At 44.2% G+C, this 71,867-nt stretch overlaps 2 protein-coding genes and 1 long non-coding RNA gene across 6 annotated transcripts in view; 2 read left to right on the top strand and 1 right to left on the bottom strand.

Annotated features, from left to right (window-relative positions):
* Nucleotides 1-37,761: 37,761 nt before the first annotated feature.
* Nucleotides 37,762-54,483, top strand: LOC123128741 (vacuolar protein-sorting-associated protein 33 homolog). The gene is made up of 23 exons (XM_044548830.1): nt 37,762-38,063; nt 38,681-38,749; nt 38,836-38,875; nt 38,958-39,038; nt 39,248-39,442; nt 40,841-40,951; nt 41,026-41,091; nt 41,390-41,497; nt 41,582-41,626; nt 41,807-41,863; nt 43,425-43,519; nt 43,840-43,891; nt 44,025-44,084; nt 45,709-45,771; nt 45,841-45,947; nt 50,839-50,961; nt 51,107-51,188; nt 51,327-51,397; nt 51,961-52,041; nt 52,634-52,691; nt 52,778-52,842; nt 53,487-53,574; nt 53,919-54,483. Exons 2-23 carry the CDS (start codon nt 38,697-38,699, stop codon nt 54,018-54,020), a joined length of 1,803 nt encoding a protein of 600 aa, XP_044404765.1. The 5' UTR covers nt 37,762-38,063; nt 38,681-38,696; the 3' UTR covers nt 54,021-54,483.
* Nucleotides 54,484-57,230: 2,747 nt separating this feature from the next.
* LOC123128740 (nudix hydrolase 3) lies at nt 57,231-66,178 on the bottom strand. Its single transcript, XM_044548829.1, has 21 exons — nt 65,958-66,178; nt 65,689-65,868; nt 65,063-65,140; nt 64,712-64,808; nt 64,296-64,429; nt 63,172-63,253; nt 63,004-63,090; nt 62,736-62,842; nt 61,830-62,001; nt 61,423-61,664; nt 61,261-61,342; nt 60,997-61,062; nt 60,086-60,163; nt 59,923-60,018; nt 59,108-59,214; nt 58,820-58,988; nt 58,608-58,691; nt 58,316-58,410; nt 58,108-58,198; nt 57,876-58,022; nt 57,231-57,742 (listed from the first exon to the last, which is right to left on the bottom strand). The coding sequence occupies exons 1-21, from the start codon at nt 66,032-66,034 to the stop codon at nt 57,683-57,685; spliced, it is 2,331 nt and encodes a 776-aa protein (XP_044404764.1). The 5' UTR covers nt 66,035-66,178; the 3' UTR covers nt 57,231-57,682.
* Nucleotides 66,179-67,443: 1,265 nt separating this feature from the next.
* Nucleotides 67,444-71,867, top strand: part of LOC123128739 (uncharacterized) — a 7,632-nt gene continuing 3,208 nt past the window's right edge. For all 4 annotated transcript variants that reach the window (XR_006463411.1, XR_006463410.1, XR_006463409.1 and 1 more), the window contains exons 1-6: nt 67,444-67,741; nt 68,759-68,887; nt 69,125-69,216; nt 69,741-69,856; nt 69,954-70,061; nt 71,260-71,446. This is a non-coding gene — a long non-coding RNA (uncharacterized lncRNA). The remainder of the gene's footprint in view (nt 67,742-68,758; nt 68,888-69,124; nt 69,217-69,740; nt 69,857-69,953; nt 70,062-71,259; nt 71,447-71,867) is intronic.

Below are 71,867 nucleotides of genomic sequence, written 5' to 3'. Positions count from 1 at the left end.
CTGAATCCGAAGCCAAAATGGCTGAAGATATTCCGGCTGCATCAGCTGATGAAGAAGAAGCCCCAAGAGTTGCTACACCCCCGTCCCGTCTCACCAAGATGTTGTTCTCGAGGAGAACGTGACCGACCCTCCAGCTTCTGAAGTGGAGGTTGAGAATCCTGAGGCTGCCACCACTAACACCACTGAAGCCAATGACATGGTCATGGCTGAAGACACTGTGGAGCCTGCATCAACCCATGTGCCTGAAGCTAATGAAGCCAATGATGCACCTGCAACAGATGTGCAGCCTGACGCCTCTGTTGATGCCAGTGCTCCTGTTCCGCCACCAAGGCCACACACTATCGAGCAAGCATTCAACCATGGCCAACTTATGACTGTCAAATGGCCTTTTCTGACTCCTCCGCCTACTGCTAGTCCTCAGTTTGACTATCACGTTGAGCACATGCATCAGGTTCAGAAGCCAATGCCAAGGTTGCCCAGGTTTCCAGGTACTGCATCTGCACCCGGATCTTTTAATCTCAATGGCTTCAAGGCACACAAAACCTTCTTTGATAGCGCCAAGAACCCCTACACCAAGGCAAGAATATCTTCTGATTGGTTCTGGAGCTATCAGCAGTGCAGTTATTACTCATGCATCTTATACAATCAAGGTCGCATTTTCCCACATATGCGTCTTGACACTGAAGCCATAACTGGACTGCCCTGTTTGGAAGAAGCTCTGGATTGCTTCAGAGAGTCTGGCTTGCTGTAGTTCGTCACTGATAAGGAGCACTGGAATGAAGAATTGCTGCTCCAATTCTATGCCACTCTTCATATCCGTGGCTACAAAAGGGATCCGGAGACTTGGGTCCTTGAGTGGATGACAGGCAATGTTCATCATGAGGCCAAAGCCTTTGATATCATTAAGCTTACTGGCCTGCCCACTCCAGGAGATCTGTATGAACCTGGTTGTCAGCTTCACAGTGCTTCTATGGAAAGCATCTTCCACAAGCCTAAGCCCAATATGAGTCAGATGCTTAGCACGATGAAGCCTTTGCCTCTAGATGTTGAATATCCTAAGGAGTTCTTTGTTGAAGACCTTGAGTATCTGCCACGTACTATCTATCACATCATAAGGCGAACTCTCTGGCCCATCAAAGGACATTCTCCACATGCCAAGCTAGAAGGCGCAATGAAGACGTTGGTATTTCATATTCTTCATGGCAAAAGCTTCAATGCACAAGACTTCTTTATTCGCCAACTTGCTGCATCAGGATCTGACATTTTTGGCTTGAAGTTTTACGCTCCATGGATTATGCGGCTGATCAAACTACACTCAGCTGTCACCTATCAGCCCTCTGCTCGCAATCATCGGATCTTTCTGCCTGACATCGATATGTCAGTTGAAGCCATCTATCCAGAGCCTGCCAAGGAGCCCCTTAGTCTTCAAAATGCTGAGAATCAAAGCTTCTCTCAAAACATTGAAGGAGTTCAAGAAGTCACTCATGTTTATCCTCTGGCTGGTACTACACGTGCACCTCATCGTGCCCTCACTGAAGCCACTGAAAGCACCATTACCCAACGGTCCAAGAAGCGATCTCGTGTTCTCAATGACCGAGAACTTCTGGTTGCCCTTCATCAAAAATAGGATAAGCATCATGACTGGCTGAAGCGCCAAATGCAAAGCCTCTTGGTGGACGTAAACAGGATTCGCAACCTTGCCACCAAGAATGCCTTTGTTGCCCATGAAACTTGTTGGCGTACATGGAAAGGGCTGACGCTTATGTGTTCTGAAGATGATCTTCAAGAGGATGGCTTCTCTGAACGCTTCAAGTTTGACTCAACACCTCCAAGAAGGACTGTGCTGCGACGAACTCCGTCTCTTGAAGACTCTGAGTTCTCTTCCTCTGCTGCAATAGTGAATGCACGTGTCATTGATGATGAAGACGATGCTACTTCACCACCTTCAGCGCGAATCAACACTGCACCGAGTTCGTCTGCACCGCCAACCAACACCGAAGACCCTGCTGCTTCACCAACTCCTCACGGGGACGAGTAGGTGCTCTATGTCTTCAAACCTTTTTGGTCCTTACTGACAAAAGGGGGAGAAGCATATGAGTTTGATAGTCTTCAAGCGGGTTCATATGGGCGGTAGTTTTATATTTTACCTAGTGTTTACAACTCTCGCGTCTTGATACATTTGGTTCTTTGAGTTGTAACACTCAACTCGATGGTCGTCTGCTACTTATTTGCTATTGTGTGATGCGATGATAAATTCCGCATGTGCGACGATAAATTCCGCACTTAGATCATTTTGCAGACGTCCATTTTTCATTATGCATGACATTATCTTCACATACTTTTCATGCATGATAAATTGTCATCATAAGTTGAAGAGGATCTCCACAAGTACAACCTGCCATGTGCATTTGCATACCAAAAGCAAATTACTTATATGCACATCTTCAGGGGGAGCCTTTGCCACTTATGAAGACAATAACCTATCCTTTACAATTTCACATATTTTATTCCCCATTGAAAACTTCAACTAGTTTGTCATCAATCACCAAAAAGGGGGAGATTGTAAGTGCATCTAGTGCCACCCCTAGTTGGTTTTGGAGTATTGACGACAAACCTAGTTAAGGGACTAATGTGTTTGTGAGAATTGCAGGATAACACAGGTAGAAGTCCCTCATTGATTCGGTTTTCCTACCAGAGATGACCCCTAAAAATGTATGAAGACATTGAAGTCAGAGGTGGTATGTGAAGACATTCACATTGAAGACTATGATAAGAGAAGACATCACGTGAAGACTATGGAGCGCGAAGACTTAGCAGTTTCGTCGTTCTGTGTTTTTCTTTGTTGAGTCGTAGGAACCACCGTACTATTAAGTGGGGTCCAAGAGAACCAGTCAGAATGACTGAAGTGATGCTTAACCAAAATCCTATGTCTTCGAGTGAAGACTATGAGAGCAAATCTTGTCCAAAGTTGGATAAGTCAGCTTTTCTTGTAGCCCAAGTAAAGTTGTCGTGTGTGTTTGAAATCTGACCGTTGGAACACGTGTCAGTTCCTTAGTGACCAAGGGTCATTTTGGACAAATCAGGTCGGGTTGCCTAGTGGCTATAAATATCCCACCCCCTACAACCATAAACGGTTGGCTGCTCAGAGTTAGAGTACGGCTTTTGTCGTTTGAGAGCAACCCACCTCGAAGCCTTTGAGAGAGAATTCCTTGCGAGGATAAAGCCCTAAACACCCAGAGCCAAAGAGTGTTAGGCATCACGTAAGTCTTCCTGTCTATGTGATCTGAAGACTTATTACACTTGAGGACTGTGAATCCTCCAGCCGGTTAGGCGTCATGTTCTGAGCATCCAAGAGTCATTGTGGATCCCCAGTGAACGAAGTCTGTGAAGGTTTGGAAGTCTACCTTGAAGACTTACCAGAGTGATTGAGCGAGGTCTGTGTGACCTTAGCTCAAGGGGAATACGGTGAGGACTGAGTGTCCTGAGCTGCGTGTTCAGGACTGGGTGTCCGGGATTGTGTGTCCTCAAGGTTAAATACCTAGCCGCCATAACCAGACGTACAACTGTCACAGCAGTTGGAACTGGTCTACCAAATCTTTGTCTTCAACGAGTCACTGGATTCATCCTTCCCTTCCCTTTACTTACTGTTGGTCCTTGTGAAGTCATTGTATGATTGCATTATCTTTTGTCTTCACTAAGTGACTACTTGTTCTGATTGGCTTCACAATATCTTCCTACCTGATCTTTACTGCCTAGCTGCTATTAGTCATTGTGCTTTCACTTCATTGAATACTTGACTATGGTTTGCCTAGTGTAGTCTACCTTCCACTGCATGGTAATAGGTTTATTTCTATCATTTGTCTTCGAAACTTCCATGTTTTGAAGACTTTCATAAAAATCGCCTATTCACCCCCCTCTAGTCGATCACTAGCACTTTCAGAGGCCATAGAGTCTTCCTGATGATATGGTAAATGGTGCGAGGCAGGTACTCTAGGTCTTCCACAAAGAACTCAGATGGGTATTCAGCATCGTGAGGCAAAGGCTTCATCATGCTCAGCATTTGACTCATGTTGGGTTCTGGCTTCTGAAAGATGCTTTCCAGGGCATTTTGGTGTTGTTGACAACCTGGTTCATAGTATTCACCAGGAGTGGGCAGGCCTGTGAGCTCAATGATATCAAGAGCGTTAGCTTCATGATGGACATTGCCTGTCATCCACTCAAGGACCCAAGTCTTTGGATCCCTGTTGTAGCCTCGAATGTGGAGAGTTGTATACAATTGTAGCAGAAGCTCTTCATTCCAGTGCTCCTTATCTGTGACAAATTGCAACAGACCAGCATCTCTGAAACAATCCAATGCTTCTTCAAGGCAGGGCAGTCCAGCTATAGCTTCGGAGTCGAGGCGCATATGTGGAAATATGCGCCCTTGATTGTATAGGACACAGGAATAGTAGTTGCGCTGCTGATAGCTCCGGAACCGATCTAAGGAAATGCGCGGTCCTATATAAGGGTTCTTGGAGCTGTTGAAGAAGGTATTATGTGCCACAAAGCCATTCACATTGAAGACCCCAGGTGAAGTGGCAGTGCCTGGGAATCGGGGAAGTCTTGGCTTGGGCTTTTGGACTTGAGGTCTGTGCTCGACGTGATACTCAAATTGTGGACCCGCAGCAGGCGGAGGAGTCAGAATGGGCCATCGGCCCATGACAAGCTGACCACGATTAAATGCAAGCTCAATTGTATGAGGTCTTGGAGGGGGAACAGGAGCATTGGCATTGTCTTCATGGGCTTCAAGGGCCACAGTTGCTTCAGGTGCTTGGACCTCAGGTGCTTCAGCATTGACTTCTGGTGCTGCATTGACTTCTGGCACCGCAGTAGTTGCAGGCGCTGCATTGGCTTCAGGCGCCACATTGGCTTCAGCCATGACGACGTCATTGGCGTCAGCGGTGATGTTGGTGGCCGCCTCAGGGTTGTTAACCTCCACTTCAGAAGCTGGAGGGTTGAACACGTTCTCCTCGAGAACAACATCTTGGTGGAACAGGGGTGTAGCAACTCTTTCAACTCTTGGGGCTTCTTCTTCATTGGCTGATGCAGCCGGAATTTCTTCAGCCATGTTGGCTTCGGACTCAGACATGTGCATTGTGGGAGTGACTTGGGGCCTTGGTCCTTTGCGAAGCCCGCGTAATGCGGGCGATACTTGTGGAGATGGAGTGTGCTGGGCCTCGAAGTCATCGTCATCTTGCACTGGTGGGGTATCTTGCGGTTGGGGAGAGCTTGGAGTGTCTTGTCTCTGTGGGTGATCAGCCCACGATGCATCCTGAGCAGTTGGCATCAGAGGACGACCAATGCTGATGAGTTCGCTATGCGTGAGCACAGGCGATGATACCAATTGGTGCTCGATCTGAGGAAGGACTTCATCATCTTCAACATTGTCGTGAGGACCAATGTCTTCAGCTGCGGTGGGGTCAACAGCTGGATTAACTTCAGGATTTTCTTCAGCTTCAGGAGCCTCTGTGGAAGTAGGCTCATGAACTATCAACTGGCGCTCATGATGTTCAGATGCAGGAAGAGCCACTGAGATTGGCTCGACATTAAGGGGCTATGTGGGAGCAGCCCGATCTCTCTTCTTGGTTTTGCGTTTCTTGGTTGGAGGAGCATCATCAGTAGTGCCCTTGGTTTTGCACTTTCTGGCTTCAGTTTCAGCAGCCCTTGTTTTCTTCAGTTCTGAAGCCACTATGGGGACCTTAGGCTTCGAGCCTGTCATACTGGCTGGGAAGACAATTGGATGTACTTCCTGCCTTGGTGCTTCAGGTTCTGCCACAGCTGGCTTCTTCTTCTTCTTCTTGGCCGCCATTCTGGGGTCGATTCCTGGTCACCCCAAGGCCTTGCGCTTTGTAGCCTCATTGTATCCTTGGACACATTTAGCAGCAAGATCCTTCATGCGCTCACGAGAACCTTTGGCTTCTTCGCGTTTGGTTCGTAATGCTTCCTTAAGCTCATGCATCATGGTCTGAAAGTTCTGAATGTCTTCAACATTGAGCTTGGCCATGTGCTTCTTGAACTGAGCTTTTTCATAATCAATCTTATGCTTCAGTTCAACAATCTTTTGAGCTAGAGCCAGCTCAGTAGCAATGGCTCCGTGGAAGGTGACGCTCAGGCCAATCGGAAGCTGAATATCATCAAAGCTGGCATTTGGGCTGTCAAACCACTCATCAATGAAGGTGTTGATGATTTCAACATCAAAGAGAGGGAGTTCATTGAAGATTTCTGCCTCTTGCTTGCTCTTCAGTGTTGATGTGTATGATATCAATATCTTCCTTCATAACATGATCTCTGAGAAAGTGATGACGAATTTCAATGTGCTTTGTCTTCGAGTGCTGAACTGGGTTGTTGGCAATCTTGATGGCGCTTTCATTGTCGCAGTAGAGTGGCACTTGCTTCAGATGGATGCCATAGTCTTTGAGTGTTTGCTTCATCCATAGAAGCTGAGCGCAGCAAGATCCAGCGGCAATGTATTCAGATTCAACAGTGGAGAAAGATACACAGTTCTGCTTCTTTGAAGACCAACATACAAGTGATCGTCCTAGAAAATGACATGTGCCTGATGTAGACTTGCGATCCACCTTGTCACCAGCATAATCAGCATCCGAGAATCCAACTAGATCAAACTCTGAGCCCTTTGGATACCATAATTTTAGTGTTGGGGTGTGAGCCAAATATCTGAGAATTCGCTTCACAGCTAAGTGATGCGATTCCTTTGGTGCCGCTTGGAACCGGGCACACATGCAAACACTAAGCATGATATCTGGCCTAGATGCACATAAATAAATCAAGGAACCAATCATGGAGAGGTATACCTTTTGATCAAACTCTTTACCATTATCGTCGGGACCCAGATGATGTTTGGCTGGCATTGGCGTCGTGTAGCCTTTGCAGTCTTGCATTCCAAATTTCTTCAAGCAATCTTTGAGGTATTTCTCTTGAGATATAAAGATGACATTGCGTTGCTGACATATTTGAAGACCAAGGAAGAACTTCAGCTCACCCATCATGGACATCTGATATTGCTCTTGCATCATATATCCAAACTCTTCACTGTATTTCTGATTGGTGCAGCCGAAGATAATGTCATCCACATATATTTGGCACACAAACAGTTCACCATCATATGTCTTCGTGAAGAGAGTGGGATCGAGGGAACCAGGTTTGAAGCCTTTGCTCTTCAGGAAGTCTTTGAGTGTGTCATACCAAGACCGAGGGGCTTGTTTGAGGCCATACAGTGCCTTGTTGAGCTTGTACACCATGTCAAGATGTTTTGGATCTTCAAAGCCAGGTGGTTGTGCAACATACACTTCTTCTTCAATCTTGCCATTGAGAAAAGTGCTCTTCACATCCATTTGATAGAGAAGAATGTTATGATGATTTGCATAGGCCAGCGGTATGCGTATGGCTTCAAGCCTAGCCACAGGAGCAAATGTTTCATCGAAGTCAATCCCTTCAACTTGAGTGTATCCTTGAGCAACGAGACGAGCTTTGTTTCTGACAACTTGACCATGCTCATCTTGCTTGTTGTAATATATCCATTTAGTGCCTATTATATTGTGCTTATGAGGATCAGGACGCTTAACCAGTTCCCATACATTATTCAGATCAAACTGTTGAAGCTCTTCTTGCATAGCTTGAATCCATTCAGGTTCCATGAAGGCTTCATCAACTTTCTTGGATTCAGATATTGAGACGAATGCGAAGTGCCCACAGAAATTTGCTAGCTGTGTTGCCCTTGAATGATTGAGTGAACCTGGTGCATTGATGCTATCAATTATTCTCTCAATCTGTACTTCGTTTGCAACACGAGGATGTACAGGACGAAGATTTTGCTCTTGCTGATCATTGTCATCGTTAGAAGGATTGTCTTCAGGCTGAGCATTGTCTTCAGGTTGATCAGGTGCAGAGATGATAAGTTCCTCTTCAGGCTGAGCTTCAGATGGTATGATTTCTCCAGTTCTCATAAGTTTGATTGATTCACTGGATGGAACTTCTTCTAGCACATTTGGCAGGTGCTCTCTTTGCGAGCCGTTAGTCTCATCGAACCGCACATCCACAGTTTCAACCACTTTATAGTGAAAGAGGTTGAAGACTCTGTAGGAGTGCGAATCCTTTCCATATCCAAGCATAAAACCTTCATGTGCTTTCGGTGCAAATTTTGAAGTGTGATGTGGATCCTTGATCCAGCACCTGGCACCAAATACTCTGAAGTAACTGACATTTGGCTTCTTGCCAGTAAGGAGCTCATAGGATGTCTTGTTCAGAAGCTTGTGAAGATAAACATGGTTGATGATATGGCATGCAGTATCAATGGCTTCAGGCCAGAATTTTCTTGGAGTCTTGTATTCATCAAGCATCGTTCGGGCCATCTCAATAAGTGTTTTGTTCTTGCGTTCCATGACGCCATTCTGCTGCGGCATGTACGGAGCTAAGAATTCATGTGTGATGCCCAAAGTATCAAGAAAAGTATCTAGGCCAGTGTTCTTGAATTCAGTGCCATTGTCACTTCTGATGTGCTTTATCTTGACACCATAGTTGTTCATGGCTCGATTGGCGAAGCATCTAAAGACATCCTGCACTTCAGTCTTGTAGAGGATTATATGCACCCAAGTATATCTTGAATAATCATCAACAATGACAAAGCCATAGAGACAAGCAGTAGTAGTAAGAGTTGAGTAATGAGTGGGACCGAAAAGGTCCATGTGGAGCAGTTTGAAGGGTTGAGTCGTTGTCATGATTGTCTTCGAGGGATGCTTGGCCCTCGTCATCTTTCCTGCTTCACAGGCACCGCATAAGTGATCCTTCTTGAACTTGACGCCCTCGATGCAAGTTCCTCATGCCAGCATGCTCTAGCCTCTGATGCCAGAGCCAGCATTCTGTAGCTTTTGCTAGAAGACATATGGCAAGTTGTGCTCCTGCTGAGATATCTACCACGTACAAATCATCTTTCCGATACCCTTCAAACACTAGAGACTTGTCAGATTCCATTAGAACAAGGCAACGATATTTTTTAAACATCACAATCATGTTCAAATCGCAAAGCATTGAGACAGACATTAAGTTCAAACCAAGGGATTCAACAAGCATGACTTTATCCATGTGTTGATCCCTTGAGATTGCAACTCTACCTAGACCCAATACCTTGCTTTTACCAGTGTCAGCAAATGTGATGTGACTTTTGTCGGATGGACGTAAGGTTGAGTCCATGAGAAGACTTCTCTTGCCAGTCATGTGATTAGTACACCCACTGTCAATAATCCATTCTGAAGCAGCTGGTGTCGTACCCTACAGTGCAGTTAGGGGGATAGGCTTCACGAAGAGAATTGTGAAGCATAAACATTTGATGAGCAAGTGGATTATGAAAGCTTAGATCGAGGTTAGGACTGATAGGGCAAGTAGCAAGCGACTCGGGAACAAAATACATAATAAGACCATCTGGGCATTTGATCTTGCGCCCTACAAGATGTTTAAGGTCCCCAGCAATAGCTTCAGACGATTTTGGTTTTTGGCTGGAGACCTTTCCCTGCAAAAGAGAGTTAAGCTTTCTTAGCCACCCACATCTTCAAGGGTGGCTTCGAAGCAATGAGTCTAAGTGCAGCATCTAAGAACTTTGGCTTTGGAGCCCTAGCAAAAAGTCTTGCAGGTGGACAATAGTACTCATAAGAATAAGCAGAATAGTTCTTGGTCTTATGAACATGGCGGTTTGATAAAACGCGCTCATATTCATAGGCATGAGTATGGCTTCCCTGCAAAACATTTGCATTAGTGCGATGCAGGTGAGTCCTTTGTCTATATGAAGCCTTTGGACCATATGAAGCCTGTGGTCTGGGGTTTGTCTTCTTCACTTGTGGTGTCATGACAACATTCACAGGAAGATTCTCCAACAACCTTTTCGGCACCCAGACTTTCTTCATAGGTGGCTCGTTCCTGCAGTTAGTACCAATATACCTGGCAAACACCTCACCATTCTGGTTCTTAAACAGTTTATAGTTTGCATCAAAGGATTCATCAACAACAATGGGATTTGCACAATTGAAGCCTGACAGGGTGGATGGATCCACTAAGGGTTCCTTTGCAGCAACCCATGTGGTTTTGGGGTACTGTTCAGGTTTCCAGTAAGAGCCATCAGCATTCATTTTCCTTTTGAACCCAAGACCCTCTTTCCTAGGGTTTCGGTTCAGGATCTACCTTTTAAGAACATCGCATAGTGTCTGATGCCCTTTGAGACTTTTGTACATCCCTGTTTCAAGCAATGTATTCAACCTAGCATTCTCATCAGCAATAGTAGTGGTATCCTCAGCAGAGGGGTTAGTTACCACATAAACAGTTGAAGATATTGCAATAGTAGCAGCAGTAGAACACCCAGCAACAGAAGTAGTGTTGTCACGCTCAATGCATTTAAGACATGGTGGTTCAAATCCTTCCTGAGCGAAACTGGTCTGTTCGGCGCGAAGTGACTCGTTTTCCTTTTGAAGATCTTCATGAGCCGCTCTCAATTTCTGAAGATCTTGCTTCCGTTGAAGATAATCATAGGAAAGCTTTTCATGAGTTGTTGAGAGCGTTTCATGACGACTTTCAAGTTCCTCATACTTAACGTGAAGATTTTTTATGTCTTCAATTAAGGACTGAGATCGAGTCATTTCAGCGTCTAACAGGTCATCGCTTTTGTCTAACAGTTTTTGAATATGTTCCATAGCTTTCTATTGTTCAGTTGCAATTTTAGCAAGTGTTTTGTAGCTGGGTTTGGAACCACAATCAGAGTCATCTTCACTAGATGTTTGCTAGTGAGTAGTGTGTGTGTTTACCTTGGCACCGCGTGCCATGAAGCAGTAGGTAGGAGCGGAGTAGTCCTTGTCATTTGCATCGGTGTCGGTGATGAAGTCATTGTCTTTAGTGTTGAAGATGGACTTGGCAACGTATGCTGTAGCCAGACTCACAATGCCAGAATCGGACTCCTCCTCAGACTCCACCTCCGCCTCCTTAGAAGCGGACTCCTCCTCTGAATCCATTTCCTTGCCAACAAAAGCACGTGCCTTGCCAGATGAGCTCTTCTTGTGTGATGAAGACTTTGAGGAAGACTTGGAAGAAGACTTTGAGTATTTCTTCTTCTTCTTGTCATCAGAGTCATACTCCTTGCTCTTCTTCTTCTTCTTGTTCTCATTGTCCCAATGCGGACACTCAGAGATGTAGTGGACAGGTTTCTTGCACTTGTGGCATGTTCTCTTCTTGTAGTCATGAGCAGAAGCTTCATCATTCCTTGAGCTTGATCGTGAAGACTTTCTGAAGCCTTTCTTCTTGGTGAATTTTTGGAACTTCTTCACAAGCATAGCAAGCTCCTTTCCAATGTCTTCAGGATCATCAGAACTGCTGTCAGATTCTTCTTTAGATGAGGAGACAGCTTTTGCCTTCAAGGCACGAGTTTGCCCATAGTTGGGACCGTAGATGTCTCTTTTCTCAGAAAGCTGAAACTCATGTGTGTTGAGCCTCTCAAGTATGTCAGACGGATCAAGTGTCTTGAAGTCAGGATGTTCTTGAATCATCAGGGCTAGGGTGTCAAACGAGCTGTCAAGTAATCTCAGGAGTGTCTTGACGACTTCATGCTTGGTGATCTCAGTGGCGCCGAGGGCTTGAAGCTCATTTGTGATGTCAGTGAGTCGATCAAACATGAGTTGGACATTCTCATTGTCATTTCTCTTGAAGCGGTTGAAGAGGTTGCGAAGGACACTGATTCTCTGATCTCTTTGGGTTGAGACGCCTTCGTTGACCTTGGAGAGCCAGTCCCAGACTAGCTTAGATGTTTCCAAAGCACTCACACGGCCATACTGTCCTTTGGTCAGATGACCACAGATGATGTTTTTGGCAGTGGAGTCCAGTTGAACGAACTTCTTGACATCAGCAGCGATGACACCTTCACCAGCCTTGGGAATGCCATTCTTGATGACATAGCATAGGTCAACATCAATGGCTTCAAGATGCATGCGCATCTTATTCTTCCAGTAGGGATATTCAGTTCCATCGAAGACTGGGCACGCAGCGGAGACTTTGATTATCCCTGCAGTCGACATAGCTAAAACTCCAGGTGGTTAAACCGAATCACACAGAACAAGGGAGTACCTTGCTCTGATACCAATTGAAAGTGCTAGTGATCGACTAGAGGAGGGTGAATAGGCGATTTTTATGAAAGTCTTCGAAACATGGAACTTTCGAAGACAAACGATAGAAATAAACCTATTGCCATGCAGCGAAGGTAGACTACACTAAGCAAGCCATAGTCAAGTATTCAATGAAGTGAAAGCACAATGACTAATAGCAGCTAGGCAGTATAGATCAGGTAGGAAGATAGTGTGAAGGCAATCAGAACAAGCAGTCACTCAGTGAAGACAAAAGATAATGCAATCATACAATGACTTCACCCGGGCCAACAGTAAGTAAAGGAAAGGGAAGGATGAAACCAGTGACTCGTTGAAGACAATGATTTGTTGGACCAGTTCCAGTAGCTGCGACAACTGTACGTCTGGTTAGGGAGGCTGAGATTCAACTCAGAAGACCGCGTCTTCACCTTATTCCCCTTGAGCTAAGGACACCTAGTCCTCGCCCAATCACTCTGGTAAGTCTTCAAGGTAGACTTCCAAACCTTCACAGACTTTGTTCACCGGCGATCCACAATGACTCTTGGATGCTCAGAACGCGACGCCTAACCAGCTGGAGGATTCACAGTCCTCGAGTGTAATAAGTCTTCAGATCACACAGACAGGAACACTTAAGTGATGCCTAACACTCTTTGGCTCTGGGTGTTTAGGGCTTTATCCTCACAAGGAATTCTCTCTCAAAGGCTTCGAGGTGGGTTGCTCTCAAACGACAAATGTTGTGCACTAACTCTGAGCAGCCAACCGTTTATGGTTGTAGGGGGTGGGCTATTTATAGCCACTAGGCAACCCGACCTGATTTGTCCGAAATGACCCTGGGCCACTAAGGAACTGACACGTGTTCCAGCGGTCAGATTTCAAACACACATGACAACTTTACTTGGGCTACAAGCAAAGCTGACTTATCCAACTCTGAATAAGATTTCCTCTCATAGTCTTCACTCGAAGACATAGGATTTTGGTTAAGCATCACTTCAGTCATTCTGACTGGTTCTGTTGGACCCCACTTAACAGTACGGTAGTTCCTATGACTCATCAAAGAAAAACAAAGAACAACGAAACTGCTAAGTCTTCGCGCTCCATAGTCTTCACGTGATGTCTTCTCTTGTCATAGTCTTCAATGTGAATGTCTTCACATACCACCTTTGACTTCAATGTCTTCATACATTTTTAGGGGTCATCTCTGGAAGGAAAACCGAATCAATGAGGGACTTCTACCTGTGTTATCCTGCAATTCTCACAAACACATTAGTCCCTCAACCAGGTTTGTCGTCAATAGTCCAAAACCAACTAGGGGTGGCACTAGATGCACTTACACCAATATACCTGGTAAACACTTTACCATTCTGATTCTTAAACAGTTTATAGTTTGCATCAAAGGATTCATCAACAACAATGGGATTAGCACAATTGAAGCCAGATAGGGTGGATGGATCCACTGAGGGTTCCTTTGCAGCAACCCATGTGGTTTTGGGGTACTGCTCAGGTTTCCAGTAAGAGCCATTAGCATTCATTTTCCTTTCGAACCCAAGACCCTCTTTCCTAGGGTTTCGGTTCAGGATCTGCCTTTTAAGAACATCGCATAGTGTCTAATGCCCTTTGAGACTTGTGTACATCCATGTTTCTGTTCGGGAACGTAGTAATTTCAAAAAAATTCCTACGCACACACAAGATCATGGTGATGCATAGCAACGAGAGGGGAGAGTGTTGTCTACGTACCCTCATAGACCGGAAGCGGAAGCGTTAGGACAACGTGGTTGATGTAATCGTACGTCTTCACGTCCCGACCGATCAAGCACCGAAACTACGGCACCTCCGAGTTCTAGCACATGTTCAGCTCGATGACGATCCCCGGACTCTGATCCAGCAAAATGCTGGGGAAGAGTTCCGTCAGCACGACGGCGTGGTGACGATCTTGATGTTCTACCGTCGCAGGGCTTCGCCTAAGCACCGCTACAATTATTATCGAGGATTATGGTGGAGGAGGGCACCGCACACGGCTAATAGATCTCAAGGATCAATTGTTGTGTCTTTGGGGTGCCCCCTGCCCCCGTATATAAAGAAGTGGAGGAGGGGGAGGGCCGGCCCTCTCTATGGCGCGCCCTAGGGGAGTCCTACTCCCACCGGGAGTAGGATTCCCCTTTTCCTAGTAGAACTAGGAGCCTTTCCAAGTAGTAGGGGTAGGAGGGAAGGAAAGGGAAGGGAAAAGGAGAAGGAAGGAAGGGGGCGCCCCCCTCCCTAGTCCAATTCGGACCAGCCCATGGGGAGGGGTGCGGCCACCCTTTGAGGCCTTTCTCTCCTTTCCTGTGTGGCCCATTAAGGCCCAATACGAATTCCCGTAACTCCCGGTACTCCCGAAAATACCCGAATCACTCGGAACCTTTTCGATGTCCGAATATAGTTGTCCAATATATCAATTTTTACGTCTTCACCATTTCGAGACTCCTCGTCATGTCCCCGATCTCATCCAGGACTCGAAACTCCTTCGATACATCAAAACTCATAAACTCATAATATAACTATCATCGAAACCTTAAGCGTGCGGACCCTACGGGTTCGAGAACAATGTAGACATGACCGAGACACGTCTCCGGTCAATAACCAATAGCGGAACCTGGATGCTCATATTGGCTCCCACATATTCTACGAAGATCTTTATCGGTCAGACCGCATAACAACATACGTTGTTCCCTTTGTGATCGGTATGTTACTTGCCCGAGATTCGATCGTCGGTATCTCAATACCTAGTTCCATCTCGTTACCGGCAAGTCTCTTTACTCGTTCCGTAATACATCATCCTGCAACTAACTCATTAGTTGCAATGCTTGCAAGGCTTAAGTGATGTGCATTACCAAGAGGGCCCAGAGATACCTCTCCGACAATCGGAGTGACAAATCCTAATCTCGAAATACGCCAACCCAACAAGTACCTTCGGAGACACCTGTAGAGCACCTTTATAATCACCCAGTTACGTTGTGACGTTTGGTGGCACACAAAGTGTTCCTCCGGTAAACGGGAGTTGCATAATCTCATAGTCATAGGAACATGTATAAGTCATGAAGAAAGCAATAGCAACAAACTAAACGATCAAGTGCTATGCTAACGGAATGGGTCAAGTCAATCACATCATTCTCCTAATGATGTGATCCCGTTAATCAAATGACAACTCATGTCTATGGTTAGGAAACATAACCATCTTTGATCAACGAGTTAGTTAAGTAGAGGCATACTAGTGACACTCTATTTGTCTATGTATTCACACATGATATAAGGAAATAAATAATAGCTTTATTATTGCCTCTAGGGCATATTTCCTTCAGTCTCCCACTTGCACTAGAGTCAATAATCTAGTTCACATCGCCATGTGATTTAACATCAATAGTTCACATCACCATGTGATTAACACCCATAGTTCACATCGACATGTGACCAACACCCAAAGGGTTTACTAGAGTTAATAATCTAGTTCACATCGCTATGTGATTAACACCCAAAGAGTACTGAGGTGTGATCATGTTTTGCTTGTGAGAGAAGTTTAGTCAACGGGTCTGCCACATTCATATCCGTAAGTATTTTGCAAATTTCTATGTCAACAATGCTCTGCATGGAGCTACTCTAGCTAATTGCTCCCACTTTCAATATGTATCCAGATTGAGATTTAGAGTCATCTGGATCAGTGTCAAAACTTGCATCGACGTAACCCTTTACGACGAACCTTTTGTCACCTCCATAATCGAGAAACATATCCTTATTCCACTAAGGATAATTGTGACCAATGTCCAGTGATCTACTCCTAGATCACTATTGTACTCCCTTGCCAAACTCAGGGTAGGGTATACAATAGGTCTGGTACACAGCATGGCATACTTTATAGAACCTATGGCTAAGGCATAGGGAATGACTTTCATTCTTTCTCTATCTTCTGCCGTGGTCGGGTTTTGAGTCTTACTCAACTTCACACCTTGTAACACAGGCAAGAACTTCTTCTTTGACTGTTCCATTTTGAACTACTTCAAAATCTTGTCAAGGTATGTACTCATTGAAAAACTTATCAAGCATCTTGATCTATCTCTATAGATCTTGATGCTCAATATGTAAGCAGCTTCACCGAGGTCTTTCTTTGAAAAACTCCTTTCAAACACTCCTTTATGCTTTGCAGAATAATTCTACATTATTTCCAATCAACAATATGTCATACACATATACTTATCAGAAATGTTGTAGTGCTCCCACTCACTTTCTTGTAAATACAGGCTTCACCGCAAGTCTGTATAAAACTATATGCTTTGATCAACTTATCAAAGCATATATTCCAACTCCGAGATGCTTGCACCAGTCCATAGATGGATTGCTAGAGCTTGCATATTTTGTTAGTACCTTTAAGATTGACAAAACCTTCTAGTTGCATCATATACAACTCTTCTTTAATAAATCCATTAAAGAATGCAGTTTTGTTTATCCATTTGCCAGATTTCATAAAATGCGGCAATTGCTAACATGATTCGGACAGACTTAAGCATAGATACGAGTGAGAAACTCTCATCGTAGTCAACACCTTAAACTTGTCGAAAACCTTTTGCGACAATTCTAGCTTTGTAGATAGTAACACTACTATCAGCGTCCGTCTTCCTCTTGAAGATCCATTTAATCTCAATGGCTCGCCGATCATTGGGCAAGTCAATCAAAGTCCATACTTTGTTCTCATACATGGATCTCATCTCAGATTTCATGGCCTCAAGCCATTTCGCGGAATCTGGGCTCATCATCGCTTCCTCATAGTTCGTAGGCTCGTCATGGTCAAGTAACATGACCTCCAGAACAGGATTACCGTACCACTCTGGTGCGGATCTCACTCTGGTTTACCTACGAGGTTCGGTAGTAACTTGATCTGAAGTTACATGATCATCATCATTGGCTTCCTCACTAATTGGTGTAGTAGTCACAGGAACAGATTTCTGTGATGAACTACTTTCCAATAAGGGAGCAGGTACAGTTACCTCATCAAGTTCTACTTTCCTCCCACTCACTTCTTTCGAGAGAAACTCCTTCTCTAGAAAGGATCCATTCAAAGCAACGAATATCTTGCCTTCGGATCTGTGATAGAAGGTGTACCCAACATTTTATTTTGGGTATCCTATGAAGACGCACTTCTCCGATTTGGGTTTGAGCTTATCAGGTTGAAACTTTTTCACATAAGCATTGCAACCTCAAACTTTAAGAAACGACAACTTAGGTTTCTTGCTACGAACACTAGTAAAATACACATCAATAATCTGTATATCAAATATACCTTTGTTCACTTTGCCATCCTTCTTATCCGCCAAATACTTGGGGCAGTTCCGCTTCCAGTGACCAGTCCCTTTGTAGCAGAAGCACTTAGTCTCAGGCTTAGGTCCAGACTTGGGTTTCTTCACTTGAGCAGCAACTTGCTTGCCGTTCTACTTGAAGTTCCCCTTCTTCCCTTTGCCCTTTTCTTGAAACTAGTGGTCATGTCTACCATCAACACTTGATATTTTTCTTGATTTCTACCTTCGTTGATTTCAGCATTACGAAGAGCTTGGGAATCGTTTCCGTTATCCCTTGCATATCATAGTTCATCACGAAGTTCTACTAACTTGGTGATGGTGACTAGAGAATTCTGTCAATCACTATTTTATCTAGAAGATTAACTCCCACTTAATTCAAGTGATTGTAGTACCCAGACAATCTGAGCACATGCTCACTGCTTGAGCTATTCTCCTCCATCTTTTAGCTATAGAACTTGTTGGAGACTTCATATCTCTCAACTCGGGTATTTGCTTGAAATATTAACTTCAACTCCTGGAACATCTCATATGGTCCATGACATTCAAAAATGTCTTTGAAGTCCCGATTCTAAGCCGTTTAAGCATGGTGCACTAAACTATCAAGTAGTCATCATATTGAGCTAGCCAAACGTTCATAACGTCTGCATCTACTCCTGCAATAGATCTGTCACCTAGCGGTGCATCAAAGACATAATTCTTCTATGCAACAATGAGGATAATCCTCAGATCACGGATCCAATCCGCATCATTGCTACTAACATTTTTCAACATAATTTTTCTCTAGGAACACAATAAACTGGGAGCAACATCGCGAGCTATTGATCTACAACATAGATATGCTAATACTATCAGGACTAAGTTCATGATAAATTAAAGTTCAATTAATCATATTACTTAAGAACTCCCACTTAGACAAACATCCCTCAAATCTTCTAAGTGATCACGTGATCCATATCAACTAAACCATGTCCGATCATCACGTGAGATGGAGTAGTTTCAATGGTGAACATCACTATGTTGATCATATCTACTATATGATTCACGCTCGACATTTCGGTCTCCGTGTTCCGAGGCCATATCTGTTATATGCTAGGATCATCAAGTTTAACCTGAGTATTCCACGTGTGCAACTGTTTTGCACCCATTGTATTTGAACGTAGAGCCTATCACACCCGATCATCACGTGGTGTCTCAACACGAAGAACTTTCGCAATGGTGCATACTCAGGGAGAACACTTATACCTTGATAATTTAGTGAGAGATTATCTTATAAAGCTACCGCCGAACTAAGCAAAATAAGATGTATAAAAGATAAACATCACATGCAATCATAATATGTGACATGATATGGCCATCATCATCTTGTGCCTTTGATCTCCATCTCCAAAGCATCGTCATGATCTCCATCGTCACCGGCATGACACCATGATCTCCATCATCTTGATCTATATCAATGTGTCGTCACATGGTTGTCTCGCGAACAATTACTCTTGCAACTATTGCTATCACATAGCGATAAAGTAAAGCAATTATTTGGCGCTTGCATCTTATGCAATAGAGAGATAACCATAAGGCTTTTGCCTGTTGCCGATAACTTCAACAAAACATGATCATCTCATACAAAAACTTATATCTCATCACGTCTTGACCATATCACATCACAACATGCCCTGCAAAAACAAGTTAGACGTCCTCTACTTTGTTGTTGCAAGTTTTATGTGGCTGCTATGGGCTGAGCAAGAACCGTTCTTACCTACGCATCAAAACCACAACGATAGTTTTTCAAGTTGGTGTTGTTTTAACCTTCGCAAGGACCGGGCATAGCCACACTCAGTTCAACTAAAGTTGGAGAAACTGACACCCGCCAGCCACCTGTGTGCAAAGCACGACGGTAGAACCAGTCTCGCGTAAGCGTACGCGTAATGTCGGTTTGGGCCGCTTCATCCAACAATACCGCCGAACCAAAGTGTGACATGCTGGTAAGCAGTATGACTTATATCGCCCATAACTCACTTGTGTTCTACTCGTGCATATTACATGAACGCATAAAAGCTGGCTCTGATACCACTGTTCGGGAACGTAGTAATTTCAAAAAAAATCCTACGCACACTCAAGATCATGGTGATGCATAGCAACGAGAGGGGAGAGTGTTGTCTACGTACCCTCGTAGACTGGAAGTGGAAGCGTTAGCACAACATGGTTGATGTAGTCATACGTCTTCACAGCCCGACCAATCAAGCACTAAAACTATGGCACCTCCGAGTTCTAGCACACGTTCAGCTCGATGACGATCCCTGGACTCTGATCCAGCAGAATGTCGGGGAAGAGTTCCGTCAGCACAACGGCGTGGTGACAATCTTGATGTTCTACCATCGCAGGGCTTCGCCTAAGCACCGCTACAATATTATCGAAGATTAGGGTGGAGGAGGGCACCGCACACGGCTAATAGATCTCAAGGATCAATTGTTGTGTCTTTGGGGTGCCCCCTGCCCCCGTATATAAAGGAGTGGAGGAGGGGGAGGGCCGGCCCTCTCTATGGCGCGCCCTAGGGGAGTCCTACTCCCACCGGGAGTAGGACTCCCCTTTTCCTAGTAGAACTAGGAGCCCTTCCAAGTAGTAGGAGTAGGAGGGAAGGAAAGGGAAGGGAAAAGGAGAAGGAAGGAAGGGGGCGCCCCCCTCCCTAGTCCAATTCGGACCAGCCCATGGGGAGGGGTGCGGCCACCCTTTGAGGCCTTTCTCTCCTTTCTCGTATGGCCCATTAAGGCCCAATACGAATTCCTGTAACTCCCCGGTACTCCCGAAAATACCCGAATCACTCGAAACCTTTCCGATGTCTGAATATATTCGTCCAATATATCGATTTTTACGTCTCGACCATTTCGAGACTCCTCGTCATGTCCCCGATCTCATCCAGGACTCCGAACTCCTTTGGTAAAAATCAAAACTCATAAACTCATAATATAACTATCATCGAAACCTTAAGCGTGCGGACCCTACGGGTTCGAGAACAATGTAGACATGACCGAGACACGTCTTCGGTCAATAACCAATAGCGGAACCTGGATGCTCATATTGGCTCCCACATATTCTACGAAGATCTTTATCGGTCAGACCGCATAACAACATACGTTGTTCCCTTTGTTGTCGGTATGTTACTTGCCCGAGATTCAATCGTCGGTATCTCAATACCTAGTTCAATCTCGTTACCGGCAAGTCTCTTTACTCGTTCCGTAATACATCATCCTGCAACTAACTCATTAGTTGCAATGCTTGCAAGGCTTAAGTGATGTGCATTACCAAGAGGGACCAGAGATACCTCTCCGACAATCGGAGTGACAAATCCTAATCTCGAAATATGCCAACCCAACAAGTACCTTTGGAGACACCTGTAGAGCACCTTTATAATCACCCGGTTACGTTGTGACGTTTGGTGGCACACAAAGTGTTCCTCCGATAAACGGGAGTTGCATAATCTCATAGTCATAGGAACATGTATAAGTCATGAAGAAAGCAATAGCAACAAACTAAACGATCAAGTGCTATGCTAACGGAATGGGTCAAGTCAATCACATCATTCTCCTAATGATGTGATCCCATTAATCAAATGACAACTCATGTCCATGGTTAGGAAACATAACCATCTTTGATCAATGAGCTAGTCAAGTAGAGGCATACTAGTGACACTCTGTTTGTCTATGTATTCACACATGTATTATGTTTCTAGTTAATACAATTCTAGCATGAATAATAAACATTTATCATGATATAAGGAAATAAATAATAGCTTTATTATTGCCTCTAGGGCATATTTCCTTCAGTCTCCCACTTGCACTAGAGTCAATAATCTAGTTCACATCGCCATGTGATTTAACATCAATAGTTCACATCACCATGTGATTAACACCCATAGTTCACATCGACTTGTGACCAACACCCAAAGGGTTTACTAGAGTTAATAATCTAGTTCACATCGCTATGTGATTAACACCCAAAGAGTACTGAGGTGTGATCATGTTTTGCTTGTGAGAGAAGTTTAGTCAACGGGTCTGCCACATTCAGATCCGTAAGTATTTTGCAAATTTCTATGTCAACAATGCTCTGCATGGAGCTACTCTAGCTAATTGCTCCCACTTTCAATATGTATCCAGATTGAGACTTAGGACACTGATTCTCTGATCTCTCTGGGTTGAGACGCCTTCGTTGACCTTGAGAGCCAGTCCCAGAATAGCTTAGATGTTTCCAAAGCACTCACGTGGCCATACTGTCCTTTGGTCAGATGACCACAGATGATGTTCTTGGCAGTGGAGTCCAGTTGAACGAACTTCTTGACATCAGCAACGATGACACCCTCACCAGCCTTGGGAACGCCATTCTTGACGACATACCATAGGTCGACATCAATGGCTTCAAGATGCATGCGCATCTTATTCTTCCAGTAGGGATATTCAGTTCCATCAAAGACTGGGCACGCATCGGAGACTTTGATTATCCCTGTAGTCAACATAGCTAAAACTCTAGGTGGTTAAACCGAATCACATAGAATAAGGGAGTACCTTGCTCTGATATCAATTGAAAGTGCTAGTGATCGACTAGAGGGGGGTGAATAGGCGATTTTTATGAAAGTCTTCAAAACATGGAAGTTTCGAAGACAAACGATAGAAATAAACCTATTGCCATGCAGCGGAAGGTAGACTACACTAAGCAAGCCATAGTCAAGTATTCAATGAAGTGAAAGCACAATGACTAATAGCAGCTAGGCAGTATAGATCGGGTACGAAGATAGTGTGAAGCCAATCAGAACAAGCAGTCACTCGGTGAAGACAAAAGATAATGCAATCATACAATGACTTCACCCGGGCCAACAGTAAGTAAAGGAAAGGGAAGGATGAAACCAGTGACTCGTTGAAGACGATGATTTGTTGGACCAGTTCCAGTTGCTGTGACAACTGTACGTTTGGTTAGGGAGGCTGAGATTCAACTCAGAAGACCGCGTCTTCACCTTATTCCCCTTGAGCTAAGGACACCCAGTCCTCGCCGAATCACTCTGGTAAGTCTTCAAGGTAGACTTCCAGACCTTCACAGACTTCGTTCACCGGCGATCCACAATGACTCTTGGATGCTCAGAACGCGACGCCTAACCGGCTGGAGGATTCACAGTCCTCAAGTGTAATAAGTCTTCAGATCACACAGACAGGAAGACTTAAGTGATGCCTAACACTCTTTGGCTCTGGGTGTTTAGGGCTTTATCCTCGCAAGGAATTCTCTCTCAAAGGCTTCGAGGTGGGTTGCTCTCAAACGACAAAAGCCGTGCACTAACTCTGAGCAGCCAACCGTTTATGGTTGTAGGGGGTGGGCTATTTATAGCCACTAGGCAACCCGACCTGATTTGTCCGAAATGACCCTGGGCCACTAAGGAACTGACACGTGTTCCAACGGTCAGATTTCAAACACACACGACAACTTCACTTGGGCTACAAGCAAAGCTGACTTATCCAACTCTGAATAAGATTTCCTCTGATAGTCTTCACTCGAAGACATAGGATTTTGGTTAAGCATCACTTCAGTCATTCTGACTGGTTCTCTTGGACCCCACTTAATAGTACAGTAGTTCCTATGACTCATCAAAGAAAAACAAAGAACGACAAAACTGCTAAGTCTTCGCGCTCCATAGTCTTCACGCGATGTCTTCTCTTGTCATAGTCTTCAATGTGAATGTCTTCACATACCACCTTTGACTTCAATGTCTTCATACATTTTTAGGGGTCATCTCTGGTAGGAAAACCAAATCAATGAGGGACTTCTACCTGTGTTATCCTGCAATTCTCACAAACACATTAGTCCCTCAACCAGGTTTGTCGTCAATACTCCAAAACCAACTAGGAGTGGCACTCGATGCACTTACACGCCCTATACGTAGCTTACAAGCATATTTTGCGAGATTATGAGCCTCGAAGTTGAAGTTCCTACGCTCATGAACAAAAGAGCAAGAGCTAAAATTATTACAATGACTTAGTATTTCATGCACAATGGATGCATTTGGGCCTCCGGTGCCCCTGTTGATGTCATTAATCACCTCCTGGGAGTCCGAAGCCACATAGATGTTTTCTACTCCAAGGTCGTCGGCGAGTGCTAGTGCCTCCCGACAAGCATATGTCTCCAGAAGAAGAGGATCCCGCGTGTGGTGATAAACCACCGCCGACGATCCCAAGTAGACACCGTCCTGGTCCTGGCATAGAACTGCCACTGCTCCTCCTCTGCTTTGCCTTGCCAACGCCCCATCTACATTGATCTTAACGCAGCTCGCCGGCGGTCAAAGCCACCGGAATGGCCTTTCTTGGCCAGGTGATGTAGGCACTGGATGATGCTCCTGTGCAGTAATGAGGCCAAGATCGTTGATGTAGTTGTTGACAAAGTTGACCATTTGTTGTGGGCTTTAGAAGATTGATTCATATATAGCCTTCCGACGAGCGTACCAGATCGACCATAGAGTGATGACCATACGTGTGAAGTTGACATGGTCCATCGACTCGTGTAGCTGAAATAGCCAGATCCTCGCATCAGTTTCCTCGTTCTCGGTCATGCTGGATACGATGGTGTCTTCAGTTAAAGCCCACACACACCTCGACATAGTGCAGGCGACAAAAGCATGTCTCCATGAATCCTCGCATCCACACAGCGGACAAGCCTCTCGGGTAGACATGTTCCTCCGGTTCAAAATAGCAGTAGTTGGCAGTGAATGGTGTGCCAACCTCCATAAGAAGATTCTTATCTTTGAGGCACTACTAGGAAAAGACCTACTAATGGCGCACCAGTTTTGCCTACTAATGGCGCATCACTGGTGCGCCATTACTAGCACGCCACTAGTATTTTTTACTAATGGCGCACCACTGGTGCGCCATTAGTATCTGGTATACTAATGGCGCACCACCAAGTGCGCCATTAGTATATAACACCATGCGCCATTAGTGTGCCTCCCAGGGGCCATATTTAACCATGTGCTTTGGCACACTAATGATGCACTGCGGATAGATGCGCCATTAGTATACTTGGCATACTAATGGCGCACTCTGTCTTGATGCGCCATTAGTATCCTTTGGCATACTAATGGCGCACTCTGTCTTGATGCACCATTAGTATCCTTTGGCATACTAATGGCGCACCTTGTGGTGATGCGCCATTAGTATGAATTATTTGTTTTTTTACTTTTCTGATCTTTGCACAGTGTACAAAATATATTATTTGACAGAATATAGACAGTAGCACACAGCAACAGCAGATTCATTGAATACAATAGAAGATTAGTCTCCGAATACAATTCATCATATTAGTCTCCGAATTCAAAAGACCGAACAAAGATAAAACATTACAAGTCTCGAGACCGCGAGTATCGAGTTTGTCTTCACATTACAAGTCGATATCAATCATCTAAACTACCATCACATAGAAGAGAGCTGCGGTCATCACGATGAGCATCATCGCGATCAAACTGGTCTTCATCCGGTTCCTCCAACGCTCCCTCCTCTCTCCCGCTAGATAGCGGGCGTATCTAGATTCGGCCTCCGCCCTAGTGGTGTACCCTTTGTAACTGTTACCGCTGAAACGGTGAACCTGTCTCCGACACTCCTCCCAGTCGTCGTAGACTCCGGGAACCTTACCCTTGTACACGACATACGACGGCATCTCTATGCACAAGCCAAACAACAGACAATACATACATAAGCAATATATAAGTATGCAACAAAAGGATCGGAAGAGAAAAGCAAGACATTAATAGCACGATTCATGGTCCTACTAATAAATAGCATCGATTACATCTAAGTTGAACGACTGTCCAAACCAAAGAGACATACAATTCATTAAAGTTTAATTACAACATGAGCCAATCAATGTTTCAGAACTACACATCACTACTTTCGACTCGACTCATGGACAGGAGCGTGGATGAAGCCGCCGTCTGTCGTGATGGTCATGAAATCGCGGGCGTTGTCAGCCTGCATTTGTAGCATTCCGTCTATCTCAATGTTGGACGGTTGATATCTGAGGAAGAACTGCCCCGAGGTATGAAGGACATCTTGATGGATGATGTCCGCAAACTCCGACTGGATGCGAAAGAATTCTTGTCTGATGTCCGCGTCCTGGATTGCCGACAAGCTCGCGGCCCAATCTTTGAGATTATTTGGTAGCAGAAGGTGATGATGGTCCCTTACGATCGCCCGCATGTGATGGAGGGCGTAGTAGGCATCCTTCTGACCGCCAGGCGGCTGCTTGACGCAGCAGAACGTCGTATTGTGGGCGAACACGTGCTTGCCGTACTTACGAACTGCCCTGATGAAGGTGCCTCCAGATTTGGCGTAGCCAGGGAGAACATCATCAAGAACTTTCTTGATATTTGTGTAGTCTATCTTGGAGTTACGGTTCGGGTCGAAATACGTGGCCATGGAATATTTCGGGCTTAAGAGGATGAGTGTGCAATGTGTGTCACTGCACAGAACACGGAATGTTAGAAAAAAAAGAACGATCGAAATCTAAGAAATCATATGTTACGGGGCGGTTAAGGGATGACTTACTCGGGAAAGTAAGCCACAAGGAAGTTATCCTTATCTGGGTTTGCCAGAATGACGTCTTCGAGGTGTGAACTCGCGACTTGGCGGTCCCCAGCGCTGCTCAAGAGCTTGGCACGCATGTAGAAGGGGTCGACGATCACGATGTCCGGGGTCTTGTCTCTAATGATCCGCATCTCCATACTCAGCGAAAACAGCCGAACGAAGGTGTAGTGCAGCGGATGAAGGTTGAACATAGCAAAGATGTCATCAAACCGCAGGACGATCGTACCCCCGATGGCGCCATCCACAAAGCCCTTGCCCTCTGGCACCTTGGCCACGAAAACCGGGTATGCCACATCATTCTCTCTGAGACGCCGCTTCTCCAAAGAAAGAACACTGTCGTGCAGACTCCGCATAGCACCGGTTGCAGCATTGAGCATATTTGTCGGTAGCATCGCCCTACCCGCCACATGCACCCTCCTCGAGATATCCTTAGGTGAAGGTGGCCCGTCCTGAGCACGGATCGTACTCGGTGCCGGCTGGCTCGCACCGGCGCCCTTTTTAGTCGGCCGTTTCCGGCCCTTCTTCTTGATCTGCTGTAATGGGACCGAGTTCTGCTCACAGACCGCCTTCTTGAGCGTGTTGGGGCTGATAATATTTGGCACCTCCGCTATCTGAGGCTCGGTGAAGGCGGCAGCTGGAGGCGTCTCCTGAGAACTGAACGCCAGACGACGCCTGTTGCAATTGGGTTTCTCCGCCGTACCAGCTAGATCGCGGTCGTCTTGTTTGGGTTCTTGAGAAGGAGGCCCGCAGAACTCGTCACCGTACCCATGTTCGGCAAAGTACTTATCGACGTTGGTAAATGTACCATCGTCGTTGTCGTCGTCGTCCGGATCCTGTGCCATATGCATGTCCGGATCCTGTGCCATAGGGATGTCCGGCATGTCCGGTAGCGTTGCGGCATTCTTGCCATGGCTTGGCGCCGGCATGACTGGCGGTCTTGTCTGTGGGGTGGTGTCCCCCGCCCCCAAACGAATCTGGCTCTTCGGCCAAAGCAGGGGCCAGCTTACGCAGGCGCTGAGGGTCATCTCATCTTCTTCGTCGGCCCCAGCGGGTCGAATCGGAGGTAACATCTCGTCGCAGCCTGGCAGCACCCGAACCACTTCAACCCTATACATTGTGGGTGGCATCGGATTACCGTGGAACACGGGGTTGCCCGGTTGAACAATTCTGCCCTTGGCGACATCGACCAACTCGCCGCCCACGAAGTGCAGGAGAGTGCAAGGAACGTTGACGGCGCCCTGCGAAAACATGTAGGGCGTCAGGGATGCCCAGTCAAAGGCAAGGAGATGAAGTCCTCGGCCGAGAGGCTTAGTTACCGTGATGCCGTCGAGCTCGGCTAATGTCGAGGCACCGCCAACGGCGGGCGTGCAACTGACAGAGGGGCCGCTTGCTGGTGAGGTGCCGGCCGGCGTACACCTGGGTGCATTAAGCTCCAATGCCGGCGTCGGAGACACCAATACCGCCGCCGCTGGAGACACCAATGGCACCGCCGCCGTAGACACCAATACCGCCGCCGCCGGAGACACCAATGGCGCCGCCTGCGCGTTGTGCGAGTTGCAGGTCGTGAAGCTGGGAATCGGGGGCGGCCCCTGTTGGCCACCCACAATCCATGTCGTTATCCCATGAATCAAGGTAGGCATAATGCCGGTGAGCATCGATCCTAGTTGTGTTGCACTTGCTCTTGGACCATCTCCAGAATCCGCGCCACTTGCGCCTTGAGTGCTTCAATCTCGCGCGACTGGCTTTCCGAGCTGGTATTTTTCTCCTTTCTCCCACCAACGGTATAGTATGACGACCATTTTGTGGACAAGCCTTTGCCGGCCACACGACCAGCTGACGTTGGCTTACTGAGCTTATCCTTGTTTTTCATTATGTTCAACGCCCTATTCAAAGGGGTGTCGAAAGGGGAGCTCTGAGACGACCCCGCGCTACTGCTTTCTTTGTCCTGCGGAAGGAACATGAACCATTTAGAAATATTGGGGATTAATTAGAATGCAACCATATGTAGCTAATTACGCGGGGGTGTATTCCTTACCAGAACAAGCTCAAGCTCCTTGGTCTTCGGATCCGTGGTAAGCTCCTTTGTTACCGGGTCCTCCTTGTACCGGGCCCTGAGAAAGTTCCTGGTCTGCTTGTCACTGTATTTCTCGAAGCGGGGCGGTAGGCCTTGCTCGGCACGCTCCGCGTCCTCCTTGTCCCATACAGGCTCCGCCACTCTGTAACCGCCGGGACCGAGTTGGTGGACCCCTATGTTCAACTGCCGCATTTCTTTCCCCCACTTACTTGATTCGGAGGTTGCGGGGCTCTCGCACTTGATCTTGAACTCCTTGTAGTCATCTTCGCTCATCAAAGGATATTTCGCCTTGATCTTCTCATAACTATCACCTTTGTCAATCATTGCCTTCACCGTGCTTTTCCAAGTAGACAGGGCCGTGCTCATCGTCGTGAGGGCGGCACCATTCACTTTATTACCCGAGAGGCGTGTGTTTGCGAACTCAGCGGGGAACTTGTATCGTTCGTGCAGCTTCGTGAAGAGGAGGCTGCGCAAATTCCCTCGGTCCTTATGCCTTAGGTTCTCGGTGTTGATCGAGGCGGTGCTCCGGAGAATGCACCCGAGCTGAATCGAGTACCCCTTGACTACGTGTTTGGGCGCCGTCGGATGCCCGTCGGAGTTCACTTCAGTAAATTCCTCCCTGACGGTGCCGAGCACGTTCGGGCGCCGGTCCTTCCGTTGCCTCTTCGGTTGGCTGCCATCTGTGCGTGCGCCGCCATCATCAGTGGTGGCATCCGCGGCGCCATCATCAGTGGTGTCATCCCCGACGCCACTAGGGGTTGTGTAGTCAGGATCGGTGTCTTCCGCGGCGTCCTCATAGCGGTGAGGTTCTTCCTCCAACTCCTGGGACAGCTCCCAGAATTGCTTGCCGCCCGAACCGCCGGCCTCATCGTTGTGGGCCATGTTTCGCTCTAAATAGGAAAAAAGTTTGGTCAAAAAGTTGGTTATTGTCAAGGAACAAGATCATGGTCTCATCATTTAGGGTTTGTCGACACCGAGGCATCCTAAAAGCTAAGCTTTTATCATTTAGGGTTTGTCGACGCCGAGGCACCCTAAAAGCCTAAGCGTACATCATTTAGGTTCTCATCGACACCGAGGCACCCTAAAAGCCAAGGTTTCATCATTTAGGGTTTGTCGACGCCGAGGCACCCTAAATGCTAAGTTTTCATCATTTAGGGTTTATCGATGCCGAGGCACCCTAGGTTGGGCCTAATCACTTGGCACTAATCAGTTGGCTCTATTGCCACCTATGTTGGGTTTATCATCTAGGGTTTATCGATGCTGAGGAGAATTTCTAAGTTGGGCCTAATCACTTGGCTCTATTGCCACCTATGGTTTAATGCAGCAAGAATAAAGGGGCAGTTGATCCTACTTAATTAAGTACTAAGATACCCCGGCCCATGCATTAGTAGCAAGTACCTCATATGTCCGATTTTTAGCAAAGTCATGCTAAAATTCACGGAAAATTTCAGCATGACCTTTGCTGAAAATAGGACATATGGAGTACCCGAATTTGCCGGAACGGAAGTTAATCGACATTCCGGCAAACTCAAGGGCCTCTCGGGGTACCTGCAAAATCATCACGACACGAAAGGCCTTTCAAGGGCCTCAAGCAGCAGCGGTGTCTCCCAGGACCCCATTTTTTTGCTAAATTTCTTTCAGCAACAATTAGAGCAGAAAATTCAGCATATTTCTATACAATTTTTTTGTACACATAAGATAGAAATGTAGTGCTGAAAGTTTAATGCTTACAAAAGACTTGCTGAAATAGTGAAAAATATGGAGTCACCAAGCTGGCTAAGAAACTCCCAAAGTCCACTAGCAAATCCAAGATCTAATCATGTTACACACATCATAACAATTTAAGATAATTAGGATAAGGATAGTAGGAAATGAAAAAGAAAGAGCTCAAAAAACAATCACAACAGAAAAATAATAAAAACCTAGTCCTAGAAGAAAATAAATCCTAAAAGAAAAGAAATCTTAAATAATAAAAAGTTTGCATCTGAGCCACCCTTCCAATCCAACATAGAGAAACGAGCTAGTCAGGACAGTATACAAATGTGCAGATTTCATCTCTTTAGAAACTACAAAAGCATTCTTGTAATCTCCGACTTCAGTGTTTCTGGTCAATAGTTCAATATATTTTTATACAATATATGACCCACTGTCCATAAAAAATGTTAATGTCCATCAAAACAACTCAATAAATGTGTTCCCAAAGATCACAAAAATGCACTGCAACTCTTTTTGAAACATACACTGATAAGATGAAAGTTTCCCTTCCGGATTATCTTGACACTTTACTTTAAACACTTCTCTACATGCAGCATTTGTCATAACTACTGGAACAGAGATATACATAGCAGGTTCTTTATATACAGTCAGACTAAATAAAAGTCTGGCTACTGAATGAACAGGAGGATAGTGAGCCCAATTTGTTCGTCCATTATCAAAGCATATGACACCAAAAGCAGGATAAGTTAAGCTCCAGAATTCTAGTTTCCATGATTACTGCTTGATTGCATGAAGAAATAATTAAAAAAACAATACAATGCGTAAATTGGATCCCGTGTTACTAATTAAGACTGGTTTCGTCACTGATCAATATCCTGCAGTCCCCGTTTCGAAAAAAATTAAACCATTTCAAAAAAAAATCATGCGGTCCTACTCCAAACCTTACTATGAGAACAAAACCTCAGTATCCCTCTAGGATGTGAAGATTAGCACTCCCGACTGCCCTATAGCTCAATCACATAACGATGTGACTACTACCAAATATATTAAACTGAAAAAATATGAACATGTCTATTCCTAATTGATTGAATTGGAATAACATCTGATTCAGTAGTAAGTAGAACACAGCAAGCCATGTCCAATTTCACAGGGACATACAAAGAACAATGAGACCAAGACATGAAACCACTAATCTAAAATGTATTTGCAAGGCATCTATTTGGTTGATTATTCAAGATAATTAAAACAATCCCTAGCAGAGCACTGACAGATTTGCATCTAATAAACAATCCCTAGCAGAAGATAATCACAGAATCCCTAGCACGAGCTACCCCATTTCCTTCACCACTACGTACTGGGGTCGGGTCGGGTCGGGTCGGGTGGCAGCTAGACCTAGACCTAGACCTAGCTACCAGATGGAAGGGAAGAATTGTAGAGCAACCTTGGGGTGGGCGGGGAGAGGAGAAGCGGAGGGAGGGAGCACCTTGGTTGGGGCGGAGCGGCGAGGGCGACGGGGCGACGGAGCGGCTAGGGCGACGGGGCGACGGAGCGGCGAGGGCGATGGGGCAACGGAGCGGCGAAGGCGACGGATGGGAGGATGAGGCGCGGCGGACGGCGGCGGTCGAAACCCTAGGCGGTCGCTCGCTCGCTTCTGGGGTTGGGTTGGGGTTGGGTTGGGGTTGGCGAGGGAGAGAGGTTGAAGGGGATTTGGCGAGGGAGAGGGAGATAGCTAGGGGGAAGCTTACTAATGGTGCACCACACTTCGGTGCGCCATTAGAAATCTTTTTTCAGATAGCAATGGCGCACCCGTCAGCGGTGCGCCATTAGAAATTTTTTTTAGATAGCAATGGCGCACCCCGCAGCGGTGCGCCATTAGAAATCTTTTTTTAGATAGCAATGGCGCACCCCGCAGCGATGCGCCATTAGAATTTTTTTATTACAGTTCGAGCACAGGTTATATTGCACCTAACCCAATCCACATTAGAACCCGCTCACTAGCCCGACTGGTCAGCACGCAACACACACACCAGGAGCTCCTAGGATCGATTCCTAGGCTCCGCAATATTGTTTTTTGCATTTTAAATGCTGTTTGATATTTATTTGTGTTTAAATATGTTCAAACTTGTTTAAATCATAACAGTAATATTTTTTTATAAAAACAGTAATATTTTTTTAAAAAATATATTCAAATTTGTTACTTGAAAATATCATCGGCGGTGGCGGTGGAGCGGGGGAGGGTGCGGGGGGTGCCCGTTGGCGGCGGTGGAGCGGGGGAGGGTGCGGGGGGCCGGGTGCTCGTCGGCGGCGGTGGAGGGGGATCGAGATCGAGTGTCCTCATGAATTCAAAAAGTGCCCGTGAAATTTAAAAATATTCATGATATCAAAAAGTGCCCATGAAATACAATCGAGAAATGAAGACTACGATTTAAATACAATCGATCTTAGCTAGCTATCTGTTCACAATCTTCTTGCCCTTCTTTTTCGCAAATGGAGTTCTTCTGTGGAACGGACGTCCTTTAGGTAGGGTGGTCCTGCTTCTTCTTGTGGTGTGTGCTTCTACTTCATTGTCGTCATCATGTTCGATCTTCGGGTCGCCGTACTTGTCGAAGTCTTGCTTATTGGCTACTCCATCCATTCCGATGATCTTTCTTTTGCCTCTCCTCACGACAACACGACTGGGCTTTGACGGGTCGGTAATGAAGAAGCATTGGTCCACTTGGGAAGCCAGTACCCATGGCTCATTTTTCGCGGTGACGTTTGCGCCCGCGGTCTTGGATTTGGCTTCGGGTATAACCATGGTGGTGAAATACCGGTCTTCTTTTAGGACGCTCTTGGCCCATCTAACACGAAACATCGGGACCTTCTCTCCAGCGTAGCTCAGCTCCCAGATCTCCTCGATCCTTCCGTAGTATCTGTCCTTGTCGTTACCGGTGTAGGATTCCATCATTACCCCGGAGTTCTGATAACCATCGCTCTTCATGTCCTTGTTCTCGGTGTAGAATGTGTAGTCGTTGATATCGTACGCCTCATAGGTCATCAGGTTGTGCTCGGCGCCCTGTGACAAGGCGAATATGAGTTGTTCTTCCGCGGAAGAATCCTCATGTAAAGGGTACGACAGAAGCTTCTGCTTGAACCAACGCGTGAAACATGAGTTGTGCTCTTTGATTATATCTCCGTCCGTCCTCTGTTGGCCTCGGTCATTGTACGTCTTCTCAATAAAGGTTTTGTGTTCTACCACCCAAGGATCGACCACGTCTATGTATTGTAGTGCGACTAGGTTTGCTCTTTCAAAGTCGGCGAGTCGACCCTCGAAGTCGACATGCATTTCGCGGCGACCCTCATAGTGACCCCATCCAGCGAGCCTGCCAAGGTGCCTGTTGACGGGCAGACCAACGGGGTTCTCGATGCCTAGATAATTCGTGCAGTAGGAGATGCACTCTTCGGTCAGAAAGCCCCTGGCTATACTTCCCTCTGGACGTGACATGTTGCGAACGTATCCTTTGATGACACCATTCATCCTTTCGAACGACATCATGCTGTGCAGGAACGTCGGCCCGAGTTGGATGATATCCTCCACGATATGGACCAGCAGATGCACCATAACATCGAAGAATGCGGGCGGGAAGTACATCTCAAGCTCGCATAGTATCACCACGATCTCTTCCTGTAGCCTTCTGAGTTGCCTCACGCCAATCGACTTCCGAGAGATGACGTCAAAAAAGTTGCATAGGCCAAATAGCGTTTCACGGACATGCGCGTCCATGATCCCACGGATTGCAACTGGAAGTATCTGCGTCATCAGCACGTGACAGTCGCGAGACTTCATCCCATTGAATTTCTGCTTCGCTGGGTCTAGGTATCTGCTTATCTTCCCCGCATAACCGTAAGGAAGTTTTACTCCTACGAGGCAGGTGAAAAACTGCTCGATCTCCTCCTGACTTAGAGTGAAGCATGCGGGAGGGTAGTCACTTCCGGTCTTCTTGGCCTTTTGCCTTTGCGACGAGTTTCTGTGTCCTGCTTCGCCTCATCATCATCATCATCATCATCATCATTAGCGTGAAGCTCTTGCCTGATGCCCATTGATTTCAAGTCTGCCCTTGCTTTCGGCCCATCTTTGGTCCTCTCTGGCATGTTGAGCAGGGTACCAAGCAGACTCTCACACACGTTCTTCGTGATATGCATGGCATCAAGGTTGTGAGGCACACGGTGGATCTTCCAATACGGCAAGTCCCAGAAAACAGACCTCGTTTTCCATACCTTCAGCAGCGGCTCTGGCGCCTTTCGCTTCTTTCCCGGCTCTGGCGCCTTTTGCTTCTTTCCCGGCAGTGGGCAATCTTTCCAATTTTTCAACAGCTCGTCTATTTCCTCGCCGCTCCTGGTACGCGGGCGTTTTCGGGGTTCGGTTTCACCATCGAACAGATCCTTGTGTTTCCTCCACGGGTCATCGTCGCGAAGCCACCTTCGATGTCCCATAAACACGGTTTTCAAAGATCCGGGATCTTTATCTAGCTGGCGATACGTTGTGTCATCCATGCACCTTACGCATCCAGAAAATCCGTGGACTACCTGCCCCGCGAGATATCCGTAACCGAGATAGTCGTGCACCGTCGTGAGCAGTGCGGCTCTCATAGGGAAATATTCTTTCTCTGCGGCGTCCCACGTATTGACTGGCATTTTCCACAGCGTGTCTAGCTCCTCTTTCAGTAACCCCAGATACAGATTGATGTCGTTCCCTGGTTGTTTCGGCCCTTCAATTAGCATACTCATGCGAATGTACTTCCTCTTCATGCACAACCAGGGGGGAAGGTTGTACATCCACACAAACACAGGCCACGTGCTATGTGTGCTTCTCTGGCTACCAAACGGATTGACTCCATTGGTGCTCGCGCCCAGCATGATGTTCCTTGGATCCTTCCCAAATTCTGGGTATTCGAAGTTCAACGTTTGCCACTGGCTCGCATCCTTAGGGTGACTCAGCATCTTGTCTTTTTTATTTATCTCCGGATCATTTCCGTCATCTTCCCGCTTCTTATCCTCCCTATCCGCGTGCCAACGCAGGAGCTTTGCTACCTTAGGGTTCGTGAAATACCGCTGCAGACGAGGAGTGATCGGAAAGTACCACACCGATTTTCGAGGAGCTTTCTTCCTCTTCTTGTATCGAGTGACGCCGCACACCGGACATATGGTAGACTCTGCGTGCTCGTCCCGATAAATGATGCAATTGTTCATGCACACACAGTATTTCACGTGCGGTAAATCCAGAGGACACACGATTTTCTTCGCCTCCTCGAAACTGGTCGGGCACTTGTTCCCCTTGGGAAGACGTTCGTGCCAGAATGACATGTTCTCGTCGAAGCATGCGTCGGTCATTTTGTGTTTTACCTTCATCTCCAGAGCCATGAGCGTTACTTTCAGGCGGGTATCCTCGGGCCTGCATCCTTCATACAATGGAGTAACCGCGTCTATCTCCAGTTGATCCAGCTTGGCTTTCTCTCTGGCGGCAGCTCTTGCGTTATCCGTCTGCTTGAGAAGCAGCTCTTGAATATAAGGGTCCTGCACCCAGCCTCCATCGTCGTCTGCTCCGGCATCTTCATCTTCATGATCATGCCCTTCGTCTTGATCTTCCTCATCATCATGTACGACATCTTCTACATGATGACTGTGTACAGCATCACCGTCGTGATCATGTCCTGGAGATTCTTCGTCTTCTCGCCCGCCCTCGCCGCGGTGGTACTTGTCTTGTTGCCCTTCCTCATTTTTTGCCCGGCCCCCATGGACGACTTCATAGTCATCTTCATCACCTTGCCACCGATAGCCATCCATGAAGCCACGCAAGAGCAGGTGGTCCCGCACCTACCCGGAATCCGGGTCCGCAATAAGGCTCTTCAGCTTGCATCTTCGACACGGATATCTTATCTCCGTCTCGTTCTTTTGAAGCATCTCGGCCTTCGCGGAGCTCAAAAACCTATTCACGATGCCTTCGGTCATCGTGCGGACCATGGTCGCCTGCGGGGTAGAGCAAAACGATATTTTAGAACCAAGAAAAAATTTGGCATGACCTTCCCTAAAAATAGGACCAAAAAGAATGTATAGTGCCAAAATTCTCGCCGAAACGGAAATGAATCAACATTCCGGCAAAATATTAGCAACTATCGCATTTCAAATACCGGTACCTGCAAACACAAACATATATGCAACACCACAAACACATGCAACACCACAAACATACATAGATCTAGCTAGGCCACGAAAAGTGCATGTGCACGTTGTTGGAGCGAGCTAGGGAGAAAAAAAGTAGATCTATATCATGAAGATAGCTTTCCCCTTACTTACCTATCAAAAAAAAGGTAATTTCACCACTTAATTTTGATGAATCTATGGTGGAAATGAGGTGAGGAGGAGAAGTCAGCCGAAAGCTTGGAGAAGGACGTGGAGGGAATGAAGTGGGGAAAGTGAGTGGGTAGGTGTGGGGCTGTCCAAAATATCTTGTTGGGGTCCCAGGTTACTAATGGCGCACCACCTGCACATGCGACATTAGTAACCAGGTGGTGCGCCATTAGTAGTTTTGCAGAAAAGTAAAAAATATATATATATATACTAATGACGCACTTTTACAGGGTGCGCCATTAGTAATTTAAACTACTAATGGCGCACGGTGAGGCGGTGCGCCATTAGTAGTTTTGCAAAAAAAAAGAATAAAAAAAATTCAGTACTGGCGCACTCCTTGTCTGGTGCGCCATTAGTGTCAATCCCATCTATAGCCTTTTTCCTAGTAGTGAGGGAACCTTGATTTTCCACAGCATGCTCCATGATTTCTCGTCTCTGTCGAACCTAGATGATCCGCCCCGTCCTTCCAACCATTCCTCCTTTTGTATTTTTGTTTGTTGCAAGAATTTATACGCCGAGCTTACCGTGAAAATTTTCCTTCTTCTCCGGATACCAAGCCTAGAAATCCTCTATGTTGCGTGTGCAAACTGGTATCCTCAAAATAGCTTCGGCGTCGATCGGTAGAAATACCTTTCTGATTACTTCTTCGTTCCAAGATGCTGTAGCCGGTAGCATTAACTCTGAAACATACCTGGGAGGATTGGCCACGAGCGAAGTTATCGGTCGTGGAGTCATCTCTTTTGGTATCCAGTTATCAACCCAAATCTCCGTTGTTTGGCCATTGCCAATCCGGCGAATGATTCCTTGCTTTAACAGATCACGCCCCTCCATGATTGCACGCCAAATCTGTAATGGTTTTGAGCCCATCACTGCATCTAAAATTGTTCCCTCCAGGTAATACGTAGCTTTCAAAATCCTTGCGCTCAGGCTTGTTGGTTCTTGTAGTAATCTTCAAGCTTGGCGTGCCAACAGGGCCAAGTTAAACAGTTCAAGATCTCTGAAACCGAGGCCTCCCAAATGCTTTGGTCGCGTCATAATATCCCAAGAAACCCATGCAGGCTTTCGTTCTCCTTGTTTGCAGCCCCACCAAAATTTCCGGATAATAGATTTTATGTGATCATATAAACCTCGTGGCAACTTAAAACAAGACATAGAATAGACCGGGATAGCTTGGGCTACCGATTTGATTAACACATCCTTTCCACAAGCTGAAAGGCACTTGCTCATCCACCCTTTCACCTTGTCCCAGGTATCTGTCACTCGATGATTCATTTGGTACCTAGTTTGAATTAGATATAGATAGACGAACGTGCGTAAGCTAGATTGTTATGCATTGGGCATTTGGGCAAATGGGCCTAGTTTGCTGCCGCTGTCTGTAGGTTATTTTTTTATTGTAGACTTTACGGATGTTATGGGCTGGGTTCGGTCCCTGCACGCACACACTCCGATCGGCTCCCCGTCAAAAAAAGGGGAAAACTCCGACCGGCTTCGCTCCAAAAGAAAAGAAGAAAGAAAAAGAAAAACGCACGCCGCCCGGCTTTCCTTCGCCCGCTCGTCTGCCCCTCCGACGCCGGAGCTCCGCGCTCCCACCCGCCGGCCGCTCTCCGCCCCTCTGCAGGTCCTCCACCACCCGTCCCGTCCCTTCCTTACTCTCCTCCCGCGAGGCCCCGTCCCCGCCCCGCCTTCTCCTCTCCTCGCCGCCGTCGACTGGACGACGCCAGCTCGCCGCCGTCCGCGAAGGCGACGACCGGCAGCAGCGGCCCGAATCGAGGAGCGAGGGCCCTCTCAGGTGATCTTCCCTCTCTCAAGTGTCGTGCCCCATGCCTCTGGTTAGCTCCCCGATTTGGACGATCTCGCGGTTTGATGCGTGCTGCGATTTATTTGGGGATGGATCTGGGATGATGGATTTACCGTCGCTCGTGCCATGCTAGCAAATCTTATGTAGGCATTTTGGATTCATGTCAAGTGTATGCCAAGTGAATGAACATTAGCCTCATAAGTAGTATATGATTATGCTCATATTCCGTAAGAAATTTAGATTCTCTGGGCAGTTAAAGTTTTTGGCCTTTGGAACGCTTATTCCAAACCATAGGCCCATAGCCCTGTTACTTGTTCCAACTTTGGTAGTTATGTAGTTTGCTTCTGTTTGTGTGGACTATAGCTACATTGGGACGTTCTGTTAGTGGATTAGTGGATGGTTTTGATGTTAGTTATTTCACTTCATTGAGCAGAATGGATGTCATCTATAAGTTGCGAACATCATGTGTAATAGTACTTTTTCATTCCCCGTTTTCCCCTATACTCTGCTACAGTCGCTGTTTATCAATATGCTATCTAATTACCCACATATGCATGCTTCTTTGTGTTAAGAATAATATCTTTTTGATCTATTCGTGAAATATGAAGGTGTTGAGTGGGCCAAATGGCACAGATTCCAAACCTCGATAACGCCGCGCTCAATCTTACTGCCCTGAGGTCTCTTATTCTGATCTTACTCACTTCCTGTGTCTTCCTCTAAATCTTGACTTGTGTTCTTAATCTGTTTTAACCCTGGCATCCAGGGAGCAGTCACAGAAGGAACTTCTCAGCATAATCAAGAGTGTGCGTTTCTCCTCCTGCACCCCCTGTCGCCATCTTATGTACTTTTGTTGACATTGAAGACTTTGCATTCCTTGTGTATCAGATTAGGGGGAAGAAGTGTCTGGTCATTGATCCGAAGCTTGCGGGTACCCTCTCGCTGATCCTGCAGACCTCGGTGCTAAAGGTTTGGTGATAGACTCTGGTTTTGCTGCCAATAAGCGATACATTTCATGTCCCTAACTAATATCTTAATACATAATTTGAACTTTGGGGATGTGCCATGAATATTCCTTCAAATACCTTTCATACATAAACAAAAGAGTAAAGCCACGTTGCAGTTACTTTCTTTATTTCAACTTGGATAGCTCAGACATGTTTTTTTATGTTGATTAGGAATATGGCACGGAGCTGCGGATCCTCTCTGCTGACCCTCTTCAGACGGAATGCCCCAAAGTGGTGTATCTTGTTCGCTCCCAGCTGAACTTCATGAAATTTGTGGCTAATCAAATTAAGAATGACGAATCCAAAGGGCTCCAGAGGGAATACCACCTCTATTTTGTACCACGCCGTATAGTTGCCTGTGAGAAGGTATTTTGGTTTCTGTATATTTTATTTCCATTAATGTACATGCATGTTCTATTATTGTGTTTGGACTTATAATTCTAGTATGGTAGAATAATTTGTGAGACTCATGCGAAATTCAATAATTATAGACCTCATTACAATAAGAGATGACTCAAACACAATCACCATTGTCCTGTATGGATGTCATGTGTGTACTGTGGAATTGAGTGATCTCATACATTACTACTGCACAGAAAGAATGGAATTCCATCTTGTATGGGTGAAATCTGCACTAGCAGATATCATAATTATAGTTATGCTTTATTTGACTAGGTTTTAGAAGTTTGGCAAGACGGAATCAGTCCTTCAGAGTATTCCCATTTCCCGAGTGTATTCCTGTAGTTCTTAGCCCAACAGGTTTATTAGACATGATGCCAATGAATACGACCTTATGTACTAAAATGTTGACATGGCAGGTATTAACTGAACACGTGTTCTTTTCATTGCTGATGATAGGCCTGAAATGTTTTTCCAATCTGAACACCATAAATCTTTGCATTATTTCTTCCCAAATACAGTTTTATCCATACCAGTGACATATACAGTAGTTACCGTAGGATGGAACTTTTGTTACAGATTATTCATATGAATATTTCTTTACAATCTGAATGAGCTTCTCAAGGATTTCAGCTTGCCTGCTGCTTCACTGTTATATAAAGCTGATGCCCTTTTACTTTAGTTCGTGACCCATTGGCTGTGTTGTTTTGACAATTAAAATTGAGAAGCTTTAGCTATGCATTTACACGAAGTCATAATGCTGGCTATGATCTTCTAGCGTCTAAACTAGCGATAACATATTTCAATTTCTCTTGAACTTCGTCACCATTGTTTGGTATTTATAAAGGAGTATCGAATTTGACTAGCCAGAAGAGGATCCAGGAATGCTAACTATCTTTATGTATAGTAAAATTAATAAATTCTAACCTATCTTTTGTAATCTCCCCTGAATTGTCATGTATCTGCAATGCTAATGACCAAGCATCTGATTATGGATGGCACAGACAATTGTAAATCATAACTCAATATAGATTTTTTCCGAGTTGTAATATTCGTTGAGGAATAAATAAATGTTGACAAATTGGCAAATACATCATTCATAGCCCGTACATACTTTTCAGGTGCCAAAAAAGTTATACTGTCCTGTTGTTTTGATGATTGGTAGACATTTTCCTTGTTATAGTAGTAATCTTATTAGTTTTTCTTCCCCTTAACTCGCGGATGCCCAAACACATGCTTAGCTATTGTTCTCAGAATTTTGTGAGCTAGGAGCCTAGGACACATGAATCCAGGAATCCACTCCATAAATTTCTCTTTGCACTAAGGCATCTTCAATTTAATTCTCTTTTTTTCTTGCTGACACAGATTCTGGAGGAAGAGAAAGTTCATCAAAAGTTGACAATCGGAGAGTATCCCTTGTATCTAGTTCCTTTGGACGAGGATGTCCTTTCTTTGGAGCTTGACTATTCCTTGCAGGTACAGCTACATAATTGGTGTAGCATGTTTTTCTAACATTTTATTAGTCTCATTGGAGCATTTATGATTTTCAGGAATGCCTTATTGAAGGAGATACAAGTTCTGTCTGGCATGTTGCAAAAGCTATCCATAAGTTAGAGGTATGTATGTATGTCTTCCCTTCCTGTGTTTGGAATGTTTTGTACTTGAAATAGTGATTACTCCATTTGTGATTCATTAGTTTATGGCTGAAATATTGTTATGGATAGACTAAGTTACGATCGACCACTATACTTGACGTTTGCATATTACTTACCAACTCTGCATCTGCAATCTCACAAGTTTTTTGACACAATCTTTCGTTCACCAGAAAGTCTTTCACCCTATTTCAATGTGGGAAACTGGCTTCCATCAAATTCATAAAGTGTTGCTCTTACGCATATAAGGTTTCTTTTCCAGTTTGCCTTCGGGGTTATCCCCAATATTAGAGCCAAGGGTGTAGCATCAACCAAAGCTGCAGAATTGCTGAACCATATGCAACTCGAAGACCCGGTCAGCATGGATAATGTAATGCCATTTGATTTCAACCTTTCATGACTCAGATCTCTAAATTCAGCTGATTGCCTAATTTTTACTTTGTGGTGCTTTTAGATGGGGATTCCAGAGATAGACACCGTTATTTTGCTAGATAGAGAGGTAATTTTCTGTTGTACACTTTGTGATCATTTCTTGCTTTTCTCAGCTTATATGAACCTTTTTACTATTTTTTAAGTGATCAAAGTTTTGTATAAATTATAGTGATCTTAGGTGTGAATGTGTGATATATTTTCTTTTGATGTCTTCTGCTTTTCTGGAATTCATCTTTTATTCATTCAGGTGGATATGGTGACACCAATGTGCTCTCAGCTAACGTATGAAGGTCTATTAGACGAGGTAGGCCATGAAGTTTTTGATACTGGCATTACTTATAAGTCACAAGTGTTTGAACTATTAGCTTTCTCTGTTGAATCTTGATTGATAACATGTGAACGTATGACTCTCCGAGCTAGCATGTTCCTGGCTTTCTAGTATTGCTTTCTCTTAAGTTGGGGTTGATGTGAAACACCACACAGTTTGTGTTCCTTGCCAGTCAAAATAAGACATTTTTATTGCCGCTTCCGTCTTTGTTGTGGCTCCTCCACCAGATCATGCGTGCAGCAGTGTAGGCCTTGTAATGAATTCAACAGTATGTATGTTGTGAACCACAGTACACAACGGGGTAAACACCGCCGGGAGGGTGTTCGAATGGAGTCAGCCTGATTGGGGAAGCGATTAGATCATAGGTGGGAGATACATTTGGGAAGGAATAGATTGATTTCTCATTGTTTGGACGGGAATCAGACCTGTCTGCTGGTATATACTAACAAATAACAAACTCAATCTCTATTTGATAACTATCTACTCTATGCATAACTGTGCGATAGCTATCTACACTAGCTGATACATACGGCTGTTGCCATCCACCCTAGTGTCGCAGCCGTCCGGCTGTAGTCCCAAGGTCCACACCTCCCTAATCTCTACCAATGATGTGTAGTAAATTTTAAAAACCATAGAGTTGCAGATGGAAATCACAGGATGCCACTAAAGGCCACCTAAAACTCTGGTTCTTACTTGGTAATGTTTCCTTGAGCCTTCATGTTTACTACCCTAGTTCCAAAATAGATGTCATTTTAAAGTGTATGCAGTCAAACTGCTGTGAATTTGACATTTTAGACTGGCCTTTGTTGGTGGATTTCTGTATCAAATGATTTTTGGAATAATGTGGTCAAAGGTGTATACTGAACTGTATGCCAGAAACATCTACCCTGGATGGAGGGGGTCATACACATTGTTGTCCTAATCGAATGACTGATTTGTCATTTAATATTGGTCTATCCAGATGGCTACTGGAGTTGAGCTGCATGCAGAATGTCGTATCCTGACTGAACTAACTGTGATAATATCTTGCTTTTAAGTAATGTCCACCTTGCTTTGGATTGTTGTCTTGAACAGGAGATGTGAAATGCAGGTAGACAATATCCCTGTTTACTCTTTTACCCTCCTAGTTTGCTAGGTTATGTGCATTGCAATGGTAGCAGTGATCATACTAGTTTTATTGTGTTAGAATGAGCAGGGTGCAATGATATTTTGGTAAATGGTGAACTCGTTAATCTTAGACCAAGTGGAAACGCTTATGCAGCTGCATACTTATACTCGTCTTTGCAGCAGGGTGTTGCTTAAGATTTTAGCTCATTGGCTAGGTCGGTCTCGGTTTTATCAGTATTGTTTGTATGATTCTGGAGTAACATTAACTCAGGTGTATCCGCTGCATGAATGGCAGTGGTGTGATGTTTATTGCCTAAATCAATGCAACCAAAATGAACTGAATTTCTACCATCCTGCCACTGCATTTCCATTACGAATCTAAATTTAAAGTAGCTTTGAATGAATCGTGTGATTATGTTTTATTCGACAGATGTTGGAAATTCATAATGGATCTGTGGAAGTTGACGCCAGCATTATGGGTGCTCAACAAGATGGAAAAAAGGTCAAGGTTCCACTCAATTCAAGGTAAACTATCCTTAGTATGTACTATCTGGAAAACAAACAATGGACATTGTTATAACGATGTGGCGTGTAACAATTTTGTGTGTGCAAGAATTGTTGCTTTGTTGTTTGGAAGCTTCCTCTATATGTGTATATTATTGCCATTGACATCCCACAATATTGGTTTTAATTTTGTAGTGCATTTCTGAAGACTCAGATTTTGCATATGTACAAATACATTTTCGAACCTTCTTAGATTGCAAGTTATGCGTGTGCAATGCTCCTATGTACATAAGCATGCATGGATTTGGAGCTATAAATTTATGTCGCTGATCTCTTTTCAGTGATAAGTTGTACAAGGAGATTCGAGACCTCAACTTGCATGTTGTAGTTCAGGTTCACTCCACTGGCTTTACCTCTTGTATATCTTGTGTGAATGAGCTTTGCACTAATGTTGTTGTTCTGGTTGTTATGCAAGCGGCCATAAATAATATCGTGTTCTGGTCATTGCAAATTGTTTTGACTGCAGGTCGTCCGCCAAAAGGCAACGTCTATTCAGCAAGATTATGCAGAAGTAAAATCAACGAATGTAAGTGTAAGAACTAAAGAGTTTTGCATCATGTTGTGTATTCTTGGTATGTATTATCTTTTAATATTTGTCATGAATGTCGACTAGGTCCACCCAGGTTAGGTCCATGTGGTCCGTGACTCTTATAACTTTAACTATGCTGAATACAATACAATGCATATAGCTGTGATAACTTCTCTTCCCCGAAAGCTAGCATGATATTAAGAGCGAAGCAACCCCTAGCCCATCCACCATGCTAACCTCTTTGCGTGCGGTCTGCCACCTCTGCGTGTTGCCCCACCAGATTTATTCATCCACGATCAGTTCCCACCTTGGTTCACTATGGGCATCTACTTTGTGTGTTTCAGTATTTGAGATTCTAAGGTGGATTACATGTCGTCGTATTTTCTATTTTCAATTCAGCTCCAGCATCATGCTTACTCCTGCTTAGTGACTCGTTAGATCTGGTATAGCGGTCATAGGTGTTAGTGTGCCTCCCTTCTTATGGTGCCTGAAAATGCTATAGCATAGTTCAATCACCGGTGCCTGGAGTCAATTGCCTTCAGTATGTGTCTCATGTATACGATGGTGTTAATATGCTGACTAGGATGGATAGGCTTATCTAGAATCCTTCACAATACTGTTGAATAAAAAGGTTCCGAATATGATGTTAGTGTATAAGGAGCACCATCTTCAGCTGATTTTCTTTGAGAAATTTGACTGAATCCCTGTTTGTATAAATAACCACTTTATGATTGATTTTTTTGAGATACTGGGCTGACATGGAATTGTTTTGTTATATAGGGTCATAGTTTGAGAGTTCATCTTAGTCAGTCTATATTTTTGATCTTACCCTCTTTTTGGCAAGATCAAAGTTTGAATTCTTTGTAATAAACAATGTAGTAAGGTTGTTGGTTATATGCATCTTAGGATGCAGAGGTCAGGGGTAATAAAAGCTTCCATTTTCTAATTTTTTTTAGAGTTAGACATCATTTTTGTTGTTGGTGTTTGCATTGACAGGTTGCTGTCGCTGCAGTTATTTTGAAATATGGTTAATGATTCTGTCCGTTATCATATTCAGAACAAGAGTCCGTATCCATTTCGAACGATATGTTTTCGTAGTGTAAATACGATTACATTGGCATGAATTGAACTATCTGATGTGACAGTTTTGAAGAAGAAAAAGGACCACTAAGCGTGTACAATATGAAAATATTGTACTGTTAACTTCAGAATCATATATTGCCCGTTTGGCAGCTCTTTCATCTTCACTCGATATATTTTTGATGTGGAAATTCAGAGAACACGTCTCGCGTGTACTTCACATAATGTTTGGTCAAAATTTGAACTGTTCGATTTGGATATTCGGAGGACATGTCTCACGTATACTTGATGGAATGATTTGTCAAAATTTGAATTGTTGTATTGGGAGATGCTGCTGGCTTTTGATGTTACATTTGGGGTAAGGAGTGATGAACACAAGTGTTAGGATAAAATTATAAGTTTGTCCCTTTTTATGAGAACTACATACTTTGGATATCCCACTAGGGAATTTGCTGTTTAGCATCCAAAGTATCTGCATGTGTATTCCAGTTGGTTTCTTTGTTGCTTGAATGGAAGTTATCTAAATATTTTTCATAAACAGACACAGTCGGTTTCTGAGCTGAAGGATTTTGTGAAGAGGTTACACTCGCTACCGGAGATAGCTGTGAGTTACTTAAATACCTAAGTTTGTTTACCTCTGCTTCCACTAATTATGACACATTGTATGATTCAGAGGCATGTTAACTTGGCACAACATTTGCAATCATTTGCGGCAAAACCCGCATTTCATGCCCGAGTAGAGATTGAGCAAATAATACTGGAGGCGCAGACCTATGAAACGTGAGTTTGTTTTAGAAACTTCTCAGTTTTCTTTGAGTTACTTTCTGTGCATTTGTTATAGTTTATTCCTCCCTCGCAATTCAATGCTTCTTGAGTTCTACTCCTTCCGTCCCATAATATGGGACAGAGGGAGTATTATTTATTAACGCTTTATTTTCTTTATGCTTGCTTCTATTGAATAATCAATTTTGCACCCTGAAGTTTCAGGCTGGTCACTTTAACTCCCTTAGCTTCCTAACCATGTATTCTACCATCTAAACTTTTGGATCAGATCAAATAACCTCTTATTGTCGGGTGTTGCGGTTATTTTGCCATGTGGCTCTGCATGGATATTTCTAGCTGCTTAGCAAGCTGTATAATGGAAAGAGGGGCAATTCTCTTACTTGCCACTGTGGAAGCTTCTATGTTCGCTATATGTGTTATGATGGCAGCATTGACTGCTCAGCTGGGTTGAAAAAGAGTAGTATTCTTGAGACGAGAGACACAAACTTTGGACTTGACTAATTAAAACACAACGCCTCCCTTTTTTTTCGTGAAAACGCAAAGGACCCGCAAAGGTCCTTTGCGTTTCTTTTCATTGAAAAGGTAGAAGTTCAGCCGCAATCCTCCGAGGAGGTGTGGGGTGCAAAAAGATGAAAGAAAATTAGTGAACATCCTAGGTTGAGGGCAGAACAACCCTGTCGTTGAGCACTAGCCTCTGGAGGGATGATGTCTCCCGCACCTGCTCCCTGCCCCCTCCCTCTAGCCTATCCTAGCCCTCCAACCTTGCCGCCGTCGACCCCCGCCGACAGCCCTCCCCTCCTCCCAGCCCCCTTCCCCGCCATGTTGCCCTTGGTGCTGACTTCGTTGACCGTCAAGCAACCCCATTCGACGACTGTGTCTCTGGTGACTGTTGGCTCGATTCGGAGAGCGAGTCCTCCACGCGCTCGTAGAGCGACGTCGCCCGCACCCCTCCAGCCACCCCAGCCGCTCTGACGCCTCAGGCCCCATGGCGGCACCCTCCCAGCTGTCTGCCAAGACTCGCCTAGGACCTCGCTCTGAGGTTCACCGCGTCTCTGATGGCGCCATGGATGGCAGCAGTCACGTCGCAGGAACCGACGCTGCCATCCACGCCAGATCGCTGCGCCCAGCCCTCCCCCGCATCGCCAGCGCAACCCCTCACCGGAGGATGTCCCAGGGTTGTGCTTTCATTGCCTCGACCATCGCCACCGTCTGCGTGACTGCACCAACGACATCAAGTGTCGACGCTGCCTTGTCTCCGGCCACAACTCCCGCTCCTGCACCAGGGACAGCTCCATGCTGCTCCTGGCCGCGCGAGCCTCGCTGCTCCAAAGGTCCCTCGTCGCCAGGCCGCCCCCGGCCCCGCCTCCTCCTGCAAGTCCGGTAGCGCTTGCGACCGCTGCGCGCTCCGCCGAGCTAGCGCGGATCATCATGTCATGCACCGTTGAGATGGAGGAAGCGGAGGAGGTTCTCGCTCGCGCGATGGTGGCCTCCATCACCGGCACTAGACCACGTGTCTGTCGTAGATGTCGCATAGGTGCTGTTCAACGCCTTCGAGCTTGTTGATGGCGACTTCACCGTCCACACCCACCACCTCGAGGACTTCTTAATCCTCTTCAGCTCCTAGCTCACCAAGAACCGCCTCGACGGTGACCACTTCATTCGCAACCCACACTTCTATCTCTCGCTTCATCCTTGGAGCTAGCTCGCCCATGCCATCTCAAGCAAGTTTCAATACCGCGTCGAGCTCGAGCTCGAGCTCTGCGGCATCCCCGCCGAAGCATGGCACCTTTCAACGGCCGAGCACATCCTTGGAGAGAGCCGCTGGATTGAGCGTCTCCACCCCCACACGCGTTCCCGGGCAGACCTTGCCACATTTCGGCTGTCGGGGCACTCGCACGACCCTGCTCATTTGCCGCGCCGCTACTCTCGAGATTGTCGAGCAGATCACCTCCCGTGTCGGCTCTAGCGCGCCACCGTCAGGGCGCTCACGTACCCCATCTCCATTACGCTTGTCCGCACGGAGGTTGACAGGCTTTGCCCCTTGGCACCCCCTTGACACTGACCTTGATCGCGACGGTGGCGCTAGCGCCGGCAGTGGCCTTGGCCATGGCTCTGAACCTGGACGTGCGCGATGCCGTGGCAGCAAACGCCGCCGCATTGATGCGCAGCCCACTGGACGCGTGGATGGCATGGTCATGGACGCCCTGGGCTGGTGTGCTGGAAACCGTGTTGTCCGTGCAGATGGGGTGGCTGTCGCTTCTGCATGGCCTGCCCCTCGCGTGTGGCGGTGCCACTGTCTATACCTTCTGCGGGGAAGGAGATGATGCCATGGCCGGGCTAATGCGGGCCCTGCCAATCTCGTCTTCGTGCCAGAAAAGGAAAGAGTAAAAGGAAGAAAAATCAGTCCTTGGTTGTGGACCAGGCCCCCAAAGCTGCTCGGGCAACGGGCGGTGGTCCGACAGGATCTGTGTCCATTGTTGGCGCGGGGTGGCAGTCCCACATTGGCTGCAGACCCACCCGAACCATCCAGAATTTTGAACTCGTTATGGTCTTGCACGCATGAGGATGATTCTGCTGGGTCCAGGCTTGGCTCGTCTGATCCTAGGGCTTGTCAGGGTCTGGACGCTTTGAGCGAGATCCTAGACACCCAGCCTGAAGAGCCAGTACATCTAGCCAACAGTGATCTCTTGTCGGGACAAAGCAGTTAGCACCTGGCGCGGGGCTTGGCTCTTCCGCTGACCGGTCCGCAGGGTCCTCGAAGGACAGGGGTGCGTAGTACACCCTTGGCGCCAGTTCTCCGCCAACCCTGGGCTGCAGCTGTTGTCCACGGCCCAGCGGGCTCGCGTTGAGATCCTACAGAGGCCCTTGGCCCAATCCATACCGCCAAGGACTGTTGCTGGTCTGCCAGGCACGCCGAAGCCAGCGATTGACGACCACGCCTCCTTTCAGCCTGCTCCCAGCCGATACGCCTCACTGCCGCTCACAATGACGATGCGACGATCCAGAGGCCGTGCTGCTGCTCCCCAATCGTGGACGCTGGGTGTGTTCCTCTCAGCTGCCACCAGGAACCTAAATGCGACCCTGCCGACCCCCGGGAAGAGGCCACATTGTCCTCTGAACCTTGCTCCTCGCCGCGGCCGCTCGGCATCTGCTGCATCGCCAATCGCAGCGCCACCTACAACGGAGAGAAGAGCACAGGTCCAAAGACTGTGCACGCTGGGGGATTGTAGGGACAAACCAGAACATCATGGCCGCAGAGGTGAGGGCCTATGATGGCATGTTTGCTGCGCCCATCCCGCTCGTGGTGCTCATGGCCATTGCGGCCCTTGTCGACCATGAGTCCCAGCCTGCCTGGCCTCCCCGCCGATCGTCTCGGCAGGCGTTGACGTTGCCTGCGAGACTTGGTCATGCTTCGGCAATCTTTCCCATCGATCTAGTCCCTATGGATCACGGCCTAAAGATTGCGATTTGGAATGCGCGCGGCCTCAATGCGCGGGCGCTCGCACCTAGCTCACAGGGGAGAGGGGAGCTGTATGAGGGACACCGCTGACCGCATCACCAGCTGTGCACAGCCTTGACCCCCATGCTGCCACCTTGGGTGGGCCAAGGGGTGGGGGGGGGGGGTACAGCGCACACCACCTCCGGTGGAGCCACCTGCCGCTGCTGCACCCTTGCCAAGATACACCCGTCACTGACCACCACTAGCCATCCGGGGCAGCCCTTGGGCGACGACATGTTCGAGGGGCGCGAGAAGCTCCGTTGCTCTCGGTGGCAGCAGCGAGCGGACGAGACGAGAAAGAGGCTAGGGTCATTGGCGGAGCCATGGCTCGGCCAGCCTGGGCGGCTGCCTGGGCTCAGCTGGTGAACTCCACTGAAGCAGTAGAAGAGAGCAAGGATTCAAACTTGGTGATCCCCTGTCCTTGGCGTGATGGTCAGGTCTAAATCTGAAGAAAGGAAGCAATGAACCAATCTGCAAGCTGCAACATCCTTTGTCTTTGGGCCACTGCCATATCTGCAACATCCTTTACTCCTCCCACATCCGCCTTACCTTGGTGCTCCTCCATGTGCAAACTGTCCAGGCTTCCTTGAGTCCTGCATGCTGGGAACTGTGGTGTCTGTGCTCAAGTTTCTGACCGCCACACAAAATGGCCCTCCATGCCACCAGCAGCTGCTCCTTGGTGGCAGACGGTGCTATTGGAACTTTGTATTTCTAGTTTCTAGGAGTAGCACACATTTTATCCCTATGGCCTATCAGACTGTTCCCATGTTCTTTTTAGTTTGAAAATATAAACAATTCATGCATTCTCGCTGATTCTGCTGGGTAGTGGTATGCCTGTGCTTTGGATGAGCTATTGTATGCTGGGATGCACACGTCATAGGGTTAAACCTGTTCGGCCATGTGGTGGTGGGAGGGGAATGGAGGTGGGAGCCTTTTCGGAGGTGTGAACTATCCTTTCTTGCCTTCTAAAGGGTGGAAGTTCTTCATTGATTTTCTACATGGATTTCTCGTGCTTTCTTGGGCTCAAACCTTAGCTTGTTGCTTTGCTGTGATTCCATGTGTCTGTCGGTCTAGTAACTTAGATGACTGTATGCTGTCATTTCCTGATTTACTAACATGTGAAGGGTACAAAACGGAAAAATGCTAATGGGTACTGTTTTAGCCTACCAATTGCCATACTGGTATGAAACAGCAATTTTTTTCATGTCTAATGCCAAAATAATATAGGTCTGATAGAAGATTCAATATTTGCCAGTGGCAATGGAAAGTTTCCCCCAAAATATTTTGTGCAATCCACTCCCTTGTTTTTGGCTTTTAGGATATCAAGCTGCTGTCAATCAGTTTCCTCTGATCTGTGTTGAAATATTAAACTAAGCTAACCATGCCCAGGTGTTACGAGTACATTGAGGAGATTATACAGAAGCAAGAGCCTATTGAAACTGTACTTCGCCTTCTAGTGTTATTTTCCCTTACAAATGCTGGGTTGCCGAAGAAGAATTTTGACTACTTGAGGTATTCTTATATTTCTTTATAAATCACTGTATTTCTGGGATTTCATGATACTTTGTGTTAAAACTCCATGTATATTTTCACTTTACAAATTTGCAACATACAAAATGTATGTTATAGTCTTGATTCATGTTTCTACTTTTTCTAGGCGGGAAATACTGCACAGTTATGGCTTTGAGCATATGCCCTTGTTATACAATCTGGAAAAAGCTGGCCTTGTTAAAAGGCAGGTTAGTCAAAGTAGCTTCTCTCAACTTGGTTTTCTTCTTGTTTCAGATCCTTAAGCGGCTCCTCAATGGTGTTTTATCTTGTTATTTATTCCAGTTCCTCTCGCATCAGTTTCTATAATATACTATCATGTTGTGCAGGAATCGAGGACTAATTGGCCTGTTATTAGTAGAGCTCTCCAGCTTATAGTTGATATAAAGGATCCTGAAAAGTATTAACTGCGTAAACTTCAGACTTACTTTGGCTTCTCTTTCAAGTTTCACTTATAAAACTTTATGCTGAATTAATCTCCACAAATTTTTCATCTTTCAGAAGGTGTAGTTTATTAATGTATTTTTTTGTTTATTTTCATAACTGGCTAATTATGTTCTTAAAAAGTACCCATACTGATCTGCAAATGACTTTGGCTCTAACTGATGTTTTTGGAGTCTTGAGCTGTTGTGAGATGCAAAAGAATTTTCTCATTTTTAGTTGCTTCAATAAATAAAATTTGTATGAATGAATAAAAATGCTAAATTCCATATTTCCAATGAAGGTTCATGCCATATGCTTTGTTGAAACTTGTTTGGTGTATTTTTTGTGTGTGTTTGAATATGTTGAAGTGTTGTTCATTTTCCCTCACCATGTTATGGAAAATATTCATAACACTTCTGGGAACATTCATTCTTCTGCCTGTTGTGCATTTGTTACTAAGTTTCCATACTTAACTGTGATCGCAAGTTATCTTGGTCATGATAACAACTATCACTAAAATGTTCCTGTTTTCAATCTCAGCCCTGATGATATAGCATACATCTTTGCTGGATATGCACCTCTTAGTATTCGCCTGGTTCAGCATGCAGTGAGGTCTGGATGGTAAGTATATCCAATCAGTTTATTTTAAAATATATGTTCATGCTAGTTAGAACGTAGTTTGCATGAGAAAATATGTTTAATTTCCCTAGAGATAGATCCTTTTTGGAGAAAATAAGCTAAAAAATCAAACCGAGAACCCTGGCAAACATCTCTAGTGTGCTCTGAGTAACAGAAAGTAGGCATTATTTATGAACTTCCCTTTTTCTGCACTTTTAGCTGTAACAGAACTTTATACACGGTGAGAAATAATGGCATCCCTTCTTTGCGCCTGTATCGTTCTCTAATGATGTTCTCCACAACACGAATGAACTTCCATTTTCTTATAAGCATACTTATTCATTCCTTATGGAATGTAGTTTTGGGGAGCTCGTTAATTACTTGTTTCGTAATACATCGTAGCAAAAGAGTTGGCAGTGCCAATTTGTTTGATTCATCTGTGTATGACTCCTCCCTTATAACAAGTCGTATCGACTTTCTTATCTATGATGTTATGTTGAGCAAGTTGTTTGCTTGAAAAAACAGTATTGAGGGGTTAGAAGCTGCCGCAGGTTAAGATGTTTTTTCCAATATCAATTTGTGTACCATTGTGCAGGCGATCTATTGAAGAACTGTTGAAATTATTGCCAGGTCCTCATATGGATTTGAAAAGAGTGAGCAAATATTGTCTATATTGAATTTCACTTTTGGGGATATCGAATGTTTTTTCTTAAGATACTGATCCAGTTTACTCATATAGGGTGTCTCGACCATTAGTTCATCAGAATTACTACCAGGTTCCGGGTCACAACAGAGTACCGACAGGTAAATTACCTTGATGTGAACTGTTGTTGCCACATTTTATGAATACTAGAAATGGAAAGGGTCTGGTTACCCCAATCATGTTTGCTTCATAAACTTGCTCGAATAATAGGTGCCAGCATTGTCTGTTGATCTGATATACCAGTTCCCATGTTATTTCATGATCTTACCGAGCAAGTATTTATCATGTGTCGAGAGTTAGACTGTCAAAATTGTGGTGTTCTCCACATGGTTTGATCCTAAGTTATATGATATGTCTGCTGTATGAGCTTAGTTCGACTTTTTTGGGCCATTAGACCTTGTGACATGTGAGGACTGAGGGTGTGTGATCATAAAGTAACAGATCTTGGAGAAGAGATTATATGTAGAGTCCAGGGGAGGACGTGAAGAGTAAAACTAGGGAGACATGAAACCAAGGTGAAAAAGACAAAGAAGATTAGTACTATTAATACTATCATTTGACATTGCATCCCCACTTTTGTCCCCTGGAGAAGCCAAGAATTGCACTGTTTTGTTAATCGAAGTTGTTTGTCGCCAGAACCGTATGACTGGTTTAACTAGATGGTTTTCCCCTATTGTGCTTGATAGCAGTGTCATCACCAAGTTTTTCTTCCCCTGGATTTGTTATAATTGTCTGTTTGTTCTAGGGTTGGTCATCGCTCCCTGGTTCTGGTTGTATTTATTGGTGGTGTAACATCTGCTGAGATTGCTGCGCTTCGATTTCTTAGTGCACAGGTATGTATGTGCAAATTGATTTCCATTTTCCTTCAGATGTGAATAGGAAATGGACTCCAAAATGCTACAAATTCGGTACATTTTGGAGTTCCAAATTTGGAAAATAAAAATGGAAAGAGTTTGCTCCAGGTCCTTTCTACTTCATCCATTGTTTTCACTATTTTTCATGTCTAGTTCTCTTTAATGTTTTCTCAAAGTGATTGTTGGGAGTCTGAGTTTGACTCTGTAGATGAGGTTTTGCTTGCAGCTCGACATTACAGTATCACACTACAGTTTATTTCAGGAAAGTCCTGCCATAGACTCGAGTTTCTTACTTGCCATGTCCTGTCTCTTGTCTACTGCAGGAAGGAATGGGCTATGACTTCCTGGTTGCAACAACAAAGGTTATCACTGGCAACACATTACTGAGACCAATTATAGCCAGCAGCAAAGAGGGAATGATTTAGTTGTCTTTTCTGTGCACACCCCTTTTTGATTGTACAAAGCAGCGCACACCCGAGCCCAAGATGGGATTTTCCTTGGTTCAGTTCTAGGCTACTTCTATTCTGCCACCGGAAATGCTATTGCTTGCGCTCTTGCGTTCATCAGCCTTGGTTTTCTCGTCAGATAGCGCATGTACATCGATATCTCCTGTACAGACACAGCCGCGCTAGTTCCTTCCTTGGTGCTGGATGGAAGTTCAGCATTATGTTTTTTCATGTATATTCTCGAAATACACACCTTCATTTCTAACTCTGTTCTGCTTTCACCTTGTACATCAAGTGGTGTGACAGGTATGTTCAGTTTTTTCTGTGCGGCAATGCCAACTCTGCGTCTGTTTTGGTTTGTGAGCGGCTCTGGGTTCGGCGAAGTGTCCGCTCTGTAAAATGGACCTGTAGGAGATTGGTGGTGTTCTGCTCACCAAAGCTAGCTCTCTCCTCTATGCCGATTATACTTGGAAATGTAGTTGGCATAGTTTGTGAGCGGCTTGTCATCAGTTTGCAAACTATGCCAACTATGGTGAAACCTTTTGCAGTTTGCAGTTGTCTGCTCACAGATTACTGGAAAGCTACATTGGTCTGATTGATCGAATCGAGCTTGTCGTGGATGCCAGAGGAAAAGGTGCTTTAGAAAGTTGAGGCACAAATTATGCTGAATTTCTGGTGCAGGCAGGGACAGTTGGGGCCAAACACCTCAGTTGGTCTAGCACGTCAACGCTTGATTTATCTTCTGCTACACTGGATGGTGGACTTCACATGCTCAAAGCGACTAGACATTTGAGATTATCAGCATAATATCGATAATTCTTCTGGAAGCCTGGACGACCAACGGCGCTCTCTCCCGACCCTCGCTCCTCATGCCTTGCACCAATCTTCACCGCAGCTTGACGACATGGAGGTGAAACTTAGAGGCTGGTCTGAGCCCAACCCATCTAAATGAGAGCAGAAAACTAATAAGAGCAGCCCCATAGTTATCAAAATAAATAAATTACATAACCAAAAAATAAATAAGAGCAGCCCAATACGTTACCTCAAAAAAAGCAGCCCAGTCACGTACAAAGCTTGACCTAGCAAGAGCGTACGTTCGCACTTCTGTCCCAGAAAATTCGCACGCATCCATCCACCATTGCAGCGTCTCCAGGCAGATCACGGGAGATGCTAGCCACCCCGCCCAGGTCCCTCTCATCGTAAGTTGTAGGGGCGCGTTCTACTTGAGGCTATTCGAGCCGGTTTTTTCTTCTTTTTTATTTTCTTTTGTTTCTTCTCCATTTTTTTCATTCTTTCTTACATTTCGTTTCTTTTTTTTCATTTTCATTTTCATGTTTTTTTACTTCTTTTTTTGGTTTTCTTTGTTCTTTTGGATATTATTTTACATTTTTTGTACATGCCAACAACATTTTTCTAATACACGTCTAACATTTTTTTCAATGCAAAGTAAACATTTTTATAATACATGGTCAACATCATTTTATAAATATTTTAAACATTTTTCAAATACAAGATTAACATTTTTTAATGCATAGTCAACATTTTTTCTATACATTTTAAACATTTTTAAATGCTTTATTCACAGTTTTCAAATAAAAAGATTAAGAGTTTTTTAATACATAGTCAACATTTTTTTCTTTACACATTCAACATTTTCCAAACGCTTGATTAACATTTTTCACACACTTGTTCAACATTTTTTAACTGCTTGACTAAATTTTTTATATACATGATAAAAAAGTTTCATCATTTTTTTAATACATGGTCAACATTTTTTTCTATACACATTTAACATTTTTCAAATGCTTGATTAACATTTTTCAAATACTTGTTCAACATTTTTTCAAATGCTTGATTAACATTTTTATATAAATGATAAAGAAATCATCATTTTTAATACATGGTCAACATTTTTTCTATACACATCTAACATTCCCGAAATGCTTGATTAACATTTTTTAAATACTTGTTCAACATTTTTTTGAAAATGTTTGATTAACATTTTTATATACACGATAAAAAAATCATCATTTCCAATTACTTATTCAACATTCTTCAAATACTTGTTCAAAAAATTTCAAATGTGTTTTGTAGAGTGCTTTTTGTAATATATAGAATATTTTAAGTATAAAGAAAGGTACAAAAATAAAGCAAAAAACAAGAACAGAAAACAAAAAGGAAAAAAAAGAGGCAGTAGCCTGCCACGTCTGTGGGCCGGACCATCTCGCTCCCCCTTTAGCGAGTCGGAAGCTGGAGTCGCTGAAGGCGAGATATAGGGGTGCCCATCCATCATGCCGCCACTGCTAGCGTAATCACGCTGCACGCACGCATGGCGCATCCATCCACCGCGCCGCTGGACGCCGTCACCCTGCCACGTTATCGTCGTCCTCTTCCAGACAACGCCATCCTCGCCTTGCCATGCGTCGTCGCTGAACACCCCAGCCCCGCCGACGCCGTGGCGACACCGGCCATGCCAAGCACAGACGCAGACCGCCGCGCGCACTCGCCGAGGCCACCTATGTCGAGCTCCCATGCTGCTTGTGCTCAAGGTGTGTGTCTGCGCCAGCGACTGGGGCCACCTCCGTAGTGCTTTTCCTCCTCCAGTCTCGACCACATCCAAGAGCTTTCTCCCCAACGTCCCGACGCTCGGAGCTCCTTGACCATGTTCCCGATGCCACCTGGCACTAACCAGCGCCGCCGGGGCCGGCGAGCCAGCCGACCGGCCCGGGCCAAAGGGCTTCAATCCTTCCTTCGCCATTTTTCATCTGCAGATAAATCTCACCATTCAGAAGTGAAATGTTAGTGCCCTGTGTTTTCTTCTGATGAAGCAACATCTGCTCTGCAGTTACACCTACAATGATGATTTGTCTCTTCAGATTTCACTGCTTCCTTTGCCACTTATCAATTATCATCTGTATATTCTTGGATCCTACACTGATGAACAAGGACAAATAAATAAAAAGAAGTCTCAGACCTAGCAACCATAATAACCCCAAACCATCGTGGGACCCTATAAATTTAAGTGATGCCTTGGTTTGGAATGTTGCACCTGTTCGGCTCACCTGCGCATTATTAGCTCAGGCGAAAGGGACTCGTGAGCGTCGTTAACCTATTTGTGAGTATGCAATATGGTTAAGATGAAAGAGCATTTTTCTGTATGAAGCAACGTTACAAGTTTGAAACGCTGAATAGGGTCCGATCAGAGTGGGGCATATATTTGCAACATTCACTCACAAGGAACAAACCATGTGTACCAGCATTCTGATATATATAAGCACAAGATGACCTTCAGCGCAGCAAAACCGCAGAAGTTCAGCAGAATTCTGATGGTCTCTGCTCCCAATTCCTGAGTGAATATGTTCAAAGATTACAGTAGACATCGCTTTCTAAAAACACCTTGGTAAATAGACAGTGATGCTAACAGTGATCCTTCAGAAGTTCATCCATTTAGGCAGTGATGCTAACAACCATCCTTTTAAGAAGTCATTCATTTATTTGTGTTATTTTCCATTTGTGTCGCCCAGGATGGTGCTTCATCTTGTTTCAACAATTTGTACTTTCTCATGTAAACAGAAAACAATTTGTAGTTTATCAGGTACAGTGGGAGACACAAAACTTTCTGAATCGCTGTCTTCCGGTGCTTAATTGTTTGCGAGCAGCTTACTGGCTGTGCCAAATATAGGGGCTATATCAACAGGCACCTGAAAATGAACATACATAATAAGTAAAACTCCATTCAGCTAAACATATGAACATAACAGATGAACATCATTCAGCGAGTAGATTATTAAGAATTTGCATTTGCTATTGAAAACATTACAACTTGAGTAGTACCTGCATGTGTTCGATTTTCTCCAATGCCACACGCAACGGCTGCGTCAAGGTTGCACGGGACTGAAGGAGAGACTGCGCGGCAGGCTTGTCGCCCTTTGCCTGTATCGTCATGATCTCTCTGCCAAGGCTTTCAACAGCTTCCTCGACCTTTGAGGACATAGAATATAGTGAGGAGCAATAACAAATAAATAAATAATGATAAGTATATATATCCTGTTTTAATGAAATTTACCTTTGTAAAGTCAATTGAGAATTTTCCGTCAGAATGCAAGATAAAAGCTCCTTTGTCATACAACCAGTTAAACTGCAATGCCTGTCCCTTCCTACATTCACAGAATAACAGTTATATTATCATCCGAGCACAAGGAACCATGAGAAGTAGTATGCTTGCTAAGTTTTCCGTAGTTTGCTAGGGCCTCGGAGGGAAGATACACACTTACCCATGAGCTTCTTCCAGTCCAAAGCGAATCGACCGGAAGCATCCAGCAAGGAAAGAAACATACATAGATTTTGATAGACTCTTAGGAAGCAACCCCTGACAGAACAGAAGCAAACGAGAAATTATGCGATCCATTTCAAGTATTATATGATTGCATACAAAGGATATAAGGAAAGGAATATGCATCCCCAATATTCCCTACAGAAATAAGAAGATTTGTCTAGCTTGGGCCCCAGAACACTGGGCTGTAACACAAGTGCCATGATACCCTGATAACTGATGAAGTAACTGACCTTGTTTATAAGAAAATTCAGCGCCCACAGACCAACTATATCAGCTTTTGCCTCCTCCAATGCTGAATGACATTCTTGAAGTTCCTGTACATTTATCAAAAAAGAAAGGAGAGTCAACAAGTGGCATCAGATAGGATATATCACTCTTTTCTTTTTCTGTCATAGCACCTAATCGAGCAAGTCTTTATCTAAATTGCTACTTGCACACGTACCATTCTAACTGTGGACTTTTTACCACCAGGAAGGGTTATGGAATGAGGTCCAATTCCATGGCAGCACTCATGGCAAACAATATGTGTATAATAAGGCTCAAAATCAACATATTCTTTCTGCTCCTCTCTGATGCAGGCATTGGCTATAGGCTTCAAGATATTCTTGAACCTGAATGATAAATAAAATTTGAATTGCCAATGTCAGCATGAACTCCCTTTTCGCTTGACAAAAGTGTAAACTATATAACATCAGCTAAAATGAATAAACAAAAATCAGTGAAGGCATACTTGGCTTCTGAAATGTTCTTAAGCATAACCATTGAAGTTCCTCGCTCATTCACAATCCGCTCATCATTTGGCAAATTGAAAGCTATAGTTTGAGGACCTTTCACATCCTGCCACAGAAGCACTTGTTTAGTTCACATGAAGCTGTTGGCCAAAGATATGAAAAATGTGGATAAACAATTCATTTGCACTAACATTGACAAGTTCTTGACCTTTTTCAGCCTACCAATTGCCTAAAGTAGCCTGGATGAAAATAAATATACTTCTACCACAAGAGACAAAAATACTAAATCTCCAAGAAATTTTGACACAACAATAACTATTAATCTACTACAAAAAGGACGGAAATACTAAAGATCTCCCTATAACAGTATGGTGCAATGGTTGCTGACATTAACACGTTAAAATACTTGGATGACAACCATGCCAGAGAGATAGTAGTCAGGAAAGCATGGAGTCTACACGAATCCAAAGCAAACAAAAGGTATTTCTTTCATGAAATCCTAGTGCTTCCTCACTCATTAATCTTACAGTGTTAAAGAACAAAGAAGAATTGTTTAATTCTCTCAGGGATTTAAGGACATAAGGTTCTTGTCAGCTTTTCATCTATCACCAAGCAGAATGAGAAGACAAGCCTAATTTTACTTGTCTACAAATGTCAGATGATTTGATAATAATGAGTTCACACCAACTGAATTGCAAGGAAAAACTAGGACAGTCATGAGATTTTTTATTTCTTACCAAACATTGATTGAACTAGGCTTTTTGTCTACAAGAAGCAAGAGCATGTGAAAAGTAACATCAACATAGAAACATACCCCAGAGTTGTAAAGAAGATTCATCACGCGAATTGGAGCAGCAGATACATTGTCTGATTTGTAAATATTGTCCAGTGGAAGATTTTTCTCCAAATCCTGAACCCAGATCAAAGTTGGTGTAAATGAAAGCTTAATATTTCCTTGAAAAATCAATCAGAATTACCTCGAGTTGATCACCAAAGAGTTTAACTTGAGAAGTTGCAACGTCGTCCCGCACCCCAACAAATGCTTCAAAGGTTGCCTTCGAAATAGTAGAATTATTATTACTAGTATAACAAATGAAATATTTTATTGAACTCTAGGTCTAGGCATAGTATGGAGATGAACAGACCTAATTCAATATTTCCCCTCTTTTCTACATGTGCTTATTGTTTTTGTTATGCAATGAGTCGTTGTATTGGCCACAGTGGTCAGTGGGGCAAACATTACGTGGAGGGAAATATAAAGTAAAATCCCATAGGAAAGAGAAATGCAATCTACTCTAACTGGACAGCGTGACCACTTTGCCATATATATATGCTAATATTGCCTTGTGGTGATGGCTGGTGCCTAGTTGATTTTGAACTAAAACCACAACAAGAATTATGGAACTGAGGGAGTACTTATACTAAAATCCAAGTGGTTAGGCCAAATAACATTGGCAGTCTCAGCATGAGTGCATAATTAAATAGAAAAACAGATAATCACAGCCCATAGAGAATACACATAAATTAAATTACATGGCAATTAGTCCATTAGTCAAAAATATTGCTGACTTGATGTACATTAATGAAGAACATGCTTTAGCAAATTTGCCTAGATGGTAGCCTAAGTAAGAAAATAAAATTGAGTATGGAGAAAGTTGGCAACATGTGGTGTCTGAAGCTAATATTAGTGTAGCCACTGTTAATCTGCTAGCATCAGTTGCACAAACTTGAAGAGTGTCCAAAAGAAGACACATGACAGAAACTTCAAACTTCGAGCTTTAAAAAAAAAAACTTCAAACTTGTGCCTGGTGTTTAGTGCACCTTCATTGCTAGACTCACCAATAGACAAAGTGATGCAAGAACAGGTGGGACAAGGATCCTAAAATACCTTATAACTAAACAGGCCATCTTCATATGTCTCGTATGGGCCAATGGTGACATCTATGTTGGAGTCCTGGAAACATGACAAGAATGCCAAATATAGAGGTAGCATCAACTAATATTGATATAAATAAAAATAGAAAAGAAATTTTACTGCTAAAAATAACAAGTATATCCCATTTCTCTAACAAAGTTAACAGCTATAATCACTCAAATAATGTATTTAAAGAGAAATGAATGAACTAATAAAACTGAGAATGAGGATACTAACCAACTCCATCCAAGCTATGTCAGATTCATAGTAATCATTTGAAAGAAAAGCATTTGCCTTGGTTCTGAGCAAATTCTTCAGGCTACAAGATAAAGCGAGCACTGCTTCACAGAAATGAACTAAACCTTTCACAAACTGAAAGATGTTAGGTTGCTAGCTTACCTTGGACAATCAGAACAATCTGATGCTTTAAGGAGAAGCTCGGCAGCTTTCTCAAGGGATGCTTTATACTCCATGGAATATGGAACAATAAAAAGATCATCTGAAGTATTGGTTTGATTTGGTCCATCTGACTGTGCTACTGATGTAGTCAATAAAGCATCAGGCCGTTTTATGACAGTAAAGAATCCAGTTGCATCTTTTTGTTCCTTATCAGTTAGTCCACTTTTCCATAAATCAAACTCCTACAGCCACATTAAGAATGTGGAAACCGGTCCAATATTAGTTAGAAAGAACACATTTGATGTACAATTATCATAAGCAGAAATTGCACTGAAGTTTTATTATTCACTCGAAAGATTCTCTACTGGATATTTTAAGCACTGAGAAGTGACTAAATATGGCGGTACCATTTTGTTCATGTCAGCAGGATAGAAGTTCGCGCCACGAGGCTTATCTAGAGGGAATGCTGCACGATACTCAAGCCCCTTCCATCCTGAAATTGGCTTGGTGGCATCTGTGAGCAATTTCACAGCCGAATCGGCAGTGGATAGAAAAGCCTTATTTTCATCAAGGCAGGACCTGTTTGAGAAATATCAAAACGGTAAACAAATATCAGCATGCTAAGAAATATAAAATAGTTATAAAGAAATCTAATTAGAAAAAGTTAAAAAGAATGTGAGGGATAAGAAATGCATGAAATTAGATAGCAGAAGCTGGTGTCAACAAAAGAAGAAGAAACCGGACGAGACCAACATGAGTAACTACGATCTCTCTAAGCATTTTAGTTTTAGGTTGCACTTTCTCTTTTATATCCACAGCTGATAAAATCACAACTCAGGCAAAAAGCATGTGGGCATATGCTGCATTTACTATCACCATTTTGTTTGCAGAAATTTGCTATCTACACTGCAAGACTTTAAGTTGCAGTAGTGCATGTTGACATCGCAAAAAACTTGTGAAAAATTATCTCATGGGTGAAATGCAGTAACACTGACACGCCATGGAAACCTCTCAAAAAGGGGGGTGGCACTGGTACTAACATACATTCAGAGATGATTGATGGCAAATAAACCCAAGTCCCATGCTTTAACTCTCACAATGCATATCTTCCATTCCAGTTATGCACCTATCTCAGAGTCTAATTTATAACAAGAAATTGTTCAATTGTGTATATAGCCACAAGGAAGGAATGAGAAAAGTAAAGACAAAAATATATAGTTGATGATAGCAACTTCCCAAGATGAAATTTTCAGTGAACATGCTAGTAAATTCCAATCAATGAAGAGAAGCTTGATTAGAGAATAACATATTACCATGGACTTTTATTAATAGAGTAATATGCCCACTTCAGACTATCAAGGGAGGAGGAGTCAGCATGTGCTTTTAGCCAGTCTCTTAGCATTGTGTTGCTATTCCATACCTACTCGAGAAGAAAAGTAGTAAGAAGTTGCAGAATTAAATTACGCAAGAACTATACAGTGCAAAACTAGTGAGCATGTTATGAATCATAACTATACATGAGACATCTAACCAATATGAAATAGAACTAATATCTGAACAGTATATTATGCAAGAACTAACCTGCTCATAAAATATTTCATCAATAACCATTGATGCTTTAAGAATATATCCCAAGGCTTCTTTGTCTCCTTCAGATAGAGTAGTCAACTGTCAAAATGAAAGTATCCATAACAAATGTTAATCAAATCAATGGCCAAAAGGTACATGCTGACATATAGACTCACTTACCTCTGGTTCCAAATGGATGGGAGCATAACGACTAATTTGCTTTTGTAAGGTTAAGCTGCGAGACTCCGTGTTATCTTTGTACCTAAAGAAGGCATGAAAGGTTTAAGAAAAAGTATTTAAGAGAAATGTAATGCAACAGGGTTCACCAAAGAATTAGGATCTATTGAACTGAATTACTTGAAAGTGGCAATTGGCAATAGAGGGAAGACAAAGAAATCATTCTTTCAAGTTCTAAATCCAGCGATTAGTTAGCAAGGATCACATATGCTTGAAACATATAGTGCTTTGGGCTTGTTTGACCAAGTGGGGAGATCTTGGTTAGAGTGGTCACATAGGATAGCTCCATTACATGACTTCTTTGGGAAAGGCCTCACTCAGGAGATGTTAGAGTGCCATTTAGGTTCCTCAAATTTTCCTTCAAGTTAGAACAGTAGCTTTCTGTTATGACCAGCATATTAGGGGCTTAGCCAAGTGGGTTATGGCCCAAGTATCTTAATCATTATTAGGGGCTTAGCCCAATTATCTTATCGTATTAGGATCGTTTGCTTAGGAGTCAAGTAAACCTCTCTATATAAGGAGAGGAGATGTATCAATCTAATCAAGCAAGAAGCAATCAATATTTGCTCGGCTTCCCTTAGGGAGCCGGGAGACCTAAACCCTAGCCGCCTCTTGCGTCCGCCGCCGTCGCACCAGCCGCAAGGACGGCGCCCAGCCGCCGGCCGCCGCGCAATCTCCTCCTCCCTCCTCCCTCCTTCCCTTACAGGCTACGCCCTAGACCGAGTAGAACCCTAGTTTCTACCACTTTCCCTACGATGTAAACAATATTACGTCACATTTTTTACTTAAGGCAGACCATAAATTTTAAGAACCTAGGCTTGACGTAACGACAATACCAAGATTCCAAATCCCCGATTCCAGCTTCTTGGTGTTAAAAACTAAACCTGGAAGGCAAATGGGTCCTGGTATGGATTTAAGTGTCATGAACACCAAACTGATTATTGGTTAATCGGATGCATGTTGATAGTAGTAAAGTTCATAAGGATAGGATTATCCCATAGAAGGATGAAGCCCCATATTTGGTCAGAATAATATACAAAAAAAGAGCTGACTGCTTTAGTGCTTACCTTTCCTCAATAATACTGAACAGTTGGCCGTATTGCCCATTCACATCATAAGGTACATATTCTCCGCTTTCTGCTGCAAGGCAGCTCTTGTACTCGTCACGGTGCATATACCTAACTGCAGATACTTCACTTTCCTGCATATTAAATATTTATTAGAGTCAGTTTTGAAAATAAAAACCCGTGCAAGCAGTGAAACAAGGATAAAGAAAAAAAAATCATCATTGGCCACACCTAAAGGTTTTCTCATGACGTTTTTAGAAACCATTTAATATACTGTAGCGTCATTAGTTGCATTAAACTTTTTTCTTACAAACTAAACAGCAGAGTACATACTTTCTTCTAATGCATAAGTTTTTGATCTTGACAACAATGAGCATAATAAAATGTAAGTGAAAATGCCACTATTGAATTCTCACTTGGAGAGTGAAGGCCTCGAGTGGAATTGGAGTTAAAGTCGTCACAAGGTAAACATCATTGTACTCATTGTTGGTGTAAGTCCCATTGTTGATAACGCTGCAGCAAAGAGTCTAATATTAGCATCTCTTTTCTAAGGTATCTAAGGTGCAGATGATGATGTTGTGAGATTTATGTGAACAAAAATCAATATGAAGAAATACAGATTAGCATCTCTTAGGTTACTGGTGCTTAAACTGGTAATAGATCAAATGCAGTTATTAACAGAATATGCCCTACCATCTTAAACTGATGAGCATGCTATCTCACATAGGTAGCAATAAGGTAACAAACAGCAATGTAGACCTACTAACCATTCGTGAAGAAAAACGAAGATGAGCTCAAAAGCATCGACTGGAAGCTTGATGCCTAGTTCTTCCTGGAGCTCCCTCCTGTTGTTAATCCATGGCAGATACTAGAAAAAATTAGAACCCGTGATTTTGATACAGAAGTTGCCTAGCATAGAACAGCACTACATAGTACTTGATCAGCAAATTTAAGCAATTCAGTGACCGCAACGTGTAACAAATATGAAAACTACGAGCAACATCACAAACGCTGTGTAACAACATGGAACATCATCTGATTTGACAACCACCACTCACCCCATAAGCTATACCTACCTTCTAAAATAAAGTTGTGACACAGCAACAAAACCCCTCCTGGTGATCAATGTCAGTACAGATTAGAACCCATCATCAGCAACTTAGCCTAGCACAGAGTCACGCTACAGAGTAATCGGCAGGCAATTCAGTGATTGACCTCACGGCGTAATCGACAGGCAATACCGCAAACACTGCGTGACAATGCAGAACGCGTGCGCAACCACGCATCCCATAAGTTGACTATATCTGTGACAGCAAGTAAGATTGCCCGTGCAGCAGTCATCCGAGTCCGCTACAGCAAGCAACAGGAGCGCGAGGCCGGCGGGCTCACTCACCGCGCGGAGGAGAGGGAGGAGTCCCCGGCGGAGATGTGGCCGGCGCTGGAGATGTCCCACTGGCCGGGCCACGAGTCCTTGCAGTCGGCGCGGCGCTGCAGCAGCAGCTCCCCGGTGCTCTCGCAGTAGATCCACACGTGCACCGCGCGGTGGTAGTCCCCGTCCCGGTGCACCTCCGACCTGCGGGGAAGAAGGCGACCGGCGTTAGGCTCACGGGAGCGGCGATCCGGCGGGGGTGAGGTGAGGGAGGGCTGGGATCGGGGGCGTGCCTGGGCTTGGAGACGCCCGTCTTGTCGCCGGCGGCGGTGAGCACGTCGAGGCGCTCCTCCGGCGCCGGGGCGGCCATCGAGCGGCTGGGGCGGCGGCGGTGGCGTGTGGAACAGTGGAAGCGGCTGGGAAGCTTTAGAGGTTTTTTTTTTTTGGTGGATTTGTGTCGAGGATAGGTCGGGATGTTTGTGCCAATTTCAAACGCCGGCACGAGTTGAGGACGGACAGCGACGGGAGGAGCAAAGGGCTTCCGGATCAAAGCTTGGATCGAATACGATGCTTCGTGTACGTGCAACGTGTGCTACTTGTTCTTTTCATCGTGTTTGATTTTAATTCGGTTTGGTTTGGTGTACATTATCCAAGCAACTAAACTTTCTAATCTTCGATCAACCTTTTCCTCCTTCATCGGTGATCATCTCTCCTCCCCGCTCCGGTGATCGTACGGGGTGAGGGCAAACGGAGGTGAAGCTTGACTGGAGGGATTCAAACTTAGACTGAAAAGGAGAGGGGTCCGACACTGCTTGAAAAGCAAGAGTGACCTTAATTGTCACGAGAGAAGGACGTGTGCCTCCCATGACAAGAAAAGAGTGGCACGATAGTGGTGCCAGTGCGTTAGGGATGGTGCAGCAAATAGTAGAATGGAGATGATAAAGCTCGAAAGCGCCCATGGTAATGATGATGATGCATGGTGTTATGTTTCTAATGACGGAAGGAAGAGAGTAGACAAGGCTAGAATGGTGGCACATGGAGGGCGGCGAGGCTCGAGTGCCGTGGAAATGGACTAGATGATGCATAGTGCCATGTTTTTAACCGAAGAAGCACATTTGCTTTAGAACAAAATGACTAATATCACCCGTAACTATATGCAGCTTTGCAAATTGGCTATCTCCTTTTAAAGGCTATATGGTGTACCCATCGTCATTTTAATTGATAGTTTTGACCAACGTTTTAGAACAAGTGTTATGAGTTTTATATGGTATGCATGACAATGACCAATCAATGGGTGCTAAAAGTGACAAGGTGTTCGAAGAAACATTAATGATATGATTGAAAAAAGTGAATGGAGGAGTATCGGGGGAATTGAGATCGCTGCAAAATGAAGTGCGGTAGGTCCCCCACCCCTCCCTCTCTCTGTTTTTATAGTCCATTCCACCACTTTATTTCAAATACAATCGTCACGATATGAACGATACTAATATCGATACAGTGCATCCACTTTTCACAAGCACGTGCGATTTTTTTGTGTCGGTAGTTGGTACATAAACCGCAAACAATGTTGTCCGCCTATCATCTTCTAAAAAAACAAAAAATATATGATGTCTGCGTGTCTCAAACGAGTAGGTAATGCTTAAATGCACCAATTGAGTGTTTTGCCTCGGATTACAATGAACAAATGCCCAAAAACATCAAGAGGGATGATTGTTGTTACAAACCGACAATTCCAAAGAGTATTAGCGAACAATCATTATAAAAATAGATGATTCTTAAATCAATGAAAGCCTACATTTTTACAATCATGACATGTGGGAATAACCCTCTCTCGTCATCCTCTCCCTCCTCCGGCGCATCGCCGCCGAGCCATGGCCTCCCCCGACCCGAACCACCGCCGCGCCATGGCAAGCCCACCGTCCTCTGTCCACACCAATCCCCCGTCCCCTCTCTCCAACCTCCGCTCACCGTCTCTATTTCCATCCTGTTCACAGGCGGTTCGGCCGTCGCCAGATCTGCGCCCAGGCCGGACGAACAACGGCCGGCCGACGCCCCCCGGCGCAGGATCTTCGTAAAGGTGACGCCTTTATCCCCCTAATCGCTCACATCCTCTAGGTTTCATCGCCATAAATCCATCTCTAGACGATTTCACTGTGGATCTGTGGTTCTGGGGCCCTTTTTCTTTCGATCCGGGGCCTCAATCTCTTATTCGTTCGTAAAGATAGGATTTTTATCTGCTGCGGGTTGACATCTGGCTGGCCGCCGCTTCCCCCATGGCTAGTTCGTCCTAGGATGGGTTAGATCTCACTGCGAGGCTGCCCCTCTGGCAAAATTTCAACTACGTGTGTGCCCCCCCCCCCCCCCCCCCCCCCTCCTTCGATCTCTGCTATTCTGCATAGTGGCTACGGTGCTTTCGTGTACTAGCTAGGATCGACATGATGGGTTCTAATTTTTACTACTCCCTCTGTAACTTAATCTAAGATGTTTTTTGCAGTTCAATTTAAACTGCAAAAACGTCTCACATTAAGCTACGGAGGTATCATTATACAACATGGATGATATGGATCAGCAGGAGTGTGTCTAAACTGAAAGTTTGCACTAGGCACTCATGTGTCGCCTATTTTCAGTTTATAAAAACATAGAAGTCTCTGTGAAAGCATCTGGGTCACAAAATAATCCCTCCATCCCAAAATATAAGATCTTATTACATCCAATATGTGAGTATATAGGACGTAATAAGATCTTATATTATGGGACAGTGGGAGTAGAATATATTTCTCAAAAGGCCTCTCTGGAAAAAAGCAGATCATTAAAACCTTAGCAGGTTCCCAGCCCATGCAAAAGTTGTAGGACAGCCAAGATATTGGCTGGTAGAGAAGCATCAGATTGATCACAATAAACTCTGCTTCCCAGTGCTAAAATGTTGCAGATAATAGACACTAATTTTTAACTTGCAAGCAAAATTGTTAAAACAAAATAACACAATCAAATGAAGAAAGGTTTCTAGGAAAATCATGAAATATCCTGTAGTTATTGCCAACTAGTGCTTGCACATGATTTATTTTAAATCTGACCTTAAACATTTAACATGCAGGAAAGCGAAGTATCAGGTATATGCAGTGTGATGAGTTAGATGAGCTGCCTTGCAGCAGAAAGCAGAGACCATGTGCCTCATGTTGTGAATAGGCAATACAGCCGACTATTCAGTATTACTGAGTAAAAGGTAAACACTACAGCGACCAAGTCCTTTTTTGGTTATTATTCCGACAAAATACCAGCCTTTGTTGTTCTATGGGATAAGCCTATTAAATTTATGGAAAAGCTGAAGTGCAATCTAAATGCAATTGTTGTGACAATTAAACTGTTGTATGATGCAGGAGTGTGCAATTATAGTCCTAATCATGCACTTTGTATAACATAATTAACGTTTCAGAACTCTAATGCCATGCTAATGATGCAGGATGCATTGACCCTTGATTGTATTGGATGTTGTTGATTTGGTGGAGGTTGTTTTTTATCAGCCACAGAAGGGTATATATATAACCACAAATGGTATGCCTAAGATGCTCAACATTGCTATTGTCCAAGATTTTCAACATTCTGATTGCAGTACTTCTGGTTTTATGGAATCTTGGATAGGATAGTTTGAAAATTGTAGTAATGAACATCTCTGGCACCCTGGTTGCACTTGCTAACAAAGTAAACTCAATGATAAACTAAGCTACAAGTGTGAATCTTAAGATGTAGTAGGATGTTTTCGCAGTTTAAATCAAACTGCGAAAAGTCTTCATATTTGTGTATAGAGGTAGTATCTAGTAATATCCGCTCATAGAAGCATGGTACTCAAGTCACACATCATATATGGTACAAATGCATTAGTTGGTTTATTTGAGTTTTATCATTTAGAACAAATAAGACCTAGAAGCGTTCTATACTGAAATCTATTTTTTGTTATGAACTGAAATCAACATAATCCATGTACCACATGTAATTCAACATCTATTGAACTAGGATTATGAGTACTGATCTGCTATGATTTCGAGGCCTGAATTTAACTATGCGGGTTCCATTTGCAGGGCTGACCTAATGATTTGGGCTGGCAAATAGGGATGCTTCTTTCCAAAGTGATGAAAGAGGGATGCCGTACCAGATGAGTCTTCAGTTTCCAATATGTAGTAGCAATTGCTACAAGGTGAGCAGATCTTTCAAGTTTGATGCAGGTCTACCCTCTCCCCCTTTATTCGGTGACCCTACTGACTAGCCATGATTTCTGTCTGCTTCATTTACAGAGCTGGCTGAGATAATGATTTGGGTTGGCAACTATGAATGGTTTCCTCAAAAGAGGATGGAGAGGACTGCCAGGATATGCACATATCAGACAAGTCCTCAGTTTTTTTGTAAGTAAACAATTGCAGTATTTGTTAAGCTGCTATAGCAGCTAGATGAATAAGGAGCAGTTTATATCACCAGTAGCACCGATGTACTATTTTGTGAAGTTCTTTCTTGTTTTTTACCACCTCTGTACATAAATATAAGACTCCAAGTCTCTAAAACGTCTTATGTTTATGCACAGAGGGAGTACTTTCAGTGTTGAAGAATTGATTGTGTAATGAACTAGTGATAACATGGATATTTATGTTATGTAGCACTCCCAATTAGGTATGGTGGTATTAGTAATGCCTAAGAAGGTGGCACAATGGTATTATGCAATGCTTTGTAATATTTACGGGAAATGGATTTTCTAGAAGAGTAGGTGTGCTTTGATGCTGGTTGTCATGGCTGCATATTAGGGTCCTGTTTGTTTGGGCTTTTGCAGCTTTTCCACTTTGCCAAAAAAGTGAAAAAAAACTCCTAAATAGCTGCTTTTTGCTTTGGCTTTTGGCTTATACCATCATATAAACATATTGATTCATAAGCCAAAAGCTGAAGCAGAAAGCCCCTATCTAGGAGCTTTTGTAGCTTTTTTTGCCAAAGTCAAAACAGGGCCTAGTTCTTGGACAAATTACTAAGGAAACTACATCAGATTAAACAAGCAGGGTTTCTTTCGATTGTAGGAGCCTGAAAACGTAGGAATAAGCATCACGAAGGATTGAAATGCCATGTATCATGAATTCCTACAGGATTTCAAAATATAGCAATTTTTGGAGTTGCATTTAAATGGTGCATAGGAAATTAACACAGCAATTTAGAGGATTTAGTAGAGAGAGATTGAGTTTAAGTGCATTTTGGACTACTCAAAGGAAAAATTAATTGATGATTGAGCTCATGTTGACATTCCCATGGTATGAGGAGCATTGGAATTTATTAGTCCTATGATCCCAAGGGCTTTCATAGGAAAAATCCCTTACGATTCAATTCTTCCAATATTCCTATGGAAGTCCTACAATCCAAAAACGCCTCTAGTTACAGATAAAGTTGTGTTTTTATACGTATGGTTGTTACTAAATGTTTAAGCGCAATTTTCCAGTATTTGTTCTATTTACTTTATATATACTGATCTGAAAATTGACCTCTTTACCTTACATATACATGTCTACATCTATAATAATATTCAAATCCCAGAGTTCTAATTTTTCTTGTTCGGTTTTAAAATAGGAGGAACTGCGAGCTCAAGGCACTAGGACTATTGAAGTTACTAAATGCAGTAGCGTCCAACATATTCGTTGACATCAAACACCCTGAAGTTATGTGCAATGTTCCACACCTCAACAAGGTTTGTTGTCTGCTTCTGGATTTCGAGGTGATATCAAAGCTTCGAGGAATAACCCCTACAAAAGAACTGGTGAGTCTGATGGTTGAGGCTGACTCTGTCTCTCTAACCATCTATATGCCGTTTTGATAGTTTAACCACTCTTTACTCTTTTTTATTGTTTCCAATACAAACTTTCTGTAAGACTGTAACCCAACATCAATCATTTGTCAATTTTGATCGAAGTATCCAACATTAATTTTGAAATATTTTTTCAAGCAGCACTACTTTTGTCCTCCGTCCTAAATTACTTGTCTTAGATTTGTCTAGATACGGATGTATCTAGATATGTTTTTTTAGGAACATGTATCTAGATACGTTTAGTCTTAGATACGTCTGTATGTAGACAAATCTGATCTAAGACAAGTAATTTGGGACCGTGGGAGTCTTAAGTTAGTCCTTTGTTCAGTTCCATCATTAGTTGCAATGGCTGCTACCTAAGCATGTTATGCAT

The sequence above is a fragment of the Triticum aestivum genome, chromosome 6A (assembly GCF_018294505.1).
Source record: "Triticum aestivum cultivar Chinese Spring chromosome 6A, IWGSC CS RefSeq v2.1, whole genome shotgun sequence".
NCBI lineage: Eukaryota > Viridiplantae > Streptophyta > Magnoliopsida > Poales > Poaceae > Triticum > Triticum aestivum.
This window is presented reverse-complemented; position numbering and strand designations above follow the sequence as displayed.

Excerpts from the sequence above, each read along its gene's own strand:
- LOC123128741 (XM_044548830.1), top strand. The coding sequence starts at position 38,697 with ATGGCACAGATTCCAAACCTCGATAACGCCGCGCTCAATCTTACTGCC. Across the intron at positions 40,952-41,025 it reads AGCTTGACTATTCCTTGCAG|GAATGCCTTATTGAAGGAGA; the intron begins GTACAGCTACAT and ends TATGATTTTCAG. Across the intron at positions 52,692-52,777 it reads CTCATATGGATTTGAAAAGA|GGTGTCTCGACCATTAGTTC; the intron begins GTGAGCAAATAT and ends TTACTCATATAG.
- LOC123128740 (XM_044548829.1), bottom strand. The coding sequence starts at position 66,034 with ATGGCCGCCCCGGCGCCGGAGGAGCGCCTCGACGTGCTCACCGCCGCC. Across the intron at positions 65,141-65,688 it reads TCCTCCCTCTCCTCCGCGCG|GAGGGAGCTCCAGGAAGAAC; the intron begins GTGAGTGAGCCC and ends GATTAACAACAG. Across the intron at positions 63,254-64,295 it reads TTCAGTATTATTGAGGAAAG|GTACAAAGATAACACGGAGT; the intron begins GTAAGCACTAAA and ends TGCCTTCTTTAG.